Source organism: Euphorbia lathyris, chromosome 7 (genome assembly GCF_963576675.1).
Source record: "Euphorbia lathyris chromosome 7, ddEupLath1.1, whole genome shotgun sequence".
In the NCBI taxonomy this organism is placed as follows: domain Eukaryota; kingdom Viridiplantae; phylum Streptophyta; class Magnoliopsida; order Malpighiales; family Euphorbiaceae; genus Euphorbia; species Euphorbia lathyris.
Genome location: NC_088916.1, coordinates 18,342,937 through 18,415,025, shown reverse-complemented (window position 1 = coordinate 18,415,025; position 72,089 = coordinate 18,342,937). Strand labels below are relative to the sequence as shown.

At 36.2% G+C, this 72,089-nt stretch overlaps 2 long non-coding RNA genes across 3 annotated transcripts; one reads left to right on the top strand and one right to left on the bottom strand.

The window, feature by feature from the left end:
* Positions 1–40,215: 40,215 nt before the first annotated feature.
* LOC136235160 (uncharacterized) lies at positions 40,216–42,101 on the bottom strand. 2 transcript variants are annotated; one of them, XR_010691686.1, is made up of 4 exons: positions 41,912–42,101; positions 40,792–40,881; positions 40,506–40,665; positions 40,216–40,402 (listed from the first exon to the last, which is right to left on the bottom strand). It is a non-coding gene; the product is annotated as an uncharacterized lncRNA (long non-coding RNA). The 2 variants fall into 2 exon arrangements; XR_010691685.1 differs by lacking the exon at positions 40,506–40,665.
* Positions 42,102–59,522: 17,421 nt separating this feature from the next.
* Positions 59,523–61,797, top strand: LOC136201542 (uncharacterized). The gene is made up of 4 exons (XR_010673898.1): positions 59,523–59,777; positions 60,721–60,791; positions 60,881–61,412; positions 61,566–61,797. It is a non-coding gene; the product is annotated as an uncharacterized lncRNA (long non-coding RNA).
* The last annotated feature ends 10,292 nt before the right edge of the window (positions 61,798–72,089 follow it).

Below are 72,089 nucleotides of genomic sequence, written 5' to 3'. Positions count from 1 at the left end.
GTTTCATCAATCTACTTAAGATCAAGAAATATCATAAACATCAGAGAGGATGACAGCCGCCATGCCTCTAGTTTATAATATCGATATCAAATGGTAAAAGAAGTTAAGAGATAACTACAGGGTCTCTGCATCTTTAGACTGCTGAAACTCTGTCTTAGTTAGGGGCAGTAATGGTTTGCTAGAACCCACTTACTGTCTGTGGACCGTGAGCCCACTGCTAGCTAAGGACAGTCCCATAGGATCGTGCACATCGAACATCTGAGTTAGAACTTATAGAACGGTACATTGGAGAGATGAAATTGATTAATTGATTGATAGTAAAATATCAAGGTATTTAATTGGTGGTTAATTAATTGATTAATTGATACTTTGTATCAAGGTAATTGATTAATGGTCTTAAGTGTTGAGTATTTAATTGATTAATTAGTTTACGGGATGTAATTAATTAATTTGTAAATTAATGAAATTGCATTCGGTGAATAAGTAATTAAACTAATACGTTGATTTATTAATTAGTGTTGTTTGTTTAATTGGGGTAATTAAATTTAATCTAATCATAATTAATTGCATAGAATAAATATTATTGGTATTTATTTATGTAATTAGATTAGGATTGGATTAGTTTTGTAATTAACCAATTAACCCTAAACCAATTAGGTTTAGGAATACACTATATATATAAATTAAAACAGTAAACCCTAATGAACATATACACCAAATTCGGCCACCACTTGAAATCATCAAGTGAATTCGCAGAACCATGTTTTGAGAAAGTGGGTTCTTTTGGTTAATATCATAATCTCTCCAGTTCTTCTTCGTTCTTCGGCTAGCACCGGTTCTGACTCAATAGATATTCGTGCACCTGACTACGGAGATCTTACTACCTTGTGGATTCTTCAGCCGTCTCTAGAAGAGACAGTCCGGGTATGTTTATATCCCTAAACGGATCAAAAGGTTTCATTCAATCAATGGTTAACGGACAAAGATCAAATTGAAGGGATTAGAAATAAATTTTAAACCGCAATTCCATTGCGCTACAGTTGATTAACTGGCAATAATCCCTAACAGTGGTATCAGAGACATGGTTTAGTCCGTTTTGATTGATTGAAAATTAATAAGATTTGGTTTTTTATTATTTTTCCAAATCAGTTTTGAGAATTCCTATTAATTCATCGTGTAGAAATTGTTCTAGGAAGTTTTCTATTTATTATTTCGGTCTGTATTTTGTATTATTTGGTTATGAAATTATTTTGAAATAATTGAAAATTAAATAAAGAAATACAGCAGCAATTTTATTAAACAGTGATTAAAAAATAGTTTCGGACACGGAATAGCAGTCGCGGGACTGCTGTCCGCAAACAGCAGCCCCGCGGCTGCTGTTGGGCGGACAGCAGCACTAATGTTGTCCGTTAGACAGCAGCCACGGGGCTGCTGTATGCGGACAGCAGCCCCGTCACTGTCCCGGGTTCGTTAAAAATTCAGAATTAGTCTAATTTTGGATTTAACGGGACTGATTTTAATCTTTAAAAATTTCACGGGTATTTTAATAAAATCAAGGCCCTAATACCGTTTAATTTATTAAACGTGTTTTGAATGAAAATTAATTGGTATTAAAACGTTTTTGATTGGCATGCATATTTAATTTTAATCGAATTGATAATTTGTGTAAAATTGAATATGGTTAATTTGTGAAATTGGCCCAATAAACCGTGACACCGGTTTAAATTGGGAGGGCTAAATTTTGGATATGTGACGACCCTAAAATTCAGAGGGAGCAAAATTGTAATTTTATATACAAATGGATGTTAACCGTTTGGGCCTTTATGGGCCTTAGTCACATATGGTAAAATTGGCGGTTTCACCCTAAGTAACTCGGCTTAACTTTATTAGATAATTTTGGAATGCCATGATCATGCATTATATTTGTATGTCTTACCGTGCAGCAATGTGTTATAGAGTTCTATGGGCCCTAAATTAAAGTCGGTTTGTAATTTAATTTATTTTGGAAAATATGGCCTGTGTGCCATTCTTTCATTAATGTAATTTTAGAATAGGTTCTATTCATAAAATTGTAATTGGTCGTGAAGAAGCCCAGATGGTCCAAGCCCATGGTGGGAGTCCAAGGAGACTTAAAGCAAGCCCGTGAAGATTAGATAGTATATCTAGTTTCACTAGGATGTATTATAAGTCCCATAAAGTCTCTATGTTTATTTTGATTATACAATTGCTTAGTATAACATGAAATATAAGTAGCAACGATCACCAGATCATCAACCCGCGATAATTATATGTTAAAGCCGTATCACTTAATCCGAATAATGAAATATTGAGTCGCTTAAAAGTGCTTTCCAGATTCACACCTCTTCCTCCCAGGTAGTGCTACAGTGTATGACGTGCCCTAGCAGGTATGCTGTAGTAATTAGTGGGCCGTCGAGGGTTAGGATACTTCGGTATGGCTAACACGTGTATGGTGGTTGGACTCAATGTGGGTAGCATTAGCTCAGAGCGGGCCCTAAGCACAGATAGGCTAAGTGTCACAAAGCCCATCAAACCAAGAGTCCTTGCGGAGGATTGGATAGTTTATCCTACCAAATCATCAATGGTCGACGGCGGAGCCCTAGCTCGGTCTATTATTGATGGATTGTGGATCTTGGTCAAGACAGCCAAATAAATATCACCAATAACAAATTAAAATGGATTATTAATTTGATCTTTGGCTTAAGCCCTTTATTCTAACTCTAATGTAATTTTTCCACGTAGATAAAAATCACCAAGTTACATAAAAAGAAATAATGACTGCAACAAGCAACAACTCACTCAGACCACTCTTGGAAAAGGAAAAACTTTCAGGGACTGATTTCCTTGACTGTGCTATAAACTCACAAAAGGTTTGTAGACACGAGTGGAAGGAATCTGTACTGACTGCTACCTTACCAGCCAATAAAGGGAACATACCTAAGGGAAAGGCCAAGTCCAAGTCCAAGGCGCACGCCCAAAAGGCCGAGTCAAAGACAAGGAAGGTGGCAGCTCCTAAAGGTAGGTTGGCCTCGACATATGATATCTGTCACGAGTGTAATGAGAAGGGACACTGGAAGAACGTGTGTCCAAAGCTAAGGGAGAAACAGAAGGCTAAAGCTTCTGGTTCTAGCGTTTATGTTGTTGAGATAAATCTGGCTATTTCTACATCTTGGGTTTTAGACACTGGATGTGGTACTCACATTTGTTCAAATGTGCAAGGACTGAGAAATAGGAGGTTGTTAGGATCTAGTGAAGTGGATCTTCGAGTCGGCAATGGTGCTCGTGTAGAGGCCTTGGAGATCGGAGATTACACTTTAGAGATGCCTACTAGTTTAGTTTTAGAACTTAGAGATTGTTGTTTTGTACCTGCAATGCGCAGGAACATTATCTCAGTTTCTATGTTGGATATTTCCGGTTTTAATTTTAATATTGGACGTGGTAGGATTTCTATACATCGTGGCAATATTGTTTATGGAACCGCATTTCTAGAAAATGGTTTGTATATCCTTGATCTAAAACGTAGTGAATCAATCTATAACATAAACGCTAAAAGGATTAAGACTAATGAACTGAATCCTACATATATCTGGCACTGTCGTCTTGGCCACATAAATGAGAAACGCATAACTAGGCTTCACTCTAGTGGAGCGCTAGGGTCATTTGACATGCAGTCTTATGACACGTGTGAATCCTGTTTAAGAGGGAAGATGACAAAGGCGCCTTTCACCAAAACTAGTGTAAGGGCCACAGAGCTATTGGAGCTGATACACTCAGATGTATGCGGTCCAATGAGCACCGGTGCTAGATCTGGTTTTCTGTACTTTGTTACCTTCACATATGACTATAGCCGATACGGGTATGTGTATCTGATGAAACATAAATCTGAAACTCTTCTGAGATTCAAAGATTTTAAAAATGAAGTAGAAAATCAACTTGGCAAGAAAGTAAAAGCGCTTCGGTCTGATAGAGGGGGCGAATACTTGAGCCAAGAGTTTGTCTCATTCTTGAGAGAGTGTGGGATTGTATCCCAACTCACTCCTCCTGGTACACCCCAATGGAATGGAGTGTCAGAAAGGAGGAACAGGACCCTGCTTGACATGGTCCGCTCAATGATGAGTCAAGCTTCTCTCCCTATCTCCTTTTGGGGATTTTCTTTGGAAACTACTGCTCATATAATTAATAATACACCGAGCAAGGCAGTTGAAGGAACACCATATGAATTATGGACGGGCCGAAAGCCCAACGTTTCCTTCATGAAGATTTGGGGCTGTGATGCACATGTCAAGAAATTGATGAGTGGCAAACTAGAGTCCAAATCTGTCAAATGCCAGTTCGTATTGCATTTGATGCGGTTTCCATTTTGTTGTTGAATGCAGAATAAATAAACCATAATAGAAGCCACATTTTTTAACTCTCGACATGTCTCGTCTAGTCTGACAATTGTTTGTACAATCATTCCTTGAAAGTAGAGGTGGAAAAATTACACGCGACACGAAATCGACAAGCAATTGTGTTTGATTTTAGCTTAGTTAGTAATGTGTCATTTTTTGTTGATACGAAACTGATAAGCAAATTTTTGGGTTAGGTTAGGGTTGATATGCTAATCAAAAAATGACACGAAATAACACGGATATCTAAAATTATTGTTATATTCTCTTGTGTTTTTATATGTCACTTTATTAATAAAGATAATAAAATTATAGTTATTACTTGCAAATATGATTCGAACCTCCTAAATTATTATAAACACAATACATGGCCGTCTATTATGATATTAGTGGATTTTTTGATGGTTAATATTAACATACTAATCTAAGACATAAAGGATATAAAATATTATCATATCTTCTTATATTTTTAAAAGTTATCATTAATATATGCATAATAAAATCACATGTAACCAAACAGATTTACACGATTGTGACACAAAAGTTTTTGGATTGGATTTAAGTATACTCTTTTTAACACAAATCCAAAAATGACACGATACGAACACAACCGGAATACGAAATTGCAAGGTCTACTTGAAAGGACATCAGTAAGCTCACAGATACAATGAGTTCCCTAGAACACCAGAAGGTGAAAGAAAACTCTTTTTCTTTTGTTTCACACATTTAGTATGCTTTATTCCCAAAATACAGTTGCTTAAATTTCAGCATGGGACACAGCCATTAAGGTTTAAACCTTGGAATAGTAAATAATACTTGGAGAGGTTCAGAATTCATTTCCGAGAACTCTATCGATAAATTCAAAAATACTCTCGGAACAATCCAATTTATTATAATGATAAAATAGAGAGAAATCTCTTTAAAATTGTATTCATTCTCAACAACAGTAAAACATCCTCTACTATATTGAGAGCAGTGATTCTATAAACGAGGATTGAGAACAGCTCCAATAAAAAGAACAGTGCCGGAAGCCTCTTCTCTGATCATAAACAAAAACGGATGATTTGCTATAAAACTTCGTTGAGACGGCTCCGTAAAAGGCACTGTGATTCCATAACTCATTTCAAATACATTGACAGCAGTTGCAATTGTGCCTTCCTCGTTTACTTCGATAGAACATTTCTGAACTCCGTTCGACACATAAAGTACTCCTAAAGTTTCAACCATCTCATCAATCTCAGCTTTCTCACTATCAAAAGGCAAATCCAATCCCAGTTTCATCATGCTCGCACAAGCATCCAATCCATATTCATACTTCAATTTCGGTAACAGCAGTTTATCAAGTTTGACTCCTCGAAGCTCGCGTTTCTCCAGTAAAAATCTTAGATCGGAGTGGAACTTCTCTACCAGTTCTCGTAGTCCATCATTCTTATCAGGAAAAAACATATGCATGGCGTAATTTTTTCCACCTAATTGGTCATTTTTGTATTGCATTTTGAGTAGCTTAAAACCGTCAAACGATCCTTATAAGTGGTAACTATTCGAGCTCTCCATGAACGGAACTCTAACAGTTTGTCCATTAAGGAGATGAAAATCTTCCTCTCTAGTATCCGAGGGATTAAACTTTTGAAGCCATGTTCCTTTAAAGTAGAGTGCACTTACATGTACAAGTATTGCTAATTCAGTGAATAAATCTTCCCGAACAAGTTCATCGATGTGTCCTTTCGATACTTCTAATGCCCAAGAATTGATTTTATCCCTGATTTTCTCCTTCTGTGAAACCAAAACAATATTTAGTTTGTGAATCCTTTATCAACCTTACTGAATTGTAAGAAGAAAAAGAAAATTTAAACAAATTAGGGGAACAGCAATATAACATGACATGTTCGACACTATTATCAATATTATATATCATAAAATATATTTTAATTACATAACACACAAAAACCCAATTTAATACCCTAATTGAGAAATATATAAGTTCATGCCATAATATCAATATGATAATAGAAATATACAAATGCAGATTTAAAAACATTGGTTTTACTATTATTTTTTATTTTTTTGGTAGAATGGAGGGAATTAGGTCCGAAACAGAAAACAAAAACGAAAAGCTAAGAACGGATCCGAGGATGGCCTATTCCACATAAATCTGAAAACAGAAATTCTTGGATGTCTGCAGGAGGCGTATCACACTCGTGAATACCCAAAGACAGATGTCCTGCGTAGTTTGTCATCCAATCCGCACCTTGGTTTCCTTCTCGGAGAATGTGCACAATTTTGACCTCCCAATGACACTCATTAACTAGCCAGGTTTTACTATTATTTAATAATCACTTTCAGATACAATTACAGCAAAACCTTTTAAAATAACTAAGCCTAAGTTAATCACAATTTTTTTTTTTTTGTAAAACTGTCTAATTACTGTATTATTAATATAGTTAGGGATAAAGTGTAAAAATGCTCATAACGTTTACATTCAAGAGCAATTTTATTTCTAACATCTAAAATGGTGCAATTTTACCACTAATGTTGGCAGCCAAAAGAAATTTTAATAAAATTGCACCATTTTAAAAGTTATGAGTAAAATTGTTCCCGGTCCTAAATTTTAGGAGCATGTTTGCACCTTATCTTATATAGTTACAAATAAACAAATTGAAACAATGTGACATTTATATAACATAGTATGTAAGCACTTTCCATTAGGGCTAAATTTGATCTTTATAATATATTTTCTTAATATCATATGGAATTTGAATATTGTTTATACATACCTGGGGAGAACCAACAGATTCAGCTTTGGCTTTGTAAACATGTTGAGCCAACTGTTCGAAACGATGCTTTATAGAGAAATTGTGACCCACCCAAATGCCATTAACCAAAGAGATGATCGGTCCGTCGTAGCCACTGCTTGGATTTTGGTAAGAGGAAGAAGAAGATTCCCCGCGGCTGCTTGGATTTGGAAATGACGAAATAGGTACCGCAGCGATTACACGTCCCCCGGGGACGTTTGGATTTGGATATGACAGAAAAGGTACCCCGGGGATGGAAGGTCCGCCGAGGCTGTTGGGATGTAATGGAAAATGTAGCCAAGGGCTGAAAGGTCCCCTGGAGCTACTTGGATTTTGATAGGGCGGGGAAGATCCCCCAGTGCGGGTGCTAGGGTTTTCATGTAAGGAACAATTAGGAGACGGAAGAGGATGAGTACCGGCGGTGGAAAATTCCATAAAAAAGGAAGACAGAGCATGGAGATGAGTAGTAGAATCGGATTGAAGAAAGTGTAGCAACTGATATAAAGTCCGACGGGTTGAACCGGAAGCCAACATATTCAAAGCCATATGAAAAGATAAAGGAGATAATACCGGATTATTTTTGCTGCCATTGTTGATTTCTTTGAGAATGGAATCCGTAGCAATTCGTGTCCCAAAATCCATAGCAATCGATGAAGAAGAAGTAGAAGATAATCAATCGATAAATGATTTTGAGAAAAACTTAATGAATTCAATCGTCAAATAAGTAGTGAATTCTCATCATCAGGAATATTTATAGTCAAGTAACCACTAATTGAATCGTAGTCAACTCATCATCAGGAATGTATATGCATTTATAGTAAGTAACCACTAATATTCCTAAATAACAAATATTAATGCATTTAATTTAAATATATTCTTTTTTGGGTTACAATTTAATTTAAATATATTCTAAATAGGCATAAAAAAATGGGTCAATTACATGAATATCATAATATAGTAGAAAATTACAACTAAGTCATATCACCAAACTTAATTTTTAATATGTCATTATTCTCTATATATTATGATTTTACACTATAATTTAAAAAATCTAGACTCCAATTCATAAATAGTAAACTTTAGAAAATATATTTTAGACTTCTAATTTGTAAATTCTAATCCTTAAAATATATTAAAAATACTAAGTTTACTAGTTTGACATAATCCAAAATTATGAATTTAAAAAAAAATGTAATGTCTTTTAAAAAAAATGTTACGTTTTTGTAACCAAAATTAATGTAAGGTATTTTTTTACAAATCATAAATATTTAAAATAAAGGCTTCAAAGCATTCAATCCAAATAAAATCTGTACAATCATTTAAAATCTCAAAATTTTAAATTAAGTTAGTCTAATTAAAAAGCAAAAAGAACAAAGTTATATGAATGACAACAATGTTAGAGATTATACTAAAAAATTTAGACCCGTTTATATTCATATTAATGTTTAAAATTAAAAGATAAAAAACAAACCAATCACTTAGAATCCTAAGGTGTCGTGTGATAAAAAGTTTTTTTTTAACTATTTTAAAGGTTTTGACTATTCAAACTTCTAACAATAGTGTTTGGTGAAGAGATGTTTGAAAGTGGTTATTAAGTTTTAAAAACTAATTTTGAAAAAACTGGTTTCGTAAGATTTTTCAATTAGTTTTTTATTACATCTCTTTTGAATAATATTTTTACCCCTAATTGCTATCATTTAACCTCAAATAAATGTTTTACCATGTATTTATTTATCATTTTTTTTGAAAGAATATGAAAACAACTATTAGTAATCAGCTAGCTTTTACCAAACAAGTTTACACAATCAACTAGTCAAATCGATAACAAAAAAAGGTAATCAACTAACAGCTAATAGCTAATTACCAAACAGGACCTGGACCCTCTTTGTTAAAGAGTTTTTGGGCTAAAATTAGAGGTTTGAGCCACTTTATAGGGTTTGACTAGTTAAACCTTTAATAGTGGTTTTTGGTGAAGAAATGTTTGAAAGAGCTTATTGAGTCCAAAAAACTAATTTTGAAAAAGTTCATTTTTGGAGTTTTTTCAATTAGCTTATTGCTTCATTGGGTATTGCTAAATACCGCCCCTAAATTCCGGTTCACCTCACTTTTTTGACCATTTTACCCTTGTCATTTTTTTCCCCAAAACCTTCAAAACTCTCTCTATTTTTCTCTCCCGAGCACAAATCCCGAATTTGACAAAAATGGATCAAAGCATTCCCGAAGACAATGAGTTCGAACACGAGGTAAGATTACGGTTATTAAAAACGTTATTTAGGTTTTTTTTTTTATTATTTTGGATTTGACCTGGGCGGGTTGCGATTACCACCGGTTCCTTAGGCCGAACGGATGAACTACCCGTTCCATTGGAACGGGCAGTACGCGCTGCCCGTTCAGGCCAAAATGGGCAGAAATTGCCCCGAATTAATTTCGAACGGGAGAAATAGCCCCGAAGTATTTTTTTGTAATTTTAATGTCAATTTTTCGTATATTCAGGTACCGATAGAAGATTGGAACCCCGATAACATTGATTATAGTTCGCGTTTCATAACGGATACCGTTTTCCCCTCCGGTCAGGATGCTATTGATTGGGCAAAAAAGATAGCTATTCAGAATGGGTTTGAGATTGTAATATCTTCGCATAAAAATGGGGAAAAACAGAAGTTGTTGCGCTGTTCACGGGGTGAACGATATAGAGGTGTTGTGAAAAATGATGAAGATCCTGCAATTAGGAAAAGTAAAACTAAAGCGTGCCGCTGCAAATTTCAGATTAAAGCCTATCAACATGCAGACCTTTCGGGATGGGGGATAAAGGCTAAGCCTGGGTTAACTGGAATGCATAACCATACAATGCGTATGTATCCAGAGGGAAGTCGGCAAATGAGCGGACTCAGTATCGCATCTAAACAAATTGTGCGTGATATGACTTCAGCTCAAGCAAAGCCTTGTGCTATTTTAGCATCAGTTAAAGAAAACACCCAGAGGACAACTCAGTAATTAAACACATATATAATTACAAGGACAAAATGAGGAGGGACGCGTTTGAAGGTAGAGACCTGGCTAGTCAATTCTACCATATTGCTGTGGAGAACAAATATGTCAATTACACACAGGCTGATTCAGGTGTGATAACGCATGTGTTCATGGCACATCCAGAGTCAGTTGATATGTTCAGGACTTACCACTGGTACATCGGCATTGATTCAACGTACAAAACAAACAAGTACAAAATGCCGTTTGTTGAGATTATTGGGATGACGCCATGCAATAATAACTTCAAGATAGCGTATGCTATTGTTAAAGACGAGACTGAAGGGAGCTACCGTTGGATTTTGCAAAGGCTGAAGATTTTTCTTGGGGATGATCTGAACCCGACCGTTGTTGTTAGTGACAGGGAGCTTGGGTTATTTAAGCCGATACAAGAAGTTTTTCCACAAGCAGCGCACTTGCTATGCACTTGGCATATAAATAAGGATGTGGAAGATCGTGTGTATAGAATCATTGGAGATAAAGGCCTTGCCTCTAAATTCAAGAATGGCAAATGGAGAACAATATTAGAATCATTAACCATTGAGGAGTACGAGACCAATCTTATGATGATGAAGGAAAAGATGAGCAGGTTCAAAGGAGTTATCTCGTATGTTGAGGAGACGTGGTTGGTGCATAAGGAGAAGTTTGTTGTTGCTTGGACAAAGGAGTTCTTACATTTTGGCAACACAACTACTTGTCGAGTGGAGAGCGAACATGCTAGTCTAAAGCAATGGCTCAATACGGCAACTGGGTCCCTTGACACGGTATGGCAGAAGGTTCACAAGCAGATTGAATCACAAGCAACCAATATAAGGTATTTCCAATTTCTTCTACTGCGATTTTGGAATTTGCATTTATGGTTGTATCATTTCACTAACTAATAATAATTTTGTCTTCGTATCAGGTACATGCTTGAACAGTCCCGGCTTCGTCAAGAAGTCACTTTCGCCGGACGCCCATTAAGCCAACTTGTATTCAAAGTCTCTCATTATTGTCTGCAGTTGTTGAATCAAGAGTTAGAGCGTATGAGAGGGTTGAGCCATGAAGTGTACGTGCGTTGCGGTTGTGTATTGAGAACATCGCATCAGATACCATGTGCATGTGAGCTGAAACGAGCTTGTGATCTGGAACAAATGATCAGTTCTGAGAGTGTTCACGTGTTTTGGAGAACACTTTTAATCAATCATGGTGACACTGATGAAAATGACGGGCGTAATGATTTGAACGAGGAGCAGCGATATTTTAAGTCCTTAGTGGACCAAGTCTCTAAAGCCAACCCATCCGTAATGCGTAATATTTCAATGTTTATCCATGATCAACTACACCCTGATCAAGCTCAGTACACCGAACCCGATGTCAAAATTAACGTGCGGGGATGACCTAAGGTGAGCAAATCCACAAAACGTATGCCGAGTTCTTGGGAATACAATGAAACTCGTCGTGGATGGGCTCGTTCTACTAGTTCATCTAGGAGTCGTGGTAGAAGTGGCAGAATTAGCTCGTCATCCTCGGTACATAATGCTGCCTCATCAGGTAATGTTTATCTGATAAACCTAACTTTTTTTTATAACTGTTTTGCAATATAGAGTTGTTTTACACCAATATACATGAATGCAGATGGAAAAACGTATTATGGTTCTGAATTCGTACATTCCGATAAAATAGTTGGCATAATTAAACCATACGTCGAATCATACTACGACGTTGTAGGTGATGGAAATTGTGGTTTTCGTACGGTAGCAACTTACATTTTTGGTGACGAAGAAGCATGGCAGACAGTTAGGCATCACATTCGAAATGAAGTAATTGCTAACCGTTGTCTGTATCAAAGAGTGTTTGTTGATACTGTTGATGCAGCTCTTCGTAGAGTAAGTTGGGACGGTGCAGGTTGTACGCCAGATTATTGGATGATCGTTTGGGATGACTTGTGGCCGGTTGCTACAATGTACAATTCTGCTATCATGTTATTTGGCTTCTCAGGTGGGGACACATTAGCATTGTGTGGTACTATCTTACCATTGTATGCCGCATCCACTTCTACAAGACCATCACGTGAGATTTGTATAGCTCATTTAGGGAATCACTGCCAGCACTACATACGTTTAAATTTATCGCCTAACTTTCCGGTGCCCCCTATAGTACACTCGTGGTTTGTGCACCGAGGCCAAAGCGTTGTAGGATGGGAGCGCTTCTATCAGGATAGGGTGACACAGTGGACCAGATTGGCCCAACTTAGGGGATATTAGTATTTGATATTGTGTGTGGTTCTGTAATGTTATAGGTTGAATTCTGATTAATTATGTGTGGTTCTGTAATGTTACAGGTGAATTCTGATGAATTATGTATGGTTCTGTAATGTTACAGGTGAATTCTGATGAATTCTGTATGGTTCTATAATGTTACAGGTGAATTCTGTATGGTTCTGTAATGTTACAGGTGAATTCTGATGAATTCTGTATGGTTCTGTAATGTTACAGGTGAATTCTGTATGGTTCTGTAATGTTACAGGTGAATTCTGATGAATTCTGTATGGTTCTATAATGTTACAGGTGAATTCTGTATGGTTCTGTAATGTTACAGGTGAATTCTGATCAATTCTGATCAATTCTGATCAATTTTGATTAATATATTCGAACATGTGGTATTCCAACAGCTATATTCCAACGGCTATATTCTCCATCTATAAAATTAAACAATCTTTCTACTTCAGTTATCCACATTTACTCTTTAAATTCATTTCAACGAAAACTCTCAAACATAAATGGCTTCATCTGATTTTACCAATGAGTTCCCTAATTTTCCTCCCGAGAAAAGCATAGTATCAACTTTGAATAAGTCTGATTGCACGACGAAGATGCTTGATTACCAATACTACGCAATCCGTGTATATGGAGAGACATTTGTGAGTCCAACAATGTTCCATCCTGAAACTCCATTTATGTTTTGCTTCAAGCTTCCGTCTGCTGGTGAGTTTCCAATATACTCACTACACATGCTATGGTTCTTATGTTATATGTATTACATGCCTTTTGAATTTGCTCTAGAGGAATGGTTGAACACTTTGAATGAAGGAAATATTCCTAGTCATATTCAAACATTTCTGAAGTGGTTTATGCCTATTGATGACTGGAAAGCTATGTTCGCCAGACTACTGCGTGATAATCAGAGGGGAATTATCCCTAAAAAAAATTCAACTCCATCATCTTTTTAAGATGGACAGAGTCTGAAATTTCTCATGAGCTTCATCGAACTTATCCTTACTCGATCGTGAAAAATTGGGATCGCTATAAATTAGAGGTTCGAGTACTACAGAGTATCAGCGCTTCAAAGAACGATTACCTGCCAGGACGAGCTTGGCCAAGAAATAGAGGAAATGCTCCATGGAACATTTTTCCTGTGGAATATGAGACGAATATTGCAGAGGAGAAAGAGATATACCTTGCAATACAGTCAGGTGTACCAGCGACATCTTCACCAAACATTGACGAGTACGAAGAAGATAGTGACTAATGTCTTTTTTTTCTGTTTATGTCGTTGTAATGTATTTTTTCAGTTTATGTCGTTGTAATGTATTTTTTCAGTTTATGCCGTTTATGTCGTTCTAATGTATTCTTAAATTTGCAATAATAACAAAACGTACCACAAAAAAAACCAAATTCTGTCATAATAGTACTAAAATATCAATCCACCAAATTCAGTCAAAGCAGTACTAAAATACTTCAAAATACAGTCATAACTCACTTGGCCAAATGCCAAGCACCCATAATCTGCTCTAACGACTGCCTATATACAATCGCAGCATCCTCGTCCAGCTGACTCATGTGATCCAACACAGTTTCACCCCAGCCAGATAATCGACTAACCCACTGTAAAAAGTAAGGAACAAAAAACAAGGTTAATATCACTTCACATTTCAGTAAATATCATTTCACATTACTAGACCAGTAAAGAAAAACCAAAAATAACTTACAATCTCACTGTTCGAGCGAGTATAAACAGTCGGTCCGGGTGCAACAATCTCCGGAAGTAGACGAGGGTGTGAGTGACGGGTGTACCAATGCATGTACTGATCCTCACAATCTGATGGAGTATGTGTTGGAGTGAATACAGACAGTATAAGGACGGACGACTGGGGAAAAGAGTCCCAAATACCCTGCACCATCACAGCTGGCACCTCTACACGATACTTCAAACTGGTCCACGGGCGAACAGCCTTAGAAGGCTGCAATATCGGTCTAGGAATGGTCTGCACATGTCCAAGCTGTCGAAGGCATCGCCCCGGCATGTACGGCTCGATCATATCCCGATAACGTATCCATCCAGAATATAGAGTCCTCGGGGTCTCAGTAATGGCATCAGGGCCATACGGCATCCACATGACCTACAGATGTATAAAATTACATTAACACATACAAGTATTTATAATTATATAGCAAGTATACCTCATCTGCTGTCAACACATCAAGCCGGGCACGAAATGCTCTCAGCCGCTCATCGCTCTTCTCCATCGATATAGATGGCCATAATGAAGGCCTAGGAAGATCCGGGTCAACTGTAACTGCCTCTCGATGTGGCCTGAAGCAAGGAAAATACTCGTAAATCCAGGACTGGAGCAATGTCATACAACCCATCATCTGCCCGCAATCTCCTCTGGTAGCAATACCAAGATGACGGTATAGATATGCTAGTGCAGCTGATCCCCAAGAAAGTCCAACGGCTCCAGCCGCCGAGTCCTGCACCTCTAACAGACAAGAAGGTCGGATGCGGTCACCACTCTTGTCTATGAACAAGGTGGAACCGAGCATCAGCCACGTCCAAGCTATAGCCTGGGTCTCAGGAATCCGATCACCTCCATAGTGCTCCATGACGGAAGCGGCTCGTATACCACCAGAAGCATAATGACGAGCATCTAACTGAACCCGAGTCATCCCAAACAAATCCATCACGCACTCCTTAAGCTCATCAATAGTCGCATCAGCAGTCACCATGGCACCATCTACGGGGATGCGCAATATCTCCCACACATCATGCATCAAAATGGTCATCTCGCCAAATGGCATGTGAAATGATGACGTGTCTGGCTGCCACCGCTCTACAAATGCCGTGATCAGAGCAGCATCTATGTGACTGTGCATAATACCAGGTAAATGGAACATGCCAGATGACTCGATACGCGACTGAATCGTCCTTGAAGAACCACTGTACCACAATCTCAGCTTCGAGCAATACCCTGATCTGGTATGACACCTAAGGACGCCCCTATCCTGACCGGCCCAGATAGCACATGCAATATGTCCCAAAAAGCTCGGGATCACAGCACCATCAAATGGACCCCCGGGGACGGGGTCCTTCACAACCCAGTCATCCTCTACACCCCTCGATCGCTTGCTGCTACCTGAAATTACAGCAAACGATTTACATTATATTTTTGGTATATCTTTCAATAATCACGATTAACACAAATACAAATAAACACATTTTTAAATTTCTCTTACCAGAAGAAGATGCTGCGGTAGAAGAAAATCGTCCGTCTCGACCCCTCGTCACGATCTATGGGGATAGTATTAGCACTAGGACGATGCATAGAAGCATCCCCGTCCATGTCTATATCAGCCGCCTCATCCTGTCCCTCAGCACGCTCCGCCTGTGCAGCATGTGCCCTCCGGACGTCCGCCATGAACCGCTGCTGCTCCGCCCGGTCCCGCCGAGCAGATGCAGTAACAGGACGTGAAGACGTGCGTCTAGGGTCAGATCCCTCCTGATCCTGTAATATTATTTATTTAGTATATTCAATTTAACATAATTTTTTTTATATATGTTCGGGTCTACCTACGCCCGGTCCGTACAATTTTTTAAAAAAAAAAATCAAAATTTGCCCCTTTTTGGCCTGGGCGGGTGGCTTACACCACCTGCCCTATGGTCCAAACGGGTGCGGCGCACCAGTCGGCCTTAGGGCCGACCAGTGCGCCACAAACGTTTGGCCCTTAGGCCAAACGGGTGGCGCATGCGCTCCACCATAAGGTGGAGCGCACGTCTTGTACGCGTTCCACCTTAGGTGGAACGCGTACGACGAGCGATCCACCGCATGGTGGAGCGCATGCGCCGCGCGTTTGGCCTTACGGTGGAGCGCGTGCGCCGTGCGATCCACCATATGGTGGATCGCTCGTCCCGCACCATCTCCACCTACGGTGGAACGCATAGTTCATGCGTTCCACCGTAGGTGGAGATGGTGCGGGTCGCCCGCCTAGCTGAAATTCTGGGATTTTAATCCCGATTTTCAGCCCGATTTCTCACGAATTCGTTACATTTTTTTATGGAAATACTTACCGTAATACCCATGTATCCTTTGCCGATGCCTCCTCTTCGTGCCATCTCGTTTTAGGTCGGTTTTTTTGAGAATGGAAAATAAGTTGAGAGGATTTGGAATTTTCAAAACTTATGTTTGAAATAATGAGAAGGGAAAAAGGGTCAATACAGGGCGGTGAACCGGAATTTAAGGGCGGTATATAGTCGCTCACTTTTTTAAGGACATTTTTATCCTTAATTATTACTCTTTAACCCCAAATAAATGATTTATTATATCCTTATTTGTCATTTACCTAAACAGCTATTAACAATCAGCTAAGTTTTAGCAAACAAGTTTCGACTGATTCTTTAGTCAATTTGCGAGTTCGACTATATTGACTCAATGTTCAAATTTTTATGAAAGATTCAAGTGATTATTTTATCAAGAAACAATCAATTTCAATAATTTTTGTGCTATTGTGCAAATTATAGGCTTCTTGTTTTAACAATTATTAGATTTCTTTATTAATTTTGAAATTATACTTACATATTTATTTTCTAATTAATTTAAAGTATGTTATATTAATAATTTTACATATTAACAAAACAGCTAATCATAATTTTGTCCAAAAAAAATTAATACTTGTTCGTCATCGTATTAAGATAGTCTGTGGCAGGGCTTGCCCTGGACACTGTTTTGTGGGGTGTCTCCCCAGTGTCCAAGAATTTAAGAAATACCAAATAAAATCACAGCAGCAGGTTTTATTAATATTATTTCTTTAACCCCACTAAATTTTAAAGTAACAACTCATCCTAATGGTATGTCATTCTAGTTTCTTACTAATCCTACATGACACATAATTTGTTACAAACTTTATAATCTACCACTAAAGATGCTCTTACAAATTTACCATTCTTTTAGGCTTCTTTTACTTTTACGGGCTGTGCAATTTTCTCACTCTCTCTATTTTATTCCTCCTTCTCCGACTCCGAGTTGTTTTCTCTAGCTTTTCTCTCCGTTTTTCTTCCTCCTTCTCTGCTTGTTTGTGTTCTTTTGTCCTGCTGGTGTGATTTGAGGTTTTCTTTGATTTGGTAAGAAATCTCTTAACCTATTTATTTATGGATAGTTACACAATAATCACTTTTTAATAAATAAATACAAGTTTCAACAATTTGTAAAACTAATTTTTAGTTTGTCAGATCTGTCAAAAGTATACATTTCCTGTATTTTAATCTCAACTGTTTTTTTTTAACAAAAGCAAAATAAAAAGTTGATTATTTGATAAGAGTATGAATTTCTTGTGTTTATTGACAAAAAACCAAAAACACTTTACATAACTGTAAAATAATATTCAAACTTGAATTATCATGTAATTTTCTCATTTATTTATTTTGAATGTTAAATAACGGAATTACTCTATTAGAATTATTGTGTTCTTGTGCTGCTGTGATTTTGTTTTTTTTATTGCTATTTGGTGAGAAATCTTTTAAATATAGCAATTACTAATTTAGGGTTTTTTTAGCAATAACTAATTTGAGGTTTTTTTAATAGGAATCATAATTTATATTAACAGGTGCATAGCAATTACTGATTTGGGGTAATTAATAAAATTTATTTCATTAAGTTTTTCATATTATATAGGTCTAATACATAAATAACTCCTTGGACTTGTCCAAATATTGTAACTGCCTCCCCGAACTTTCAATTGTAATAACTTACCCTTCAAACTTATCCAATTGTAAAACATAACCCCTCAAACTTGTCCAATTGTAAAACATAACCCCAAATTGCTGACATGGACTGCAATTGAAGCAACATGTGAAATACAAAAGCTGCAACACTCGTGGAGTATGATAATCAGATCTTTGGCGTGATACGAATCCGGAAAAACGTTTTTACGGTTGCTTCAAGTACGGGTAAAAAAATTCCAAATTTGGGGTCGTGTTTTACAATTGGACAAGTTTAAGGGGTAAGTTATTACAATTGAAAGTTGGAGGGGGCAGTTGCAACATTTGGACAAGTTCAGGAGGTTATTTGTGTATTAAGCCTATTATATATTGTTAAGTATTTCAATTCAAATATTTATAGTATTTTATCTCATCCTAAGTCATATTTCCTCAAGTATTTCAATTTAATTCAAATCTTTATAAATTATTAGTTTTACTCTTCATTTACAATTACATGTTATAATATAATTGAAAACTGACTAAAGTTGTGTTTGACTCTTTCGTGGGAAATTACTGGCGTGCCAGAGAATTATAGTATTCTCGAACTATGGAGTGAAATTGAGCGCGCTTTCTAACTTCTACGTAATAAATGATTGTAAGAATTAAAAAGACCGAAAATTCATAAAAGATTCGATTATCAATACGATACCGACCTTACAGAAAATGATGAAACAACAATTAAAATAAAATTGTGCTGGAAAAGATAAATGAACTTTGGATTTGAAAATTGAAACTAAGGGAATGACTAAGAAAATTAAATGCTGAAGTCTAGAGATAATTTGCTAGAGTTTTGCTTGGGTGTCTTGGATTGTTGAGTCGGGTTGTTGTCATCGTGATTTCTTCCTTTTATAGACATTGGAGGTAACTTAAAGCTTCTTTCCACTAATCCACGTTCTCCACCACATTGAGTAACCGCTCCATTTTAACTTCCACGATGGATTGATTTTCACGCTTTCTATTTTTCATGTTTTTCAATTGGCTCATAAAAAAACACGTTAAAATTGTTAGAAAATGATTAAACCAAAAACAAATAAACACAAAAAGAAACATGAAGAGTAAATAATAAATTAAAAAGGAAAAAGTTTAGACAAATCTGAGGACTGTATTAGCAGTTTCCTTAAGATAGATGTTGTCGCTATTGACAATCGTCTCCTAGGATACAACAGATTACGCAAGCGAACTCTTACCGAGTGTATAATAGCTATCACCGGAGTAGAACAAAACAACAGGTACAGATAGCAGAAATTTTTCAGAGAATAATATTTCAAAGTATATCAATCTGACAGTTCCATCATGTATATATAGAACTTGAATGGACATGTCTGTTCTCTAATGAACACGACTATTCATGAACGAACAAGACTGTTCATGAACTGACACGACTAATCATGAATGAACACAACTGTTCATGAACAAGGATGACTATTGGAATTTATACTAATTTCATTTATATATAAATTTTCCAACAATCCCCCACATAAATGAAATTGGAAACGAGACGATTAGGATGTGGTGATAACTTTCTACAGCTGATATCTGCATAGGATAGGTAGCTAATGTGCCTTGAACCTTCCCTTGTGAAAGTATATTTATTTTACTGGCTGACTAGTAGACGCGATTCTTTGAACTATTCTGCCGTTTGTGTAAACGATGATATACCCCACACAGATACCAACATAACCCGGTATAGGTTCTCATGGTTATGTTTGTTATGGTCATGAACATCGCCTGGTTCTGCGAGAGTTTAAGATAACTAGGCCCCACTAGTCTCCATCGAAGCGACCCTACTTCACTCTAACATAGGTGATTTTATTTGCTCAGAATTTCTGACGCACAATGTATCATTAAAAGCATATAGCTTAACCTTTTTCCGTTGGTGTCACTATTTACATCTAGGAATGGACTAGGGTTTAACCCCCTACAGTGAACGCGCAAGGTTTATGCAATTAGGTTGTCCCTTTGAACCTAGATCTTGGGATCTCCAGTCAACTAGGTAGGGTTTCCTTCACATAATGCCTCTTCTCCATGGGCTTTAGTCCCATTCCTTTCAATGATTTTTCAACTTGATCTCTATTTAACCCTTTGATTAGCGGATCCGCTGTGTTATCCTTTGATCCAATAAAATCAACAGGAAATAACACTTGTTGAGATCAGTTGTCTAACGGACTTATATCGACGATGCATGTGTCGAGGTTTATCGTTATATATCCCATTTTATGCTCTCTTAATCGTTGCTTGATTATCACAATGTATACAAATTGTGGGCACAGGTTTGGGCCACATAGGAACATCCTCCAAGAAGTTTCATAGCCACTCGGCTTCTTCTCCTGCTTTATCTAAAGCTACAAACTCAGACTCCATAGTGGATCTTGTTATAATTGTTTACCTTGAGGATTTCCAGGATACTGCTCCTCCTGCTAGAGTAAACACATATCCACTCGTGCCTTTGGAATCTTTTATATCAGATATCCAACTTGCATCAGAGAATCCTTCTAACACAACAGGTTCTCTCGTATAGTGCAATCCATAATCACGAGTATATCTTAAATACCGAAGTATTCTTACAATGGCTTTCCAGTGGATTTCTCCTGGATTACTCGTGTATCTACTTAAACTGCTGACAGTAAAAGCAATATCAGGCCTTGTACAACTCATAAGATACATTAGATTGCCTATAACTCTTGCGTATTCTACTTGGTCAATGCTTTCACCTTTATTTTTGCATAAATGTTGGCTAGTGTCGATTGGAGTTATGGCGATACCAGAATCATTCTTACTAAACTTGCTAAGAATCTTATCCCCATAGTGTGACTGAGTCAAGATGATACTGTTAGGTGAACATTTGATTTGGATGCCCAAAATCACATCTGTGAGCCCCATATCTTTCATATCAAACCGTGAGTTTAACATGTCCTTGGTACTCTTCACCATCTTGTCATTACTTCTAACAATAAGTATGTCATCAACATACAAACACAAAATGATATATCCTTCATTTGTAGTTTTGACATAAATACATTTGTCACACTCGTTTATTTGATAGCTGTTTGTCATCATGACATCATCAAACATCTTATGCATGCCATTGTTTTGGTGCTTGCTTTAATCCATATAAAGACTTCACCAATTTACAGACTTTTCTTTCTTGACCTGGAGCTACACAACCTTCAGGTTGTTCCATGTAGATCTCTTCATCAAGATATCCATTCAAGAAAGCTGTCTTAACATCCATCTGATGTATTTCAAGGTTCCGCAAAGAGGCGATTGAAAGTATCATCCTAATAGACGTTATCCTAGACATGGGAGAGTACGTGTCAAAGTAGTCAAAACCTTCTTTTTGTCTATAACCTTTTATAACCAATGTGGCCTTATACTTATCAATTATTCCATCTGCTTTCATTTTCCGTTTGAAAATCCATCTACAGCTTAATGGTTTCGTTCCCGAAGGGAGGTCTACTAATTCCCATGTATGATTTTGCAAGATGGAGTCAAATTCACTCCTTATAGCCTCTTTCCATGAAGGGCTTTCCGTTGAGCTTATAGCTGCCTTGTAGGTCTGAGGCTCCGCCTCTACCATATAGGTTAGAAAATCTGGACCAAATGATTTTTCTACCCTAGCTCTCTTACTCCTTCTAGGCTCAGCCTCTTCTTCAATTTCAACATCAGTTTCTTGTTGAGGGTCCTAACTGTTATCATCAACAGTTTCTAAAGCCCGTTTGGGTCTGATAGCTCCCATTTGTATAGGGTTTTTAGGATCATTTTAGCTCGTTTTTGTTTTATTTCCTTTTAATTTTATAATCGTTTTGTTATCTTTTAGTTAGAATTAGTAATTTCTGTTATTTTTGGCATTTTCCGTGTTTTCAGGTGTTTTTAGGCCTATTTGAGCATTTCCGAACCAGAGCCAAGCCCGTGGAGCATTTCCGGACTATTCAGGGACCATCGGAGCACTTTTGGGATTCGTCAAAGTTATATCAAGTTTTTTTTTAAAAGTTTTGTTTTTGGTTTATTGAACTTAATTAAAAAAACAAAACCATCAAACTTTGAAATGAAAGAACCTACAGAAAAACAGAAGCATACATCTTATTGTTCTTTAAACATTATATTGTCTTTTGGAAAAATCAGAAACATTTAAACTTCTGTCTTAAGAATGTTAGAAAATGATTAAACCAAAAACAAATAAACACAGAAAGAAACATGAACAGTAAATAATAAATTAAAAAGGAAAAAGTTTAGACAAATCGGAGGCATGTATTAGCAGTTTCCTTAAGACAGATGTTGTCGCTATTAACAATCGTCTCCCAGGATACAACAGATTACGCAAGCGAACTCTTACCGAGTGTATAATAGCTATCACCGGAGTAAAACAAAACAACAGGTACAGATAGTAAAAATGTTTCAGAGAATAATATTTCAAAGTATATCAATCTGACAGTTCCATCATGTATATATAGAACTTGAATGGACATGTCTGTTCTCTCATGAACACGACTATTCATGAACGAACAAGACTGTTCATGAACTGACACGACTAATCATGAACGAACACAATTGTTCATGAAAAAGGATGACTATTGGAATTTATAATAATTTCATTTATATATAAATTTTCCAACAAAAATATTAACTGGCTCTTGGTTCCCCTAAGTTTACTTCAAGTCTCCCCTGATGTCCACTTTAGAAAAATATACTTAGACGTAGCCAATTAATATATTAAAAATAATTAAAAGCCAAAAAATTATTTATGGTGCAAACAATTAGCCCCGCAAGCATGGATTTGACAAACGAAAATTTATGCTTGGTTGCTAACAAATTTTTTAGACTCCGTAAAATTGGAAATGCATAAAGTTAAAAATAAAATAAAATAAGACAAAATTAAAATATTTAATTGAAATAAAAGACTAAGTATTTAATCTTACACATGAATTAGAAACCGTAAAAGAAAAGCTAATCCTAATTACAATTTTAAAAAATTTAATTTGATTAGAAATAATAAGAGCTAGTCTTTCATTTTTATTAAACAACAAAAAGATAATACCAGGACCCAAAAATTATTTAGTAAATAAGAGTTTCAATTGTGAATAGGAGTTGAAAATAACTAACTAAATAAATAAATATAAATAGGATGAATTCAAAACTAAACAAACAACTGGTTAATCAGATAAAAACAAAAACTAACATATAAAATATTCTAACCTTTGTATCATCTGTTTATCTGGATCAGATCCCAGAAGCTTGTCGAAGCAACTGAAGTTGCAGACCATTTGATCGAACTAGAGCCGAATGAGGATGATGGCCATTATTTAAAACCTCAAATGTTCAGTTATAACTACCTCGGTATAGAGGTTCTCTTTAATCCAAAGGCCCCTTTTCATAATTCGCAATCGCGTATCCCGCAACCACAGATTGCTTCGATTTCACAGGATCCTTTGAGAAAGCCTAATTTGGCGGTGCAGGGCAGGTCATTTGCGAAGGTCCTTGCTGGGAATCTGGATCCGACTCCTTGCTCGTCTGCTGTGATTTCTGATATTGGCGGTCTTCGGTCGGTTAGAATTTCTCAATCTGCCTATGATAGGCGTGCGACCCTTTGCTCCTCATCTCTGATGGGCAGGTTAATCTTAAACAAAGAAGATGCCCCATGGAAGGTTCTTTCTCTTAAGGAAACTTTAACAAAGGTTTGGGGTTTGAAGGATTCTTGGCGACTGATATCTATCGGGAGAGGCTTTTTTCATGTGGTTTTGGGATCCCAGGAGATCAAGAATCAATTGCTAGCGCGGGGCATTATCAATACTAAGCCAGGTACTTTCTATTTGCAACCATGGGTTCCGGACTTTGACCCCTATGCTGAGAAGTCTACAAATGCTCAGGTTTGGGTTAGATTATATTCTCTTCCATGGGAGTATTGGGATCCTCAAATTCTTTCAGATATTTCAAAGGGTATTGGAGGGCTTATACGATTTGATAATACCACTCTTGAAGGTGAGTTTGGTCATTATGATAGAATGTTAATTGATGTGGATTTGATGAATGAGCTTCCTATTAAAATGGGTATTGAGAGAGAAGGAAAACAAATTTGGATTGATGTGGTGTATGAGAGATTACCAAGCTTCTATAAAGTTTGTTCAAACATTGGCCACATGGCTTATGACTACAGGAAAAATAAAAAACCATTGGAAAAGGTTCTAGAGGCTCCGGTTATTGAAAAAAAACGTACAATGGTTTCACAGGAGAGGAAGTTTGTGAAAAAGCCTAATGCAATTCAGACCGAGGTGCCTGTTCAACATGCCACTTCATGGATTATTTCTGAGCTTAGGCCTCCAACTGATACTGGTTGTGTGGTGGAGGTTGTTCTACCTGGCAGCCCGCAACTTAGGAAGGAGGATGAATTTAGTTGTGATAAAACTGATAGGCCGGATTCACCTGGAATGGACAATATTCTCACTAGATATGAGGGAGCTGATTCAGCATCTGAATCATCATCCCGTACTAAATCTTGGGCTAATATGGCAGAGGAGGATGACAATAGCTGGAACACAGTTAGCACTAAGAAAGTAAGGCGGAGGGAAAAAAATTATGACAACAATGGAGAATTTGCCAGCTCGAAACAAACGAGCCAGTAAACCTCCGGTCCGTTTTAAATGATATTTCTTTACTGGAATTGTAGGGGTATTCTAAATAGGGATACTCAGGGTTACTTGCATCATTTGTGTTCTCTTCATAAACCAGATTTTCTTTGTTTAGCTGAGCCTATGGTGGAGTTCTGTTCTGTTAATGAGGCCTTCTGGAGAAGGCTTGGTTTGTCTTTAATTGCTCTAAACAATAAGGAGCTTCCAACTCTATGGGTTTTTGCAAATATTAATTCTTCCATGGTTACTAATATTTGTTTCAGACATGAACAATTTGTTATTCTGAGTTTGTCTAATTTAAATACTTTTGTCTGCTTTGTTTACGGGAGCATTTGGGCAAATAGACGTGTCACTATGTTTGATGATATTTTGGCTCATCAAAATAGGTTGAATGGGCATTGGGTGCTTCTTGGAGATTTTAATTATGTCCTTGGATCTCATGAGAAATCGGGACAGGCTCCTGCTTTGCGTCCTTGTAGGGAGTTTCGTGATTTTATTGATTCTGGTTCTTTTGTTGATGGTCCTACTCATGGGGCCTTCTTACTTGGTCTAATGGTAGGTCTGGCTCTGCGCGGGTTGAATGTCGGCTGGATAGAGTTTTATTATCTGCTTTATTCTCGGACTTCTGGGAATCAATTTGCAGTTTGGCTTTGCCGCGACATCACTCTGACCATTGCCCTTTGATGTTTAGCTGCTCCAAAGGGAATCGCCCTATCTCTAGATTCAGATTTCAGTCTATGTGGATTCTGCATCCGGGGATTAGGGAGGTGATTGCTGATTTTTGGAATGGGCTGCATCCTAGCTTACCTCATATGCAAGCTTTATGCGATAAACTCAGGCGACTTCGGCCGGTGCTCCGTCACTGGAATAAAGTGGTTTTTGGTAACATTGATATGTGTCTCACTGATGCTGAGACGGATCTGGCCCGTGTACAGGCAGAAATCTCTGAGAATGGGTTTACTCCTGAACTACATCATGAGGAGATGAATGCTCATGCACACTTGGATAATATTTTGCATAGAAAGGAGGTTTTTTTTGCGTGACAAGAGCAGAGTTAGATTGCTTAAGGAGGGAGATCGAAATACCAGCTTCTTCCATCGTATGGCATCTATTCGAGCTGCTGCCTCTGGGATTTCGGTTCTTCAAATTGAGGATGAGCTGGTCTTTAATCTGAATCAAATTGGGACACATATTGCTGAATTTTATTCAAATCTTTTTAAAAATGACGAGGTCTTACCGCAGAATTATGATCTAGTTTATGAGGTTGTTCCACATCTTGTCTCTGACTTGGATAATGATTTGCTTACTCATTGTCCGGATATGAATGAAGTTCGTATGGCAGTCTTTGCAATGGATAGCAGTAGTTCTCCTGGACCTGATGGGTTTTCTAGGGTCTTTTTTCAGTCTTTTTAGGATATTGTTGGTGCTGATGTGTTTGCTGTTGTCAAAAGCTTCTTTATGAGTGGCATGATACATCCTGGCCTGTGCTCCAGTATTATGGTCCTTATCCCGAAGGTGGAGGGTGCGATATCTCTTGATCAGTATAGGCCTATTGCAATGAGCAACTTTAGTTATAAAATAATTGCAAAAATTTTGGCTGATAGACTCGCTTCTATTGCATCTCGCATTGTTTCTCAGAATCAATTTGGATTTATTCCTGGACGAAGTATTCACCAATGCATTTCGCTTGCTTCTGAAGGCACTAATATGCTTCGTAAAAAGTTTTTTGGAGGGAACTTAGCCTTGAAGGTTGACATCAGGGAAGCTCTTGACACTTTAATTTGGAATTTTTTACTTGCCGTGATGGACGCTTTTGGTTTCTCTATTCAATTCAGAGACTGGATTCTGAATGTTTTATCTGCATCTCAGATTTCAATTTTGAACAATGGAGCCATTAGTGGATATTTCAGATGTTCAAGAGGGGTTCGACAAGGCGATCCACTGTCTCCTATATTGTTTGGTATTGCCGAGGACTTTCTTAGTCGTTGGTTGCTTCACCTCGTGGATACTGGGCGACTTGCTCCAATGCAATATACTTCTGCAAAGGTGTTTCCGACTTATTTATTTTATGCTGATGACATTCTTCTCTTCTGCAGGGCCTCTTCGGGTAATCTAGCTGTTATTAAAGGTGTATTTGAGTTGTATGGATCTATCTCGGGTCAGTGTGTTAGTTGGAACAAATCTGAATTATTTCTGGGCTCCTTTGTTTCTTCTGGACGTGGTAATCGTCTTGCTGATATTATTGGTATTCGTCAAGGGTCTGTTCCATTTCGCTATCTTGGAGTCCCTTTGTTTTTTGGTTTACCAAAGACACGACATCTGACTAGTTTGATGGATAGGGTGCTTACTCACTTTGCTAAATGGAAAGGGCATTGTTTGTCTATGGCTGGGAGAGTGGCTCTGGTAAATTCTGTAATTACTGGTAGCTTTATTCACTCTTTTAGCATTTATAAGTGGCCCTCTGCGCTGCTTACACGTATGACTAGGCATATGAGGAATTTTATTTGGTCTGGGTCCATTAATTGCAAGAAGCTTGTCACTGTCCCTTGGAAAATTTGTTGTCAAAACTTCAAGGATTGAGGTCTTGGAATCAAGAATCTATCTATTCTAAACAAAGCGTTGAATGGAAAGATGGCTTGGGGTCTTCTTCAAGAAAAGTCTCTCTGCTTTAACTTACTTAGTACTCGTTTTCTCAATAAAGCGGGACAATCACGACATTATATCATGAATTCTTCTATTTGGGGCTTGATAAAATCCATTTATTCTGAAGTTGAGCATCACTGTTTTTAGTGGATTGGTCAGCACTCTGAACTTAATTTTTGGAATGGGGCCTGGATGCGTCCTTCACTGGCTGCACAGGTTGGCTTATCTGCTAGTCAACAGCGTTGTTGTTTTGATTTGGTGGAGGATTATTTGGATGGTAATAATTGGCACAATCTGCCCGTGTTACCTGCGGATGTGGAGAATAGATTGCGGAATATTAGGCGGGGTAGGGACGATGTTGATATTTGTGTTTGGAAGCCTACTACGAGTGGGGTTTTAACTGTTAAGCTCTTATACGCTTGGCTTAGATCTCCTCCTACTCAACAGCCTTGGAGTCGTTTTTTAAGGTGCCAGAGTGTTCCTCCTGCACACTCGCTTATTGGATGGCGGGCTTATCTTGGGTATTTGCCAACACATGATCTGCTTCAGTTGCGCGGCTGTCAAGTTGTTTCTCATTGCAGTTTGTGCTTGTTAGATTCTGAAATGTTGGACCACCTTTTTGTCTCCTGTCGGTTTTCCAAATTTATTTGGCATGGTGTTAGCTCATTGTTTGGAAGACGAATTAACACAGACTCGACTCTTAAGAATCTAGTTGATCATGCTGTTATTCAACGTTTCAGTACTCAAATCGCTGATTTATGGGCGGCTGCAATTGTTAATACAATTTGGGCTCTATGGCTTGCTCGTAATAGGTCCATTTTTGAGGATGAGAGGGTTGATACTTCCATCACGCTGAGACGGATTTGGGGAGCTGTTCGTGAATCTGCTCACACTGGACGGGGCTCCGTTTGGAATTCGAAAGTTGAACTTCAAATCTTAGGTGAGCTCGGGATTGAAAAGCGTCTTGCTAAGGATCCGCATATTACTCCGATTTTTTGGCAACCACCTCCGAGGGATTGGATTAAGATCAATACTGATGCGTCTGTCATGGGTGCTCCTGGTCCTGCGGGTTGCGGAGGTATTTATCGCTCGCATACTGGCATGTGCCTTGGTGCTTTTGCCTTTCCGATTGAAAGTTCCTTTGCTTATCTTGCTGAACTATCTGCTGCTATTTACGCCATTGACATGGCTATCAGCAAAGGTTGGCGGAAAATTTGGCTTGAAAGCGACTCAATGTATGTTGTGCAGATGTTCAAATCTAAATCTTGTTCGGTCCCTTGGTTGCTTAGACAAAAATGGTTCAATTGTTTAAATCAGGTCGATTCTTTGGCTTTTGTGGTGTCTCATATTTTTCGTGAAGGAAATCATGTTGCGGATTCGCTTGCAAATTATGGACGGACGGCAACAGCTTCGACTTGGTGGGATGTTGTCCCAGATTTTTATGGATCGGTCTTTTTTCATGATCGTGTAGGACGTTGCGTTTATCGCTTTTCCTAATTCTTTTGCTTCATTTTATTCTTTTTTCTTTTTGTATTATGACATATATTTACTCTTTTAATAAATTTGGTTCGGGGCTTTTTTGGGTCTATGGTGGGGGTGCCAGCATAGCTGGGATGTCCGCCGCTTACTCTTCCTCGCTAACCAATCTTTAATAAAAAAACCTGCTAGAAAGATTTTTGAGTGATGCTTTTTTCCAGAAATATCCTTTTGGTGTTGAAGGCTATCATATGGAATGACGGGTTCTGAATTAGGATATGCATTGAATGATGTGATGAAAAGAATAGAATCAGCAATGGATAAATGTAAGGAAGAGAAGGAGTCTGATGGAGGAGAAATATTTCGATGCTTTGAAGGTTTGTGAAGAATTGATGAAGGAGGAGCTAAGGAATTTTAGGTCTTATGTATTTCAAGGAATTATTTACACTTTGATGAGAGAGAAAAGGCTTGAGCATTTCAGGAAGCTTGTCCCGAAGAATCATCCACACAAACGGCTGAAATTTCAATCATCAACAATATTGTTTTTTTTTACAAATTGCAGGTTGTTCCCTCTCAATTGCAGACTGCTGATTTTTGATGAAGTCGTCCTTGGGGCTGTTGTATATATTATTACATACAGTCCCTATTATGACGGAAAAGCTTGCTAGTATCCGAAATTAGAGGACGGATCAATCATTGATCGGGTTCCTTTAATCACGGTGCTAACAAGTTGTACATGCATCACCAACTCCTGTTAACCAAGTTTCCATCATTCGGCTTGCTTATACGTTGTATTAGAGCTCTTGAACATAAGTCCATAACCAGTCCCTGTTCTCACGAAGGGTTTGTCGGTGCCAATAAGTAGAGGCCTCTGAACATAAGTACACAACCATTACCTATTCTGACAAAAGGTTTCCCGATGGGAAGGATTAAAGGTCAGATCAATCATTGATCGGTTTCCTTTAATCAAGGTGCCCACAAGTTGCTTTTGAGTGCATCACTAATTCAAGTTGTCAATAAAGTTGTTGTGGACATCGGTGCACTACCAATCCTTATTCTAACAATGGGTTTTCCGGTGCCAAGGAGCAGAAGCCGAATCAATCAATTCAATGGAGAAAATCAACATGATTCCAACAATGGGAAGGTAAATTCTCCTCAAAGAGTTTTATTTGTTAGATAGACTTGATAGACATTGCTTGATGAATAAATTGCGGCCTTGTGGCCTGCTATTATTTTATTGCAAACAGAATAGCGGCTATAAGCCAGCTTTATAATTTTCAAATTAAAATTGCTTTGTGTTACATCAAATACATATTGCTTATATCCTATGGCTGATGCTCCCTCAGTTCCCAAAGGATGGGATAGAATTTCTTGAGGTACTTTCCATTGAGGAACCCTCTTATATGGCTCCCCTTGCAAGTTGGCTAACCAATAAGAGTTTCCTTTTAGAACTTGGAAGACTTTGAATGGTCCTTCCCAATTTGGAGACCATTTTCCATATGCTCTATCTTTACTCCCAACTGGTAAGATGAGTTTCCAAACCATGTCCCCTTCTACAAAGGTCTTTTTCTTCACTCTCTTATTGTATGCTCTAGTTACTTTCTTTTTCTGGGAGATCATTCGATCAAGTGCTTGCATTCTGGTTTCATCAGACTCTTCAAGTTCCATCATCATATAGCTTCTGTGTATTCTACTAGAGTGAGTTCATTTTGTCTGGCTACTCTGAAGGACGGCACTACTACCTCCAAAGGAAGCATGACATCATGTCCATATGTTAACGAGAAAGGACTGACGCCTGTGGCACTCATTTTTTATGTTCTGTGTGCCCATAAAGTTACTGAAAGTAAGACATGCCATTCCCTGGGATTATCTTCGATCATCTTTTCAAGGATGTTGATGAGAACTTTGTTGGAAGCCTTGGCTTGACCATTAGCTTGTGGATAATGAGGGGTAGAGTGCAACAACTTGATTCCATAATCTTCCATGAAGTCCTTCATCTCTTCTCTAGTGAACATGGTTCCTTGGTCTGTAGTAATTGACTAAGGATCCCATACATGTGAATGATGTTCTCCTTGATGAACTTCACAACATCTATCTGGTCCACTTTCTTCATTGGTAAGGCCTCCACCCATTTTGTGAAGTAGTCTATTGTCACGATCATAAAGCTGTGCCCTTTTGATGATGCGGGATAAATTTTCCCTATCAAATCAATTGCCCATCCTCTGAAGGGTCATGGCTTGACGACTGCGTGCATCTCATCTGCATGGACTCTTTGAATCTACCCATATCTTTGATATTGGCGGCATCCTTTTGCATAAGACATACAATCCTTCAACATAAATGGCCAGAAGTATCCATGTCTCCTTATGAGCCACTTCATCTTGATGCCTGCCTGATGAGCTCCACATACTCCTTTATGGACTTGTTTCATAACTTCCATGTTGTCTGGAAATCCTAAGCATTTCAGCAAAAGTCCATCTACATTTTTGCGGTACAAGTCACCTTCCATCAATAAGAAGTTCAATGCTCTAATCTTGAAGGAATAAGGTACTTGTCTTCCTGGGTTCAACAGATACTCCATGATTTTTCCCTTCGCAGACTTCTTGTAATTCGTTTTTGCGAAGTAAAATCGTCACATTACTCCTTGCAGACTTCGCGAAATCCTCTTTTCGCGAAGCAAAATCATCATCTTCCTTGCACATTTCTATTCGCAGACTTCGCAAAATCATCTTTTCGCGAAGCCAAAACGTCTTTTATTTTCCTAACACGATTAAATTTTTCTGAAGGTGGTTGAATACATAACATCCCTTTCAGGAAAGCGGTGTACTAAGATGTAGAGGAGATAACTTTCCTTCTGATACAGGGAGAAATTCCCATCAAAATTCGTCACATTTACTTTGAAATGATTTGTTAGGAGTTTATTGTGGCAATCTTGCTGTAAATTTTGATAATGTTATGATTTTAATGTTGTTATTGTGGCATTGTTGTAAATTTTGATAATGTTACGATTTTAATGTTAGAATCTCTTGTTGTTATGCCTTTTTTTTGTTATTTAGCACTTCGCATATTTTGTAATATGCGAAGATAAAAATGCTTAAAAACACATCTTTTATCTTCGCAGACTTCGCATATTGCGAAATCTGCGAATTAAAATCATCTAGTAAATCAAACATTATCTTCGTAGACATCGCATATTGCGAAATCTGCGAAGTCGGACGAGAGGGAGAAAGACGAAAGCCTAAAAAATTTATAAGTGTTATATATATTAAAGGTATTTTGGGAAGGTCACACAAAATCAGTCTAGATATGTACTAGGTTGAGTAAATATGTTAAATATGTGAAAGTAATCTCATATATGAATTTTGTCACTTAAAGGAATGGTGGTATTTCATACTATTAGAATGTACTCCAAGAGGTATACATTCTTGTGGAAGCATAAGGACATATATGATGTTTGTTTGACTTTTGGCCACCATATGCACACACACGACCAATCTATCCGGCCCAAATTGGTTTGAGCATAAATATTTTTTTAGAATTTTTTTATTTAATTCAATAATTAATTTAATTAATTAATTTTAATTATTTAATTAACTAGGTCCTCCATCTTTCTTTCCTTACCAAAAGACTTCTTATTGAATAATATATTCCTTAGTCAAATTCCCACAATAGTACTGGTCAACAAATTTAAGTAATAGTAATTACATGAATATTCCTGAGACGGATACAAATTCAAGTAATTTCACTCGCTAATACAAATTGTAACTTTTCTTAGAAGTAGTTTTCCTAGCTTATAAGAAACGTAATTTTGTATTTACAAATTCTTTTCCTCTTCTAAAAACTTCTTCCAATTAAATATTTTCGTTTCTCTTTCGTTAATTATATATTTATAAATTCACCATCCTTATTCATCATTGATAAATATCATAGAAGAGAAGAAGGGAGGCGTAAAGAACCTTTCTCGGGCCTTCGAAATGCGTAAAACAACTTGTAACCCTTAGACATGGGATTATCTACTATGTTGCTTTAGGAATGGACTCATTGAACACTATATTACCGTAATGTACAAGCTAGCTGCAAAAACTATATCACGTTTTCCATTTTGTTGTAGAATGTAGAATAAATAACCCATAATAGAAGCCGCATGTTTTAACTCTCGACATGTCTCGTCTAGTTTGACAATGGTTTGTACAATCATTCCTTGAAACTAGAGGTGGTAAAATTACACGTGACATTAAATCGACAAGCAACTTGTGTTTGATTTTAGCTTAGTTAGTAATGTGTCATTTTTTGTTGAACGAAACTGACACGCAAATTTTTGGATTGGGTTAAGGTTGATATGCTAACCAAAAAACGATACGAAATGACACGAATTTCTAAAATTATTGTTATATTCTCTCGTGTTTTTATATATTACTTTATTAATAAATATAATAAAATTGTAATTATTACTTGCAAACATGATTCGAACCTCTTAAATTGTTATAAACACAAGACATTACTCTCTAATATAATATTAGTGGATTTTTCTATGGTTATTTTTAACATATAACATACTAATTTAAAAATGAAATATTATCATATATTCTTATATTTTTAAAAGTTATCATTAATATATATGCATAACAAAATCACATGTAACCCGAACAGATTAACACGAATGTAACATAAAAGTTTTTGGATTGGATTTGGGTTTACTCTTTTTAACATAAACCCGAAATGACACAACACAAACACAACGGCCAGGAATACGAAATTGCAAGGTCTACTTGAAGAGATATCAGTAAGCTCACAGATACAAGCAAATGAAGTTCCCTAGAACACCGGGAGGTGAAAGAAAACTCTTTTTCTTTTGTTTCACACATTTAGTCCTTAATGATGATTCTTTTATTTGTACATCGAGTCCTCAATTTTTATGCAATAAACCCTTTTTCCTCTCAATATGTAAATCTATATAAGTGGTCAAAAGGCTTAATGTATCATAATAAAAGAATAAAAACATCAAATTGGTTTAAACCTTGGAATAGTAAATAATACTCGGAGAGATTTGGAATTCATTTTTGAGAACTCTATCGATAAATTCTAAAATACTCTCGGAACAATACAATGATAAAATAGAGAGAAATCTCTTTAAAATTGTACTCAATCTCAACAACAGTAAAAAATCCTAAAATTCAGAAAAAATTTATAATCTTAAAATTCAGTGATTCTATAAACGAGGATTTAGAGCAGCTCCAATAAAAAGAACAGTGCCAGAACCCTCTTCTCTGATCATAAACAAAAACGGATGATTTGCAATAAAACTTCATTGAGACGGCTCCGTAAAAGGCACTGTGTCTCCATAACTCATTTCAAATACATTGACGGCAGTTGCAATTGTGCTTTCCTCGTTTACTTCGATAGAACATTTCTGAAATCCGTTCGATAGAACATTTCTGAAATCCGTTCGACACATAAAGTACTCCTAAAGTTTCAATCATCTCATCAATCTCAGCTTTCTCGCTATCAAAAGGCAAATCCAATCCGAGTTTCATCATGCTCGCACGATGCTTGTCTCCAATATGCTGATGTCTCACATAAAATATGCTTGTGCGAGCATCATGAAACTCGGATTGGATTTGCCTTTTGATAGCGAGAAAGCTGAGATTGATGAGATGATTGAAACTTTAGGAGTACTTTATGTGTCGAACGGATTTCAGAAATGTTCTATCGAAACGAGGAAGGCACAATTGCAATTGCCGTCAATGTATTTGAAATGAGTTATGGAGACACAGTGCCTTTTACGGAGCCGTCTCAACGAAGTTTTATAGCAAATCATCCGTTTATGTTTATGATCAGAGAAGAGGCTTCCAGCACTGTTCTTTTTATTGAAGTTGCTCTAAATCCTCGTTTATAGAATCACTGAATTTTAAGATTATAAATTTTTTCTGAATTTTAGGATTTTTTACTGTTGTTGAGATTGAGTACAATTTTAAAGAGATTTCTCTCAATTTTATCTAGGGGTGTCAATATGGGTTTGCGGGTTGTAAACGTGTCGTGTCGACTTACTCTGGTGACCCATTTATCCCAACCCATTTAATAAATGGGTCGACTCGGCACGATTCGTTTAAAAAGCGGGCTGAACATGTCAACCTAGCTAACCCAATTAATTTTGCAACTTCATACTAAAAAAATATTCAACTAAACAAAATGAAAAAGAAAATAAAAACATGCATAACTGCATATGAAAAAATAAAATCCAATACAAACTAACAAAACAAATTCAACAAGATAACATCAAAAGTCTAAAATCCAAAACTTACAAACAAAATAAAAAAATTCAATTCCAAATAACAAATAAATTAAAACATTCAATTCAACTTAAACAACAATAGAATTAGTATCTTGTTCATTAGTCTTTGATTTAAAATAATTTAAAGACCATAATTAACCTGGTTTAGATTGATAGCCTATTATTTATTATTTTATATACCAAAGGAATAAAGCATATTAAAAGCAACTACATGAGTTCTAGATTAAAGGAAAGCATCACTATCCTAGAAAAAAGAACTACTAACAGTCTACCAGAGTACAAAAGCCGTCGAATCTCATGGTCTCTCAAAATCAATACCTAATTTCCTAGAATTTCTTAGGCTCGCAGTTTCGGATAAATGAGTGTAACCGACTGAAGCTGAATCTCATGGACAGGAAAAAGAGGCAAAAGGACAATTTAAGTGGAAAATTAAATCAACAAAAGACTTGTGGCTGGAGACTGAAGCATTCACCGGATGTCAGTGAAGAGAGGCAGGCATCACAAATTGTTAGGGAAAGAAAGTTGGAAACCTAACGTGTTCTGTAATCTACTAATATGTATATATATATATATATATATATATATATATATATATATATATATATATATGAGTGAGATCCAGCGTGACCAGGGTTTAAGTTGTGACAATGAACTTATTGTGTGACATAACAAAACTACGTAGTTTTGATGATAATTAAAAAGGGGAAGGTGACAAATTGGTAAATAAAATGAAAGAGATGGTAGAGAAAATTGTTTTATTTATTTTCTTTAAAATACATTTTTCCGACATCTCTAACATCATTTTTCAAAAATTTTTATACTATTAGACTCGTCTAAATTAGACGATTATTTTAAGATCCCTGAAGCTCAATTAAAAAAATTTCCGGTGAATGGAATCCCAGTGGGCGTTTTCCGGCGAGAAAAAAAGTACCCAGAAAATTCTAAAAACATTCCAGAAAATGTAAAACATTATTCTAAGAAACTTTAATTCTTGGGTCGAAACAGGATTTATTACGGTTTAGTCCCAATAAAACTTTTTCCTTAATTTTATCCATTTTACATGCTTCAACAATTTGTTGGGACTATACCGTAAAAATCCCGCTTCGACCCAAGAATTAAAGTTTCTTAGAATAATGTTTTACATTTTCTGAAATTTTTTGAGAATTTTCTGAGCACTTTATTTCTCGCCAAAAAACGCCCACCCGGATTCCGTTCACCGGAATTTTTTTTACTTGAACTTCAGGGATCTTAAAATGACCGTCTAATTTAGACGTCTAATAGTATAAAATTTTTCGAAAAACAAAGTTAGAAATGTCAGAAAAATATATTTTAAAGAAAAGAAATAAAACATTTTTCTGTTGGAACAATACAAGTATTATGTTGGAACAAATGGTACACTGATTTGGAACAAATGGTACACTGATTTGGAACAATGTAAGTAGGAAAAAAAACGTACCCAAAAAATTATCAAAAAATTCGAAAACATGTAAACTATCATTTTAAGAAACTTTAATTCTTGGCTCAAAGCGAAATTCCTTACAGTTTTGACCCAATAAATTGTTGAAGCGTGTAAAATTGATAAAATTAAGGAACAAATTTTATTGGGACTAAACCGTAAGAAATCTCGCTTCGACCCAAGTATTAAAGTTTCTTAGAATAATGTTTTACGTTTTTTGGAATTTTTTTAGAATTTTCAGGGCACTTTTTTCCTTGCCAGAAAACGCCAACTCGGATTTCGTTCACCGGAATTTTTTTTACTTGAGCTTCAGGGATCTTAAAATGACTGTCTAATTTAGACGAGTCTAATAGTATCAAATTTTTCGAAAAACGAGGTTATAAATGTCAGAAAAATGTATTTTAAATAAAAGAAATAAAACAATTTTCTGTTGGAACAATATAATTATTATGTTGGAACAAATGGTACATTGATTTGGAACAACGTAAGTAGGACAAAAAACGTGTTCAGAAAATTATCAAAAAATTCCAAAACATGTAAAACATTATTTTAAGAAACTTTAATTCTTGTCTTAAAGCGAGATTACTTACAGTTTTTACCCAATAAATTTTTGAAGCATGTAAAATGGATAAAATTAAGGAAAAAGTTTTATTGGGACTAAACCGTAAGAAATATTGCTTCGACCCAAGAATTAAAGTTTCTTAGAATAATGTTTTACATTTTCTGGAATTTTTTGAGAATTTTCTGGACACTTTTTTGTTTGCCGGAAAACGCCCACCCGGATTTCGTTCACCGGAATTTTTTTTACTTCAGCTTCATGGATCTTAAAATGACCGTTTAGTTAAGACGAGTCCAACAGTATAAATTTTTTTGAAAAAGGAGGTTGGAAAAGTCGGGAAAATGCATTTTAAAGAAAAAAAATAAAACAATTTTCTCTTTTCTTTTATTTACAAATTTGCTACCTTCTTTTGGTTAATTATAAAATTGGTCCTTGTCACACAATAAGGCTCGTCACACTATAAGAAATGTGTCACACATGATCTCTCCTATATATATATATATATATATATATATATAGGAGAGATCATGTGTGACACATCTCTTATGGTGTGACGAGCCTTATTGTGTGACAAGGACCAATTTTGTAATTAACTAGGAGAATGTAGCAAATTTGTAAATAAAATGAAAGAGAAAATTGTTTTATTTCTTTTCTTTAAAATTAATTTTCCCGACTTTTCCAACCTCGTTTTTCAAAAACTTTTATACCGTTGGACACGTCTTAATTAGCCGGTCATTTTAAGATCCCAGAAGCTCAAGTAAAAAAATTCTGGTGAATAGAATCTGGCGATTTGTTTTTCTATGAGAAAAAAATGCCCAGAAAATTTTCAAAAAATTCCAAAAAATGTAAAACATTTTTTTGAGAAACTTTAATTCTTCACTCAAAGTGAGATTCCTTACGGCGATCAGGTGAGCGTTTTCCGGCGAGAAAACAGAAAGTTCCCAGTAAATTCTCAACAAATTCCAAAAAATGTAAAACATTATTTTAAGAAACTTTAATTCTTGGGTCGAAGTAGGATTTCTTACGGCTTAGTCCCAATAAAACAATTTCCTTAATTTTATCCATTTTACATGTTTCAACAATTTATTGGATCAAAACCGTAAGAAATCTCATTTTGAGCCAAGAATTAAAGTTTCTTAAAATGATGTTTTACATATTTCAGAATTTTTTGATAATTTTCTGGGCACTTTTTGGTCTTACCTTTCAGCACTATGTGTTGCAATATTTTGTTGGAACAATATAAGTATTCTGTTGAAACAATATGACTATTCTGTTGGAATAATATAATTATTCTGTTGGAAGAATATAAAAATTAGAATTATTTTCTAAATAATATAACTAATATAAATTTGAAGATATTATATTAAATACTAAGAAACAAAAATGAAATCGAAGATATAGATAATAAAATTGATTTGGAACAATTGTTAAAGTGATTTATATTATGTTGGAACAATATATGTATTATGCTGGAATAATAGAACTATTTTGTTAGAAAAAATGGTACGCTGATTTATTTTGTTGGAACAATATAAGTATTATGTTGGAACAAATGATACACTGATTTGGAACAATTTCGTACGCTGTCGGAACAACGTAAGTATAACAAAAAAATGTGCCCAGAAAATTATCAAAAAATTTCAAAACATGTAAAACATGATTTTAAGAAACTTTAATTCTTGGCGCAAAATGAGATTCCTTACGGTTTTGACTCTACAAATTGTTGAAGCATGTAAAATGGATAAAATTAAGGAACAAGTTTTATTGGGACTAAACCGTAAGAAATCTCGCATCGTTCCAAGAATTAAAGTTTCTCAGAATAATGTTTTACATTTTCTGGAACTGTTTGCAAATTTTCTGGACACTTTTTTTTCGCAAGAAAACGCCCACCCGGATTCCGTTCACCGGAATTTTTTTTAGTTGAGCTTCATGGATCTTAAAATGACCGTCTAATTTAGACGAGTCTAATAGTATAAAACTTTTCGAAAAACGAGGTTAGAAATGTCGGGAAAATGTATTTTAAAGAAAAGAAATAAAACAATTTTCTCTATCCTCACTTTCCTTTTATTTACAAATTTGCCACATTGCCTTTTTCAATTATCATGAAAACTACGTAGTTTTGTTATGTCACACAATAAGCTCATTGTCACAACCCTAACTCCTTGTCACACTGGATCTCACCCATATATATATATATATATATATATTAAGGTTAAAAATTAAAATTACTTTAATATCCATAAAAAAAATTATATTTACATGATATATGGGTTAGATGGGTTATATGAGTCGGGTTATATGGGTTCGCTGGTTAGATTGACACGACCCATAGACTCGTCTAAATTATACGGGTTACAACGAATTCGCGAGTCAACCCGCGAACCGACCCGCTTATTTTACGGGTTAGGCATGTCGACCCATTTATGACACAAACCCATTTATCTCAACCCTAATTCGTTTAATTTCCGTGTTACGTGAATCGTGTTATCGTGTTGTAATCAATATTGACAGCCCTAATTTTATCATTATAAATTGTATTATTCCGAGAGTATTTTAGAATTTATCCATACAGTTCTCGAAAATGAATTCCGAATCTCTCCGAGTGTTATTTACTATTCCAGGGTTTAAACCAATTTGATGTTTTTACATATTGAGTTTTTATAAGGTCTTTTTTATAAATAGCAATATCCATATTTTATGCATTGAATCCAAATAAAATCTGTAAAATCATTTAAAATCTCAAAATTTAAAAATAAGCTAGTGTGGTGAAGCTCTTAGCCTAGTGGTTGAGAGTTTACCTATGCCTTGGGAGGTCATGGGTTCGAATCACATCCGGGTCTGGTGGGGATTTTTCTTTATTCTTTAATGTAAGCGCATTGCGCGCAAATTTTTTTTTTTTTAAAAAAAAAAATCTAGTCTAATTAAAAAGAAAAAAGTATGAATGACAACAATGTTAGAGATCTCTGTATACACAACCAACTGTTTGCGACGAGACAATTCATAAGCATACCCGTTTTGCAATGAAATGCATAACTTGAGCCTCTGTAAGGTTGCTTCTTACTTTCCTCACTACATACGCCATGGGAATTTGTCCTGCTTCATCATCAGGGCGTACCTGCAACCATATAATGCAAATTAATATATATCCACCTCTTGTTGTTTATTAGAATACAGATACCTTGATGACAAAGTTATGGAAATTGTCTATATTAATTTACCAAAACGGTCGGATCCTATGGATAGCTTTGCTTCATCTCTGGAAAATTTAAGAGATGACAGTACGATCGGTCTATATTGCTCAAGAACAGGTTCTACTGAAGCCTTTATCAACTCAGACACTGCTTACAAACATCAAAATTTCGAGACACACATATAGTCCTATCGAAATAATAACACAAACAGTAACTTCAAAATACCAAACTTAGAAATCATTTAATTTCCTATACCTAGAGCTGCATACATCCAATTAAAAGACCGAAAAATGGGATCCAAAACAGTTCTTACCTCATTGAAATAGGGCCAGATCTTTGTAAGATGTTGATTGAGCCAATTCTTACCTCAATGAGTAAGGTGTATCTTTGCTCTATTCCAAACCTTATCAAAACAGAGGAGACATAATGATAAGTCTCTATTTCAGCGATAAAATATCCACTTGTTATGCTATTTGTTAGCCGGTTTGATTGTTATCACGGGTTTATTACTTGTTTTGTGTATTATGCTCCTACAGGGACTTATTATGAAGAAAGGAGCTGGATTGGGATTATTTGGAGCTAATTTGGTTAAAGATAAAATCTGGAGCTGTTTTAAAGATCTGAAGTCGAAACTGGAAGTTAGTCTTACGCAAGACTAAGAAGCAGACGGGCAGAAATCCAGATAAATCAAGTGCGAATCTGTTCAATTCCATCGCGTTTTCAGATGTCTATTCAAGAGTTTTAAGCCTATAAATCAGGAAGGAAGAAGCCAAGTAGTATTAGGAAGTTAGAATATTTATTTTTTTATAATTAGTTAGGATTTATCTCCTAATTAGGGTTGGAGAACTCTTATAAATAGGAGATGATCTATCTCTAATAAAAAAATTCCGTTTTATAATCAAAATTCAATTTTAATTCAATTTTCATTCCGTTTTTAGTTTTTAGGTTTAGCTTTTATTTTTATTTTGTTCTCTCTTTCACAAGAGAGAAAGGTTTTTCTCCATGGCTATTCATAGCTAAACTTGTATTTTCAATTAAGGGTTAATTCAAAGAAGGTTTTCTTCATTATTGTGAGACTGTTGTGCTTTAATTCTTATCTTACCGCTTATTTGTTCATTGCATTTTAGGGATTTATTCTCAATTGATTATTCATTCTTCGAATGATAACTGCAGGTCGTTCTTTGAATTGGATTGTCATACGGCTCAATTGGTAAAGTTAGAGTTTTACCTAAACGAACCAATCATAGTAGCAATCGATAATATAAATTAAGTTAGTTTTGTATTTGAAAGAATAGATTCAGATTTGACAACCTAAGGGCTGTGAAGTTATATTTATCTTTGTAGGTTTCGACGCCAATCACATAAGCACTCACATAAAAGTTCTTAAGTAAGCATATGAGATTAGACCAGACAACAGAGATTTAAAGAAATACCTTAATGATTTGAAGACAACAGAGCTTAGATTAGATTCCAGAGGACGAAATCAGTTGATGGACACCGATGGAATATCAGAGAGAGAGAGAGAGAGAACTTGGGGTGATCTTCTTCCGCCTCACATAGCAATGGCCTTTGTTGCCGTCACAGAGAGAGAACGAAAGGAAAATTAGGGAGCGACTAGGAAGAAGTTAATTTAGGGTTTCCTCACACCAGATTAGCAAAACAGAGGAGATCGGCGGAGGCGTTCACGAGAAAGAGAGAAGAGGCAAGGTAGGGTCAGTAAATTAAAAATAAATAAAAAACAAATTAATGTTTGGCAAACAGGTAAAGAATTGTGTTTGTAAGGGTAAAAACAAAATTAAGAGTTAAATTTTCGATAACAATAAATATTTTGATTTTTTGTAGTGACACTTTTTAAAAGTGTATTTAAAAAAGCGTTGATATAAGGGTTATTTTTTGTAGTGAGATTATACTAAAAGAATTAGTACATGTTTTATTCATATCTAAAATTCACTTCGTTCATGTTCATATTCTTTTCTAAAATTAGAACACAACCAATCATGTTTGGCAAATAGTTTTTTTTTTAATTAAAGGTTTGAACTATTTTAGAGATTTTAACTAGTCAAAATTTTAATAGTGATGTTTATCGAGAAAATTGTTGAAAGAGTTTATTAGATTCAAAAAAACTAATTTTAAAAAAGCTTAAGAGTTCTTTCAATTAGTTTATTATTGCATGTCTTTTGAATAATATTTTTACCTCTAACTACTACACTTTAACTTCAAATCAAAATTTTATATGTGTCATTATATAAAGAAAATTATTAGCAATCAGCTAAGTTTTACTAAACAAATAAGCAGTTAATCAAATCAGTTAACTAATAATTAATTGCCAAACAGTGCCTTAAAATCATACTAATAGATTAATAGTGGAAAGTACTGCAATGTACTTCTCAATTCGGCCCAATGATTTTGGGTCAATCCTAAAAATCTACAATATCGTTTTTCTTTCGAATAATCATAATAATTTCCACTGATTCTTTAGTCAATTTTGCGAGGTGGACTATATTGACTCGATGTTCAAATTTTTATGAAAGATTCAAGTGATTATTTTATCAAGAAACAATCAATTTCAATAATTTTTGTGCTATTGTGAAAATTAGGCTTCTTGTTTTAACAATAATTATATTAATTATTAGATTTCTTTATTAATTTTGAAATTGTACTTATATATTTATTTATTAATTAATTTAAAATATATTAGTATAGTTCTTAAAAAAAATATATTAATATATCAATAGTTTTACCTATTAACAAAACAGAATCATAATTTTATCAAAAAATTAATAATGGTTCCTCATCGTATTAAGATGGTTTGTGGTAGGGCCGGTCCTGGACATTGTTTCGTGAGCATCTGTCTAGTGTCCAAGAAATTAAGAAACCAAAAAAATATTTTTTACATAGTATATATATAAATAAAATCACAGCAGGAGGGTTTTATTACTGTGATTTGGTTTTTCTTGTCCTGCTGTGATTTGTTTTTTTTTTCGATTTGGTAAGAAATCTCTTAAAAGGTCATGGGTTCGAGTTTTAGGAGCAGCCTCTTGCCAAATAAATTGGCAGGAGAAGGCCTGCCCCTAGTACACCCTTGTGGTGGGACCCCTCCTCGGACCCTCGCTCAGCGGGGACGCGTAGTGCGACCGGGCTGCCCCTTTGGTAAGAAATCTCTGAACCTAATTTTTATTTTCAATGTTAAATATTTGAAATCTTGTATTCTTCTACTGCTGTAATTTGGGTTTTTTTATTGCTATTTGGTAAGAAATATTTTAACATATAGCAATTACTAATTTAGGGTTTTTTTTAGCAAATAACTTATTTGAGGTTTTTTTAATAGGAATCATAATTTATATTAACAGGTTTTTTAATAGGAATTATAATTTATATTAACAGGTTCATAGCAATTACTGATTTGGGTAATTAATAAAATTTATTTTATTAAGTTTTTCATATTATACTGTTAGCTGCTTTCAAATTTTTTATATTTCCTCAAGTATTTCAATTCAAATATTTATAGTATTTTATATTAGTGTTAGCAGGTTCTAAGTTTTTAATATTTCCTCAAGTATTTCAATTTAATTCAAATCTTTATAGATTATTAATTTTACTCTTCATTTACAATTAAAGGTTATAATATAATTGAAAACTGACTAAAGTTGGCATAATCCAAGTGCTATAATTCCTTTGATATTTTGATTGATTGAGTGATTATTAACTTTTATTTGTAGTTATTATTGTTATTTATAAATTATGATATGCCCTCTAAAATACATTTGTCTGGAAGTGGAAAAAAGAAATAAGAGAATCTGATTTAGAAAATGAAGAAAGTCAATATAGAAAGAGATCCCGAGTGATTTAGAGTAATTTTGATTTTTTTAGCATCTTTTGACGTTGTATTCTTAACTGTTTTGATTTTTTTCATTGCCTATTAATAAAACCGGGCTTAGAAATCGAGGGTTTGTATAATAATAAAAAAAACAAATGAATTGTCTTGGTTGTGACTGTTGGCTTTGAAATTGCTATATTAAGAATAATGTATATTATTGTCCATTGAAAAAGAAAGAATAATGTGTATATTGTGGTGCCAATGAATGCAATAGAATTTTATATTTGAAGGACAGCTCGGGCGAGCTGGCTCACCCAGCTTGGCGAGCTGACCTGCGGGAATCAGTCAAAAAACTGATTCCCGGCCCCACGATGCCACGATCAAGTCTCATGCTTCCCACCTGCAAAAGGAAACGAATTAGCTCAGATACGGGGTCCGAACTACAACTATAAATAGAACTTTTATCTCGTAAATTAGACATCCTTTCATTCTTGTAAAAACTCTAGCTTTCCCCTTGAAGATGATAAGATATTATTAGTTGTACATATTTTTTAGTTATTGTTTTGAATTAGTCTCAGATATTTTGTATTTCAAAATACCTACAACTGCAACTTCTTATCTCTTTGTAACTATATATACACGATCCATCTAATGAGAATATCATTAAGAGTCAAATACTTTTCGTGGTATCAGAGCCTAAGTGGTTTTACAACTCTGTTTCTCTCTCATCGTTCTTTCCCCTTTTTTTCTCCTTTTCTCTATATTTGACTCTTAATCAGCTTTCATGGCAACCAACGGTACCACTGCTGCCAACTCAAGCTTCGCCTCCACCATTATTTCTGCTGCTCCTTCCGTCAATTTATCTCATCAGCTATCCCTAAAATTGATTCCAACAAATTTTGTGCTATGGAAAACTCAAATTATGCCTATTCTCCATGGCCACAATCTCACTGATCATATCGATTCCACCATTCCTTCACCATCTGCAACACTTGTTGGCGGTGCCTATAATCCCGATTACAAAGATTGGTATCAAAAAGATCAGTTGGTTCTCAGCTCGATAATCTCATCTGTATTTGTGGGTGTATTACCTCAATTAGTTGGTGCTAAAACTGCTTGTGATGCCTATCAAAAACTTGTCAAAGCCTACTCGGTTGGCTCCCGGTCTCAAATACGAGATCTGAAATACCAGCTTCATAATCTTAGAAGAGAGAATGACAGTATCTCTTCTTATCTCCAGAATGCTAAGCATATCAGCGATGAACTTGCTGCTCTCTGTCACCCGATCTCTGATGAACACTTGGTTAAAGCTGTGCTCAATGGCCTAGGGCCTGCGTATAGACCTTTTGTTCGTGCATTAGAAGCATGTTTGGAAACTATTTATTATGATGACCTTGTTGGATTACTACTCAACGAAGAGCGACAATTGGCTCGTGAAAATGTTCCTCTCTCTTTTTCACCTACTGTAAACTACTCTGCTAGAGGTTCTATGCGTGGTCATGGACGTGGGTGAGGCAATTATTCTGGCACATCCGCTCGGTCACCTCAGACAGTATCTGCACCCTTGGATATAGCTACCGTGACTTGTCACAATTGTAGGGGAGCAGGTCATATATCTCGACAATGTCCCTCTCCTAAATTTAACCGGAACACTCGCAACAATCTTAAGCCTTCTTCCAATCTTGCTGCAACATCAACCCCAACCAAAACGGACTGGCTTGTTGATTCAGGAGCTACTCACCATCTAACTGCTGATCTTGAAAATCTCCATGTTCACAGTGAATATGACAGACCAGAGGAAGTTACTGTAGCTAATGGTTACACAATCCCCATATCTCATGTTGGTACTTCTAAGTTCACTGTTTCTAATTCTCCTCTCAAATTTCAAGATGTCCTTTGTGTTTCGAATACAGTGCACAATCTCTTATCTGTTTCTTCTTTAACTCGTTCAAATCCTATATCTGTTGAGTTTTTTGCTAACTATTTTATTTTGAAGGATTTGAAGACACAGAAGGAAATTCATCGAGGCACAATTAGCAATAGCCGTTACACTTTGTCCCTTCCACCAAGAGCTCTGCATCATGCACAAGCATTTAATATTTCTTTACCATTGTGGCATGCTCGTCTTGGACATGCTAACTTTCCAACTGTTAGAAAAACTTTATCCATAAATAAAATTGCTTACAATAAAAGGTAACATTTTTTCATCAACAAAGCAACACGTTTAATACTAACAATATGTTGCTTTTGTTAACTAATGACAACATTTTGTAGTTGAATGCAACACTTATATTCAAACAAATGCAACACACTTTTAAAGTAAATGCAACACTTTCTAAGCAATAAGCAACACAATACTTTTATACCTTAGCAACGTTTGCTTTCAGTAAAGGCAACATTTAGTGACCTATAGCAACACTCTATTTTTTACAAATGCAATGATTTTAGCAAATGTAACATTTTTTTTACTAAAGCGTTATCTTTTACAAAAGCAACGATATTTTACTGTAAAGGCAACATTTTTTTATTAGTAGCAACACTTATCTACTAACAAATGCAATATTTTGTAACATAAAAACAATATTGTTTGATTTCAAAGGAACGATTTCAAATCTGTAAAACAACACTTAATAATCGAAAAGGCAACCGTTTAAATACAAAGCAACATAACATTTGTTTATGTAAAGAGGAAAAAAGTAAATACGTTGCCACATAAATTACTTTAGGCGTAACGTATTCTAAGATGAATGAAGTACAAAAAAAAAATTGTCCGTCAAAAGTACCGAACATTATAATTCAAAAGTATCTAAGCATCACAAACATAAATAAAACATTCTTCATTCATCAACATGTATTTGGAGAAAGAGACTCGATGGTTCAATTTGTAGTTCTCATTGTTGAATACTTGAGCAAGGTATTTACTCCTAGCACTGCAAACCATATCCACAGCTAACATGAGTATTATACGCTCATTTCATCAGGTATACCAAGTCGCTTAAACTTTCCTACAAATCAAATGCAGAAGCAAAATATATTATATATAGGTGAAAAAAAGCAACAAATGTCAGTCATAGATAAATTGGAAAAGAAACTCAAGTGATTACCTGGTAAGTCAGATAGTTCACACTACAAACACAGCGCCATGTCAATGCCATTTATCAGAAATATTATGCCAACATGGCATTACATTTTTATCGTAAACCATCCTAGTCAGCACCCAGGAATTGAAATAGCGGAAAAAAATCCCTAAAGTGACTTCATTGAAACAAAATAAAACTTCAGTTATTTTATTGGTACAAAGTTTTAGTGCCCATTAAAATATTAGACAAAGCTGAGTGACTGTATAAGCTTTTAACTCTAATTACAAATTATATATATATAAATATATATATAATTTACTTAATTAATATTAAGAAAGTAGCATAGCAGGTAGAGTAAATACCTGATTCGGCAGGTGTTATGCGGCCACCAGGAAGCTTAAAGATGGAATTTTTGGATTGCAAAAGCAACAGATGAGGGTGTTTGAACAACTCTACCTGTTTTTTAATTAATTATTATCTTTCAATCTGATATCTGAAGAACATAATAATAATTAATTAAAAAAGTATGATGATAAAAGCAGGAAACAGGCCAGGAGAACAACCTCCACATAAGCTCTCAACCCATGAGCTTGATAACTAATTAATTCCAGAATAATAATTAACATTAACTTAGAATATATAGATCGATTGGGCAATTAATCCAATTAAAAAAAGGGATAAGTACAAAAAAAATGCATGTGGTATACCGGATTTGCGAACTGGGACCTGTGGTTTTTTTTTTACAAACGGAGGTCTGTGATAAACGCCGTTAGCAAAGAACGGATTTTTTCACTCACTCCGTCATTTATGCTTACGTGGCACTTTGACCCAAATGTTAACCAGGGGAAAAACAAGGATTAAATGAAATATTGTATATATAAACCCAAAAAACACAGACCCCAATATCGCACCTCTTCATATTCCAACCTTCGAACTTCAATAGTACCAGGCACCACAAACCACTGAAAAACCTCACCTTTAAGTCGGAATTTGGAGGGGAAAAGTTGAAATTCATCATCTCTTGCATCATACGGTTCGTTTCCAACCTATTTTCCAAGAAAACGGAAAATCATAAGAAAGTATGAAGGAGCAGAAGTAAGGGTGAAGACCACTATTTGAGGGTGTAAAAGCTTGGAAATCAAGGTACACACACTGTTCGCACAGCCCTCTAATCTCGATTTCGTTACGTTCTGTTTCTTTTAGTTAGGGTTTTTGCGATAGGATTTCGTATATACGATTTTTCTTGTACGATGTTGCGAATTTGTGGTCGTTGTTGTTAAGGTTGCATGTTAGTGTTAATGACGTTTGTTGATTTGGGTTGCCTTTAATTTGATGTCTTGTTAGTTCAGAGTTGTTTTTGTAATGATCGTGAGATCAGAGTTGTCTTTAAGTTGATGCTATTTCTTGTATGATGTACAATGATAATGGGACAAATGAATGTTTATACTTAGACGTTGTTGGTGTGAATGAATATTATTGATTTGGACTGTCTTTATTTCGATGGCATATGAGTTTAGAGTTGTACTTTAGTTCAATGTCATGTTGATTTGTTCTGTCATTAGTTCGATGTCATGTGAATGAATATTGTTGAATGAATAGTGTGAATGAAAATTGTTGATATGCTATTACTTGTTTGATGTACAGCAATCATGGCTACAATGCATACGTTGATTATTCATTACGGTGGTAAATGGGTAGACATGGACAAACAACTATACGTTGGAGGTAAAACGAGGATGGTGAAAATGGATATTGACTACATGAGCTACTTTGAGCTAGCGGATATTGGGAAGGATGTAGGGTACAAACACTCAGTACAAATGTGGTACAAGATCGCTGGGTTATCTGGATCAGAAGGAATTGAGGAGATTGTTAACGATAAGAGTGTTCGAGACTTCATTGACTTTAATGCAGGGTATCCGCATATAGACATTTACTACATGGAGATAAAGCCATTACAAGTGATTGATGACAATAGGTGTGACATAAACGATATCCCAAGCACAAATGTTTACCCTTCCTCTAATGGTGAGAATGATTGGAGTTTTGATATTGGTGCGAATGATGAGAATGTTGAGGTTGATGCCAGTAATGAGAGTGTTGCGGTTGGTGCCAATGATGGGGTTGGTGCCAATGAGGGGAGTGTGGAGGTTGGTGCCAATGCTTGGAGTTTTGAGATTGGTGCCAATGAGGATAATTTGGAGGATATGGGTGCCAATGAGGATAATTTGGAGGATATGGGTACCAATGTGGATAATTTGGAGGATATGGGTGCCAATGAGGATAATTTGGAGGATATGGGTGCCAATGTGGATAATTTGGAGGATATGGGTGCCAATGTGGATAATTTGGAGGATATGGGTGCCAATGTGGATAATTTGGAGGAAATGGGTGCCAATGATGATACTGGTATCAATGTTGACACTAATGAGGGAGGGTCTGCTTATGACGACAGTGATGACACTAATGAAGGAGGGCCTGATTCTGATGACAGTGATGTCAGTGATACGGAGGATGAGGATGTTCACACTCCTAACAATGATGACATGGGGTCTGATTCTGAAGACAGTACTTATGTTCCAAATGGTGGTAGCAATGAGGAGGATAGTGAGTCAGAATCACTAGAGGAAGAAGTAGAGCCGATTGGAGATATCCCAAGGACATATGCAAGTGGCAATGATTTGGAGGATAATGATATGGACGAATTTAATGAGAGAGGATATGATAGTGATGAGTTGCGTGGTTTTAAGGGCTCTGATGATGAAGGTCCACACTATACGGACTTCAATGAGAATAGTGGTTCTTCCATTCCCGAACTATGTGTAGGTATGAGGTTTACTAATGTGCGTGTGTTTAGGAAGGCTCTGAAGGATTGGTCTATTCATAATGGCTATGACTACATCTTCGTGAATAACAATCAACAGAAGGTGACAGTTAGGTGCAAGCATAAATGTGGATTCAAAGTGCATGCTTCTAAGCTACGTCAGTATGACACATTTCAAGTGAAGACATTTCAGCCAGTCCATCAGTGTCCTAGGGATAACAGAAACAGGCTTATAGGTTCTTCTTACATTGCAGAGAAATATCTAGAGGATTTGAGGGACAATCCCAGTTATGATGTTGATGCGCTAGGTAATAAGGTCCAAAGGGAATTGGGATCTGAGGTGTCTGCAGCAAAGTGTTACAGAGCAAGAAATCTTGCAAAGAAGTTGGTTGATGGAGCTGCAAAGGAGCAATGTAGGAGATTGTTTGATTATGGTGCAACAATAGAGAAACAGATGCCCGGTAGCAGAGTCAGATTTAAAACTGAGCTTGAGTTGGAAAGGGTTGAGGTGCCTAGAGAAGGAGAGCTTACAAGGCTACCCAAAGAGATAGTTACTTTCCAATATATGTATGTGAGGTTCAATGCACAGTTAGAAGGTTTTCAGTCTGGCTTGAGACCAATAATAGGGCTTGATGGGTGCTTTCTAAAAACACCATTAGGTGGCCAGATTTTGTCTGCCGTGGCAAGAGATGGAAACGAGCAAATGTATCCATTGGCTATGGCAATGGTAGACAGTGAATGCAAAGCATCATGGGAGTGGTTCTTGGAGAATCTATTCAATGATTTTGGGAATCCCAGGGCAACAAAGTGGATTTTTATGTCTGATAAGCAAAAGGTAACAATACTTTTGTTCCTTATTAAATTTGATCTAATTATTATGGAATTGGATAGATTTTTATAATTGTTTATGTATTTGCACAGGGTTTGGTTGAAGCTATGGAGAAGTTGATTCCTGGGGTAGAGCATAGGTTCTGTGTGAAGCACATGTATGACAACATGAAGCTCATATTCAAAGGACTAGAGTACAAGAAGGTGTTGTGGGATGCTGCTAAGGCTGGGACTGTTAGGCTGTGGGAACACTATATGGACAAGCTTAAGGCATTTGATGGAGCAGCATGGACATGGGTGATGGAGAAAGATCCCAAGACATGAGCTAGGTGCTATTTCTCTATTGAAACAAAATCCGATGCTGTGCAAAACAATATGAGTGAGTGCTTCAATGCTTATATTAAGAAGAGTAGGGATAAACCTGTGGTTAGTTGCTTTGAGTGGATTAGGAAGAAAATGATGAAGAGAATTCATGTGAATACTGAAGGTATGAAGAAATATAGGGGTGATATTTGTCCTTACTATCAAGAGAAGCTGGAGAAGCTCAAATTGAGTGCTAGAGGTTGTATCGCGACTCCCGCTGGGCAAAAGCTTTATTCTGTTGATTGTGGGGATTACACCAGCGTTGTTAATTTGCAAGATAGGACATGTAACTGTAGGATGTGGGATATAAGTGGTATCCCTTGCAAACATGCAATATCCGCTATTTTCAAGAATAGGGAGCTGCCTGAGGCATATGTGCATGAGTACTTCTCCAAAGTTGTTTACTTAAGTGTATACAGTCATATAATGGCACCAATACCAAGCAAGGAGGAATGGGAGAAAACAGATCTTCCAGACATCCACCCATGGGTTGTGAAAAAACCTGCAGGAAGGCCTAAGAAGAAAAGAACTAGGCGGTCCGATGAACCGAGAAATCCATACAAGGTAACAAGAGCAGGAGGAATTCTCGTATGTGGTAATTGCAAGAAAGAAGGGCATAATGTTAGAGGTTGTACCGCGTCTGTTACAGGCGAAACCGGCTGGCAAAGGAGGATGAGGAGAGCCAAAAACAAAGAATTGAATGTCCAGGTAAGGTTATATCTAATGAGAAATGGTCATTTGTTTACATTATCTAATTTTTTGTGCATAATGATTTAGTTTTCATGTTTTTTTATAGTCCTCACCCCCTAGACGGGCTGGAAGACCAAAGAAGAACGCTCGTACATCTGCACCATCATCTGCACCATCATCTCGGCCTTCATCATCTGCATTGCCAAGTAGGCGTGTAAGAACACCATTATCACAGCCACAACCAGCATCAACTCCACTCTCTGCAAGAATACCTGCAGTTTCAAGTTCGCAGCCCCAACCAATGACGAGTTCACAGCGCCAAACTATGGCGAGTTCACAGCCTCCAAGTGCAAGCAAGACGACACTCGAAGATATCTTACGGAGGCTGAAAAAATGAGCTTGGGATTAGATGTTTTTTTGGATGCTTACAGCATATTAGATGTTTTTTTGGATGCTTATAGCATGTTAGATGTTTATTTGTGGGTCTGAAGTACCCAGAGCAGTACTCTGTTTATGTGGCTATCGGGTCTGAAGTACCCTGTTTTTAGATGCTTTGTAGTAAAATTTCTGTGTCTAGCGGGTGTGAAGTACCCTGTTTTTTGTGTATGTTATTACAGGTTTAGTTAAGACGATTGAACGATGTTGACTTAACTGCTTTTGTAATGCATCTTCGATGTTTTGGGATTAAATTACAGGTCTATACAATGCTTACAATTATGTGTCAATTACAGTTTCAAGAGCTTACAATTAAGTGTCCATTTCTTTTCAATTACAGGTCTCTACAATACAGTTGTGTGTCAAGTAAGTGTCCATTTTTTTGTCAATTACAGGCTTCATTGCAAATACATAATGAATATGCTTGCTAATGTCGCCAATATCAACCTTAATCCATACCTAAATAACCTACTCCAGTTTACCCAATACCTTTACATAATTCTAACCAATTCCCATTTTGTGTCAACAAGAAAAACATGAAACTTAAGCAATTCATATCATAGAATTCCAATACTAATTCATAACACTAAGTAACATTTCATACAAAATCCAATTTCATGCCCAATTGGTATCACAGAATACCAAATACATACCAAAAAATCCAAGAACAATTCAAGAACAATTCAAGGTGCCAAAGAATTCCTATAATTGTTCCCTAAATCCAACCAATACATCTCTAACCCTATTATGACAATAACCAAGCAAACTACATTTCCTATACAGCAGTTCCATGTCCATCTTCTTCCCTGCCTCTCACTCTGCCCAACGATTTCTTTTTCTGCCACCATCTTTTTAGCCAAACTCAACTCCACCTCCAACTCTTCAATCCTTTTCTGAGCAATTGCAATACCTTTCTCTCCTCCTTCAATGCTAATAACACCATCTTTCCCCTCCTGCATGGCAATTCATCAATCCATTCAAAGAAATTACAGCCATTCACCTCCTTAAAACACCCACAACCAAAAAACCGCCTGCCCATGTTCCCCGGCGTCTTAGCTGTTCGTAGTGGTGAAATGAATCCGCAATTGCATCTCACAGGTCCTGCCCATTCTTCTTGACTTCCCTGCACCCACGAATTTAAGGATGTTCGACTCATCCTACTTGAAACGCGTTCGGGATTACAATAGGGTGGACGTAGAGTTACAATTCGTGCCAGAACGGGCGTGTTGGGTATCCAATTAAGGAATTAGGGTTTGCAATTTGGGAGAGGGAAATCGAATTAGGGAAAGGGGAGAAGAAGAAGGGGTGCGATATTGGGGATTTGTGTTTTTTGGGTTTATATATAAAATATTTCATTTAATCCCTGTTTTGCCCCTGGTCAACATTTGGGTCAAAGTGCCACGTAAGCATAAATGACGGAGTGAGTGAAAAAATCCGTTCTTTGCTAACGGCGTTTATCACAGACCTCCGTTTGTAAAAAAAAAACACAGGTCCCAGTTCGCAAATCCGGTATACCACAGACATTTTTTTTTGTACTTATCCCTTAAAAAAAAGGAGAAGAAAGTACCTAGATTTGATCCTCTGAAGACGATCAGCTAAGGTTTCATCCCTGCAAGGAAGAGGATCTTTTATCCGAAAATAATAGCTAAAGTAAAATCAAATCAAATCTGTCCTGTTCTGGATTTGATTTGCAAGAAAATTAAAGATAAAACTAATATGTCCTGTTCAGCCTCCTCATCCCACTTCTCACCCCTGATTCTACATTGCTCACCAGCCTTTGTTGTGTAGAGAACCAATCAAACATATCAAACTTGTAAGAATGCAACCCGTTTTGTATTTGCAAGACTTGGACAAAAAGATATTGTGCGATAAAATAGATTTCTGAATTCTGAGGGTTTCCAAACAACTTCAAACTATGTAGTAAGATCACAGAAATTAGTACATTATGCCCCTGAAATTATATTCTTAACTCCAAAATGACTTTTCTGGTCAATTTTGACATGAAATTTTGTATTGCTTGACAAACTACAAGAATGGCATGTATGCACATTCAACCAATGGACAATGACATGTATTCAAATTGGGCAAATTGTTTAGTCGAACTCAATACAAGTTCAGGAGAAAATTATTCTGTTATCCATAAGATTACAGAAGAAAACATCTATAAAAGCATACATTCTCTATTGTCTCCATAGATGTTATCTCATATCACAGTATAGCCTAAGACTGGCACTGCCAAGTGCCAATCATATATTATAGAAACTAATAATATATTGTCACCTGCTTCTTCTGAATCTTTGGCTGTAGAAACCAATAAGAGAGGCTCTGCAAAAGTAGGCCAAAAGCAACCTGTTCATAGGAAGTCTATTGACACATTTGGCCAAAGAACTTCACAGTATAGAGGCGTTACCAGGTTTGAAATTTGAACTAAACCCACTTTAATTTGATTTTAAATCTTGCATCTTATTATGTTTTCAACAGACATAGGTGGACGGGTAGACATGTTAAATATTAGTAGGTTCTGTTTCTATTTGTTTGTCGGTGATTAAATACTTTTTATCCTCAGGAAATTGTCTATGTATAGCTGATTTCTGGTGAATTCCAAGGAAATATAAGCATGGGAAAATCAGATGAAGGCATGGAGAATAAAAAACTTCCAATAAGTAGCAAATAACACAAGCATTGAAGGATAGAAATTAGATCCATGATCCCCTCTTTTGATTCGAAGTATAAAAAAAATCACTATACAGAATGAAATTAACTGACATCACTGGTACATTTTGACTGTTGTACAAGCATTGGTTGGGCCACTATGTGCAAAAATGCCTTATGTAGCAAAACTGAAGAACAGCACACCTCATGAGTACAACAGAAAATTGAATTTACTAACTTGTTGACAGATTACCAAATTGTTATCTATTACACTAGCTTTTGAAACAAGGACAAAAGAGAAGCATTTAATTCACAAATAATCTTCTTGAACCTCGTCAAATCAAAGGAAATCACAAAGCAGTTTTCTACAAATCGCCATTGCGAAATACAAGCAACTAAAGAGTGCAAAATTGATTTCCTAAATCAGGTGAAGAGTAAGTAAAATTACCAACTGTGGTGATATTACAGAGGACAAGATCAAGCGAGAAGCTTTCTTAGCACGCCTAGAAGGTCTTAAACATGCTCTGGAAAATAAACAAGACCCAAATCACAAATTCATAACATCTCTTCCAAAATACATGGATAATTTTGGAAGACTGATTAAGCTTAAAATTAAATTTTCATCTCAAAAGATGAAGCACAAGGGCTCATATATGGAGAATTGTTATAGGAGAAGAGAACAATCTTAGTATCTTACCATGTAGAATATGAAAAAATAAGAGTTTGTGAGAGCAATGATCTACTGAGATTCAGAAAGTAGAATTAGTAGAAACTAGATCAGATATATTACAATCTGGAGCTAAAAGCAGTTGTGAATCAATCCTTACTTGGAGACAATACCCTTAGAATCACTACATTATTCAGAATGTACAAATAATAACATAGCAGTTGTATCATGGTACTTCGCCATATGCTAAAAATCTATTACTCTCTTTCTTCAGTGGAATACTTTGCAAATTGCAACCATATAAGGAAGCTTTAGAGTAAAATTCAAGTCCCTCTTTTACATTGTCAGCTACTAGATAACACATTTTCCAGAGAGGTGTTGGAAGAAAACTAAAAGGAATGAACCGCAGGGTTGCTGATCACATCAAAGGATGATTCTAAAAAATGAAACATTAATTAATTCCTAAGAATGGAGAACCAGTTGTTGCCCATGAGTGTATATCTGCAAACAAAACCATTTGTGAACAACTAACATCTTCATCCATTACAAGAAATATGTGGCACCTCATTTTCTAAACCAAAATAACATCCAAAAATAGACATGTCAACTTCTAACACATTCGTATATTACCATTTTACCTTAATTCAATTGTCAATAAGAAAATAAATTTCAAAGCTTAGAAAGTAAAAGCACCAATAACTAATGGGCATGCTCAATGAAACCTTTTTGAGTTTCCAAAGCTAATATTCAAGGATAAAGGTCATTTTGTTATTTCAACTTAACAAAAATGGTACTACATAACATAATGAAGTCTTGAGTTAATGAATTTAGAAGTTTCTTAAACATACTTCATTGTTACTCTTTATCACTCTTAATTTCCAAATTGTATGTTGCAAGGAAAACAACAAGAGGCTCGTTTACATACAAATGATGAGAAAATGATGTCACTTAGGACTAGCTAATAGGTTAAACCAACAAAAGATCTCAAATGTTATTTCACAGAACAATTAATTCAGAGATCAGTTAGCAACTTAGCATCTTACCTGACCTTAATCAAATAATAACATAAGAAACAGAATGAAATAGTTCCTATTTTACATGACCTTTTGATTACATCTTCATTATCACAGAACAGACAAAATCAATTAGTTAAACTTTTGGACTGTTTCAGCCCAATATCTGAAAATTATTAACAAAAAAATTCAATCTGAAAATAAAGAACAGACTGAATATAGCACAGCAAGGCAAGGCAATACACTAAAATTTGAAGCAAAACGAGATGAATTTAACTTCAAAATTAGGCGCAAAACCAATAATTTTAAATCAAACGCTAGTAAAATTTGGGAAACAGGAATGGGAGGGAGACTTAAAATTTCCACAAATATTCATGGCAAAGCTGACCTTCAATAATAAAAAAAATCATATAAATTTATTTAAAATTTTGTAAAACATTAAGCTTAAATTCGTATTATTTTATAAATGTGAAGTCTATCTTGGTGCTATTTTATACATGAGGCCTAAGTTTATGCTATATTCACTACAAGAAAACAGCTGATCAGCAGCGGAAATCAGCAGCGGAATTATTTTCGCTGCTGATCACCGGCGGAACAGCAGCGGAAGCAGTTTCCGCTGGTGATCTACAGTGAAATAGCAGCCATATTTATTCCGCTACTGATTAGGGACGAAAATTATAATATACCAGTGAAATTTCGCTGGAGATAAAAAAATAATTAAAAAAAACTAAATTGTAAATAGAAAGTCAAATAATAAGCAAAAGGTTTTTTGAACTGGGAAACGAAATAGAAGCGGGAAAGTTTTTAATTCTTCCCCCCTTTTTCTTATATTGTTTTGATATACCCTATTTCTCTCTGATCTTTGTCCCTCTAATTTCTTTCATTCTGGATCTCAGCTATGTCCATCTCTGTCCCTCACCCCTTTCTTTTACGCACCCAATCTTTTTCCTAACCTTTCACCCCTCCATCCAATCCTCTTTAACTAAAATAACTCTCAACTTTGCAGGTCTTCTTTTTTTATATGAAAAAGATGTTGGATTGTGAATCCTTTGATTTTCTATTAATCATGAAAGGGGTATTTATACAATAGTATGATTCCTATAATTATGCTAGAGGTAATTATAATAGGAAATACAATACAATTATGGTATAATTCCTATAATTATGCTTTATAATAGGAAATACAATAAAGAGAGAATATTAACATATATAACAATATCTAACACACCCCCGTAGTCGAAACAGGAGGAGGACGCACGTTGAGACTAGCCCGAAAATCATCAAACAATACAGAAGGAAGGCCTTTGGTGAAGATGTCCGCAAGTTGATGTCGAGAAGGAACATGAAGAACTCGAACCTCGCCTTTGGCGACTTTTTCCCGTACAAAATGTATATCCATCTCGACATGTTTGGTCCGCTGGTGCTGAACAGGATTCTCGGACAAATAAACGGCACTGACATTATCACAATAAACCAAAGTGGACTTCCGAATGGGACAGTGAAGTTCGAGTAGGAGATTTCGAATCCAACAAGTTTCGGAGACAACATTTGCGACGCCCCTATACTCGGCTTCGTCACTCGAGCGAGAGAGGGTTGGTTGCCTCTTGGCGGACCAGGAGATGAGATTGTCCCCAAGAAAAACACAATAACCAGAGGTGGAACGTCGGGTATCCGGACAACCTCCCCAATCGACGTCAGTGTAAGAGACCAATGAACCAAAAGATGATGGAGTGAGAGTAAGACCGAGATTCAATGTACCTTTGATATACCGAAGAATGCGCTTTATGGCTGCCATATGCTGTGTTTTTGGATCATGCATGAATAAACACACTTGCTGAACCGCATAGGATATATCGGGACGAGCTGAGACCGGAGTGGCACAAGGATTCGAAGAGCTGAGACCAGCTTTCTCTATAATTTCTGAAGCATATTTCTTTTGAGAAAGGAAGAGAGAGCCAGGTGAGCGAGTGACAGAGATCGCTAGGAAGTAGTTCAACGGCCCTAAATCTTTCATGGCAAATTCATTACCCAATTTAGTGATGTTGGAGGAACGCAATTTATCAGATGAGGCCGTTAGAACAATATCATCAACATAAAGAAGCAAATAAGCAATCTCCGTGCATTGGCGAAACACAAAAAGTGAGTGATCAGACATACTATGAGCAAAACCCAAAGTAGAGAGAAAGGTTGCAAACCGTTGATACCAAGCCCGAGGGGCCTGTTTGAGACCATATAAAGATTTTTGGAGCAAACATACATAATCAGGTCTAGCAGGATCTCGAAACCCCAAAGGCTGATGCATGTATATAGTCTCATGAAGGTCACCATGTAGAAAGGCATTTTTGACGTCGAGTTGGTGAATACCCCAATTTTTGGAAAGAGCAATGCTTAGAACTGCTCGAATAGTGGCTGGCTTCACAACTGGACTGAAAGTTTCCCCGCAATCAATCCCCACCAATTGATTTGCTCCATTGCCAACCAAGCGGGCCTTATATCGCTCAAAAGAGCCATCAGCATTGATCTTATGCCTGAAAATCCACCAACTTCGCAAAATATTAGCATTAGGAGGACGGGGTACAAGGACCCACGTATTATTTTTAATAAGAGCATCAAATTCCTCGGTCATGGCATTCCGTCACGCAATGCAACAGAAGGGTTAGAAGGAAGAGGAGAGATGGTGGTGGAAACATGAAGGTTTAATTTTCGAATAGGCTTAAAAATGCCGTCTTGGGCACGTGTCCGCATTGTTAGAATCTCATTCGATACCTGCTTGCTTCTTGCCTACTTGTGACCTTCATCCTTCTCTCTCGGTCTGTACCATGCCTTCACCTCTCTCTCTCTTTCTCTCCCAACCAGTTACACGAACAGTTTGTATTTGGATTCCAACAGCTGCGTTTGAACTCTCTCCGTCATCAAACACATGATTTAAGGTGACTTAACTTCTCAATTTTGAATGGGTTTGTTTAATTTTGAATGGGTAAGCTTTGATTTTGAATGGATTTGGAGATTTTCCCTCTTATTTGTGATCTAGGGTGTAGAAGTGCGCAGTTTAGAGTATTTAGGGCTTACTGAATTTGTGTTGCTTTTGCTTTTTGAATAAGTATTGATTTTGATCCGCACCTAATCAATTTCAAATTTTAATTGATCAATTCTTTCTCTCTATATGTAACAAGAATAAAGAAATGTAGTGCTTGTTTTGTCTATAATGCAGCGAGTGGTGTCTGATGTAAAAAAACAATAATGACAATAATAATATGCATATTTACAGTTTTGAACTAATTACATACCAAACCATATTATATTCCCAATTAGATTAATTTGATTAGGAAATAAATTTCACAGGCATAAAGTTGAGTGAATTCTAGTTTCTGATCTAGTGAAATTAGCAATCCTTTCATCTTCTATTTTCATGTTTTTTCCCTTTGCTAGTGTTTTTCTTCTTTCTTTCTGCAACTATGTTGTTGTTTGGGCGTTCAGGAACTTGGTTTTCAATTATCCGACAGATAGAAATTCTTGTTGAAATTATAGTGAAATGTAGTGTGAAACAAGTTTATAATTGATGTGAACTTTCTGATGAGAGACGAGCAGATTCACTTAATAGACACAAGGCTTCTTAATGCTCTTTAACATGATTCATTTTTCTAATTCATTCCATAAAACGGCCAGTTAGCACAAAACAGAAGCTTATGCACAAGATAATTGATTTAACATATTTTTTATGGCCCATGCTTCTGGTTTATGTTGTAAGAACATGACTTGAATTTTATTTCCCCGCTTTTAGATGTTTGACTTCTTTACTTATCTCTGCTTTTAACTTTTTTATTTCCCCACTTTTAGATGCTTGACTTCTATTTTGGGTTGATGAAATTGCAGAGGCATGTGCTGCAAATGGAAATATCACTATCAAGTGGGATGTAATAAGTTGGACTCCAGACGGCTATGTAGTATGCAAATTAAATCAATTTTAGAATTGCATTTGGTTTTGAAACTCAATTTGGTTTGCATAATATAATATGTTGTTATGTTTTGACAGGCAATTGTTATGATGTATAATTACCAGAAACATCGCAAAATAGAAAAACCAGGTCGGACATGGGCAAAAAAAGAAGTCATCTGGAGCATGGTTGGTGCATAAACCACTGAGCAAGGAGATTGCTCTAAATTTAAAGGAAATATCCCACATTCTTGCAAGAAGGATCCAATTGTTGTGGATTTATTGCCAGGTAGGTACTAGTTTCTTTTCTTTTTGATAGTTTATCCGATTCGAACTCGAGATCTCTAGTTTGGCTCGCTTAATTGGTCCATCCAGGTACTGCATACAACCAGCAGATAGCGAATTGCTGCAAAGGGGGAGTGATGAGTGCATGGGAAGAGGACCCTGCTAATGCTGTGAGCGCCTTCCAAAGTTACAATGGGTATTGCTGGAAACTCGAACAAGACGGTTAAATTTCCAAACAAGTTCAGGTTGAAAGCACCGAAGTCTGGATACACTTGTGGCCCAACAAAGATTGTGAGGCCAACCAGATTTATTTCACCAGATAAAAGAAGAGTCACTCAAGCTTTGAGTAAGTTTATAATAACATTCTTAATTTATATATTTTTCATTGTGGTTTTCTAACATTTGATTTTATGCATGCAGTGAATTTTATTTCCCTATATTATTTTCTATCTTTTATAACCAAACACCTTTTCTATTTTGTGTCTCCTCTACATGGCAGGGTATGTAAAGGGAAATTGTAGAAGCAGTTACTGAAGTTTGAGCAACGGATGCAGGAGGTGGAGAGGATTGTTCAACCCATGTATACCGAAAAGGAAAACTCTGAGGGCATCACACCTCGTGCACAACCTTCATCGTCCAACCAGGTTGAGTCCGTAGATGAAGATGAGAATGATGTATCATAGGATATATGGTTTATCTAGATCAATAGCTATCCTATAGTTTTATCTAGGTCCGATAGAATATATAGTTTTATATACACTTTATCTTGGATCTTATAGGATATTATATGGTTTATATAGATAGGATAGTTGGTATATATACTTTATCTTGTATCGGATACGATATTGTACTAATTATTACTAAATATTATTTAATAATAATATATATCTTTTTGTTTAACTATTTCATCCAAATAAATAATATTAATCTAGAATTTAAGCTATCTTAGTTTATAAAATATCATCTCCGGCCGATATATAATCTGTAATATAATTTTGATAAAATACAAAAATATAAAATTTCCGACGGAATGCGCTGGTGAATATTCGTTGGAAATTATATTCACCAGCGAAATTCCGCTGGAAATAATCGGTCGGTGTGTAAATTCACTGGCGAAATTCTCCGTCCCCATATGGGTCGGAATAAATTTCCGACGGATACAAAATATGGTCGGTATGCGGGAGCAGCGGCCCTTTTACCGGCGGAATGAGTCCGCTGGTAATCCGCTGGAAATTCGAGTTTCCGACGGATTTTTATACATTACCGACGGATATTTCCGCTGGTAATTCGTGATTTTCTTGTAGTGATTGTAAACGTTAAGCCTCAATTGATATTATGTCGTAAAAGTTAAGTCTATGTTAGTGTTATTTTGTACGTGATGCCTAAGTTAATGCTATATTGTAAACGTTAAGTCTAATTGATATTATGTTGTAAACGGTAAGTCTATATTGGTGTTATTTTGAACGTTGAGCCTAAATTGGCACTTCCCCAAAAACCTTATGCCTATTTTGTTATCTTATCCCTAAAAATAAACTTTGTAATTAGATTGATTTTAAAACTGTTGGGCTTGGCCCAAATATAATTTGTGAAATAAGCCCACACATGTGTCTTCTTGTGTCTTTGAGTTTTTCAAGTGGAAAAACATACCACATTGCTTTCAAAGCACTTAGTGGAGATGTATATAAAGAAGGTTCTCACATGCTTGGGGTGTGCCCCAAGGGGTACCCACTTTTGTGAAAGGGTGAGAACCTATCTTCATGGTTGACCACCACACACGCGCGCCGTCCGACCGAACCGGGCCGGGCTATTTTTTATTATTATTTTTTATTAATTCAGAAATCAATTTTTATTTAATTATTTATACTCGTGTCTTCAGTCTCCTCCACCTTCCTGATTTTTCTCCCCTTTCTCCATGAAATCAGAGCTCAAACAGCTCTTTTTTCTTGTATAAATAGGTGATGTGAGACTGCCTTTGAAATACAATTTCATTTTCATTCATTCTGTATTTTTTCGAAACTGCCCATTTAATTTTGTTCGGTCTGTTCCTATTTTTTGAGTTCGAGCTTCAACAATTTTAAGACGATTTCTATTACTGCTGATGGCTACCGAACAATCAAATGGGATTGCTGAGATCAACAAACCATTCCAGTTTGAAGGAGCTCATTTCCGAAGATGGAGATAGAAGATGATGTTCTACCTCACAACAAAGAAGGTAGCTTCTGTTCTGACTTCTAAAAAACCAATTGTTCCTGAAGATGGTGACGATGCAGATGTTCGTGCTGCTGAGAGATGGACAGAAAATGATTTTCTGTGTAAAAATTATATACTCAATGGACTGACTGACGATCTGTATGATTACTATACTGCTGAAGAAAAAACAGCAAAAGAAATTTGGGAAGTTCTGCAGAGGAAGTATGACACTGAGGAGGCCGGATCGAAAAAACACGTTGTAAGCCGCTACCTCAAATTCCAGATGACTGATGACAAGTCAGTGGAAATTCAATCTCATGAATTACAAAAGATAGCACATGAAATTATTTCAGAAGGTATGCCTTTAAACGATCAATTTCAAGTTGTTGTCCTAATTGAGAAATTGCCTCCTTCGTGGAAAGATTTTAAAAATATTTTGAGGCATAAAACAAAAGAATTTTCGATGGAAAGTTTGATTACTCGCCTCCGAATTGAGGAGGAAGCTCGAAAACAAGATTTAAAAGAGGAAGTGCTTATTGTTTCTAATAGCACTAAAAGGTCCACTGCGGTTCTGAAACCCACTCAAAAGAATTTTAAGAATCAGAACCGCAAACCAATCCAAAACCGCAACACTCGAGTTAATTTGAATTGGAACCTTCAAAGGAACCAAAATAGTGTTGGGGTTTGGTGTCCTATAGTCAATTGTTGCAGGATACAAACTTAATATAAATGAATTGTTCTTTATATCATTTGTTTTAATGAGATATATGTTTTATAACTATATAAAGGCAATCCCTTTTAAGCACTATATAAAGTCTAATAAGAGGAAATCCGTAAGTTTGTTTAAAGTGATTATAAAGTGTTCATACAAGCATCAAGTGAGACAAAACTTTATAATAAACTAATAAACTTAAAACCACCCCAAGTCAAGTGATATTTAGGATTGATATATCACTGTTGAGACTTGTATATAACAATGTCTTCTGTCCGACAGAAAGCTGATCTCACAAGCTTCATATATATAGATATCTGGACAGTTACATAGATCTGATGAAACGTCGTTCATTAGGATTGGGGATCCGATTTGAGATAACAGGATAGGTGGATTCATCCTTGTCACCTGTTCATCTCATTGGTATTAATAGGTATAAGTAATCCTCAGACTCAAAGGAATGTTAATTGGTCATCCTGAATTACTGAATGTGAGACTTTGATCCTGTGGTCCCACGATCCGTAACAGAGATGACTCTGGGGTGTGAACTGCAAAGGTTGGATATCACAGGAGGTAATGTCAGGGTAGTTATACATTAGATTGAGCATTTATCACTCCCGATTAATGGGAGATATATCCAAGGATCGCTTGTGGAAGACTCGACTCTAAATCCTTGCAAGGTGATAGCTTAAGAGTAGAAATATAGATTTCACTTAACCTATCTATTTGAGTTGACTCGGCATGTACAAGTAAAACGAACGTCTCGCTATATGTGACTTGACATCACCCATAGTCATAAGATTCAGTTCAAGGATATAGTTGATAAAGGATCGAATTATACTGTAACTAATACGGAAGGGTTAACGACAGAATCAACCTGTCTTCTTAACGGACTCTGGGGGAATGATTACAGACTTGCCTATAACATACTCAGTACATCATTCCGTTATGCAAGGATTAAATATAATTCTTGAAGAAATTAATTTAATAGTTGCATACGGCCAGAAGTAGTAAGAACCTAATGGATCACACATAAGACTTGGAACCAAAAGAGAGATGGATATGATTAATAGATGGAAGCCCAATTGAGCCCAGTAAGGCCCATTTATATAGAGGGGGCCGAAATTTATATATAGTAAATAAGGAATTATTTTAATTCCATTAATCCTAATTTGATTAGGTTTGTGAATTAAATTAATTAAGAGATAATTAACTTATGAGTTTTAATTAGATTAATATACTCCTATTATTATCCAAATAGGTTATTTATTATTATCCTAAATGTATTTGATATATTATAAGATAATAATTAGGAATCCTATTCCGAATGGAATTCCTATTAAGTAACCTATTCCTATCTAACTAGGGTTTAGATACAAGCGACTATATATACCCCCTCCCTATGAGAATTTCGACCAAGCTAATCCCATCCCCTTATTGTGATTTTCGAAACCTACATTAAGTAAGAGAGAGTGAATTCGCATCCCCTAGTTCGTGGACAAGAATTCATACGGCTTCCGTCAATTGATTAATCTCATCCATCTCCTTTTCTCTTTGATCTTGTGTTGGTTAATTAGAGACAATCTAATTTGGTTGCATCTCATAAGGGTTGATTCCATCTTAACCTCACCGTATTATACTTTGTGGTTGGAATCTCGGAGAAGATTAGTGGACGCTTCTTTAACAACGGTAGATTGTTCATCGAAAGGTATTCCTTCTTATCCCTCTTTATATGAAATAACGATTAACGGATCCTATGGTTAAAAGGAAGTAGGCTAAAAATTTTATATTTCCGCTGCTATATCTTAGCCTTAATTTCCTTCAGTGGTATCAGAGCCATCGTTAAATCCGTTATTTCATATATGAAAATTTAGAAGTTTTCAATAGGATTGAATAAATATTTATGGTTAGGATTAATTAACAAATTGTTTGATTAATTAATTCTAAAGATAAATAAATTTTAGTTAATTGTTAATTAAAATTAATTATACGTATGTTCCTAATTATTTCGGTTGATAATCATTATAACAAAATCTATTAGTTTTATAGTTAGGTTAATAAAATTAGTTTTATTAATTTAAATGATAAAAAGGAAATCTATTGTAGTTTTTCCTATTTCTGAAAATCGTTTTTAAAACCGTTTTAAAATCTGATATATATATATATATATATATATATATTATAAAAAAAATAAAATAAAAAATAAATACGACAGCGGCTAGGGTCGCGCCTCACGGCGCGACCAGCCGCTGTCGCGCGGCTGCTGCCAAACGGCAGCAGCCCAGTTTCGGGCCCCGGTCCGAATCCCACTTGATTTTAGTTGATAAAATCGGCTTGAATATAATTTATATATATATATATATATATATATATATATATATATATGTTTCGGAAATTAATAGTTTTCTGTTTTGATTATCGAATGAAAAATTCGTTTAAAAGTTTGTTTTTACCAAGTTGTAAATCAAAGTGTTAAATGAATTGAAATCAAAATAATTGGGACATGCATAATCGACGTTTTATATGGTTATATTAATCTAAGGATTAATATAAAGATACAAAACGATTAGAAGTAAAATTGGATGAAAGTTAATTTGACGAGTTAATGTGATTAACCTAAATATTACATAAGTCGGTTATGTAATCAACCAATTAAATTTATTTAATTGAGTCTATGCATGTTTGGAGTTATGGACATATTTGGACCCTCTTTTAGTCTTTTGGTATTTTTGAAATAGGGTCTGCGCGTCCTGCCTTTCTACTATCTATTGTAATTTCTCCTCTCATCTGATTCCCTTCAATTCAATTGAAGTTTTCTTATAGTAGTATAGAAATTAATATGTAATTTCAAGGCGCCATGGAGAAGACGGAGGACCTAAAGAGAAATATGTAATAGTTGGTATTTCCTTAGGTTTGGCCTTTTATTCCGTCTCTGGCTCGACGGAATAATTTAGATGATATGTCCATAACGCCAATGTATGTGAATGTATGTATGTCTGATGTATGCTAAAGCAAATCAAGACTAAGTTAGATTATGAGACTTAAATAAAATCCCTCGTTAAAAAGTTAAGTAAATAAGCAAGTTATTAAAATCAGTTGCCCCTCCCTAATATTAAAATTCAGCCGGCAGTACTGGGGGCCTTTGGGTGGTTGAGCAAACTCAAGCTCAGGGTCTTATGGTAACACCTGAATTATCGAAAGTTATTTTTCATGAATATGGGGTAATACTTAAATTAGATTATGATAATTGGATGAGCAAACTCATGTTGTCATAAACTAATGGGCAATATGGTTGGGATTAATGTGAATAACATGTTAGTTACTAATGTGGTTAGTAACCCAATAACCTAGGAGTCACATTCGAGATGTGATTGATTACATGAATCTACCTAACAAATGAGACTAGCTTGTTGAGCAAACTCAAGGCGAAATCTCAGGAGTTAGGATCTTAGCTCACTAAAGGATTTGTGAAATTCTTCGAATTAATATGGAGGGCTATTAATTTGGCAAAATAGTGGGAGCAATCTGAAATAAATTAAAAGGCCTATAATTTTAGATTGTTATACTTTAAAGCAAATGAATGACATACGTTTACTCTTTCTCACTCTCAGGTTTTGTTTAAACACACACTCTTAAAATCATGACTAACACCGATATGCGTTACATCCTTACCGATAACAAATTGAATGGTTCAAACTTCACCAACTGGTTTCGTAACCTCAAAATTGTTTTGAAGTTCGAAAGGAAAGGGTATGTACTTGATACACTGATACCCCCTTACCCAATGGATGATGCTCCCTACCAAGAGGTTTATGCTTACTTGAAGCATAAAGCTGATGACGATCAAGTAGGGGACATCATACTTGCATCATTGACACCGGAGGTTAAAAGGCAACTACATTCAGATATGGATGCCTCTTCCATGGTCAAGCACCTTAAATAGCTATTTATGATAGAAACTCGGTGCGAGCGCTTCGAAATAACGAAAGAGTTATATAAAAGCAAGATGCAGGAGGGCACATCTGTGATGGTACATTGTGCCAAGATGATCAGCCTCATAACCAAGTTTTCTAGTATTGGAGATGCGATGGACCATGAACTAAGTGAAAACTTACTTCTACAGTCCCTCCCTGAGAGCTACTCACAGTTTGTCATGAACTATCAGATGAGTGGCTTGCAAACCTCTCTCATAGAGCTTGCACATATGCTCGAGTCAGTCGAGCCCATTATAAAAGAAAACAAGGAAATGTTGGCCCTTGCTATTGAAGGATCGAGAAAAAGGAAAGGGGTCACTCCCGATCCAAACCATCTTGATAAATGCAAGGGGGATGTGCTCACCGAAACAAAGGGAAAGGAACAAAAGAAGCCCAAAGGAAAGTGCTACTATTGTGGTGACTTAGGGCATTGGAAGAGGGATTGCATGGAGTACCTAACCTTCCACGAGAAGGAATATAACGGTGCTTCAGCATCTGGTATGTTTTATATTGAAATAAATACAGTTTCATTGTCTGAATCTTGGGTACTTGATACCGGATGTGGATCTCATATTTGTACAAATATGCAGGAGCTAAAACAGACTAAGGAACTAAAGAAAGGAAGCATAAACTTGCGAGTTGGAAATGGAGCAAGAGTTGCCGCTCTCGCAATTGGAGATTATGCTTTACCTTTGCCCTCTGGGCTTGTAATAGAATTAAGGAATTGTTTATACATTCCTGAGATGTCTCGTAACATTATTTCTATTAGCCGTCTTGTTGACGACGGTTTTCATATTTCAATAAAGAACAATAGTTGCAATTTTTATAAAGATTCGATCTTTTATTTCTCAGGAATATCACAAAATGGGATTTATGTGTTAGATGATAAAACTCCTGTTTTTGCAATTGATACCAAAAGACATAAGATAGATAATTCAACTTACTTGTGGCATTGTCGTTTAGGCCATATAAACAAGAGATGCATGCTAAAGCTACATTCAGATGGGCTTATAGATCCAATCGATTCCGAATCATTGGAAACATGCGAATCATGTTTAAAAGGTAAAATGACAAAGACACCCTTTAGCAATAAAGGTGAGCGTGTATCAGACACTCTAGGACTCATTCATTCATATGTATGTGGTCCTATGTCAGTCCAAGCAAGAGGAGGATTCAGATACTTCATTAGCTTCATAGATGACCATACTCGATATGGCTATATCTACTTGATGAGGCACAAATCAGAAGCCTTTGACAAGTTCAAATGCTTCAAGAATGAAGTGGAAAATCAATTAGGAAAGAAAATAAAGACGCTTCGATCTGATCGAGGTGGCGAATATCTTTATGATGATTTTCTGAATTATCTAACTGAATGTGGGATATGCTCACAATGGACACCTCCTTATACACCACAACACAATGGTGTATCTGAGAGGAGAAACCGTACCCTATTAGATATGGTACGATCCATAATGAGCATGGCCTTACTTCCAAAGACGTTCTGGGGCTATGCCTTAGAAACTGCCCTCTTCACCCTGAATTGAGTACCAACTAAATCCGCTAGTTCCTCACCATATGAATTGTTCGTTGGTAGGAAACCCGTGTTCTCGTTTATGCGAGTATGGGGTTGTTCAGCGTATGTCAAACATATTGCGTCCGACAAACTAGATTCTAAATCTGATAAATGTTTCTTCATTGGATATCCCAGGGAAACCATAGGGTATTACTTCTATCATCCAGATGATCAGAAAGTGATAGTATCCAAGCACGCAACCTTCTTAGAGAAAGAGTTTCTCGAAGAAACACAAAAGGGAATCATGATTGAACTCGATGAAGTTCAAGAGGAAGAAACACCGACTGAAACAATAGAGGCGGTTGAGGTACCCGAAGAAGTCCCATTAGATGAGACTCCAGTGGCACCTATTCGTAGATCACGAAGAGTTTGTGAACTCCCAGTTAGATATGGTTTTCTAGTGGGAGATGATAACGAGGTTCCCGTATTAGACAACGAACCCGAAAACTACGAAGAGGCTCTTACTAGTCCAGATGCTAAAGCATGGCTTGAGGCCATGGATTCTGAAATGGATTCCATGTATACTAACCAAGTGTGGACTTTGGTTGATCCACCCGAAGGGATAATTCCCATTGGGTGCAGGTGGATCTTCAAAAAGAAGACTGACATGGATGGAAAGGTTAGCACCTACAAGGCTAGGTTGGTAGCGAAAGGATATCGTCAGAAACAAGGTGTTGATTATGACGAAACCTTCTCTCCTGTTGCTATGTCCAAATCAATCAGAATCATGCTTGCAATTGCCGCTCATTTTGATTATGAGATTTGACAAATGGATGTGAATACAGCTTTCCTAAATGGAAATCTGCTTGAGGATGTATACATGATGCAGCCTGAAGGTTTCATATCAAAGGGTGCAAATAAAGTTTGCAAACTTCAGAGATCCATTTATGGACTCAAGCAAGCATCTAGAAGCTGGAACAAGCGTTTTGACGAAACCATAAAACAATTTGGTTTCGAACAAAATTGCGAAGAAGCTTGCATTTACAAGAAAGCAAGTGGGAGCTCTATAGCATTTCTCATACTATATGTGGACGATATACTATTAATGGGAAATGTCATTACTCTATTACAATCGGTGAAAGTATGGTTATCCGATAACTTCTCAATGAAAGACCTTGGTGAAGCAGCCTATATACTTGGTATAAAGATCTACAGGGATAGATCGCGTAGACTGCTTGGTCTTTCATAGGCTACATACATTGAAAAGGTGCTAAATCGGTTTAGCATGCTTGAATCGAAACGAGGTAACTTACCCATGGTACATGGAGTAAAGTTAAACAATCATCAATGTCCTAAAACTGATGATGACAAACGACGCATGGCTGTAGTCCCGTACGCCAGCGCGATCGGTTCGATTATGTATGCTATGCTATGCACTAGACCTGATGTAGCGTTCACGTTATCTGTAACGAGTCGTTACCAAGGGAATCCGGGAGACGAGCATTAGATTGCCGTCAAGAACATTCTTAAGTACTTGAGAAGGACTAAAGATATGTTCTTAGTGTACAGAGAAGGAGATCTGAAAATTGAAGGATTTTCAGACGCTAGTCATCTCACAGATGAGAATGATTTTAAATCCCAATCAGGATACCTGTTTATCTTGAATGGGGGCGCGGTCAGTTGGAAAAGTTCCAAGAAGGGAAGCGTAGCTTTCTCTACGACTGAGTCAGAGTACATCGCTGATGCGGAAGCAGCAAAGGAAGCAGTTTGGATTAGAAAGTTCATTACAGAACTAGGAGTGGTGCCTGACATTGTCAATCCCATTACTCTGTACTGTGATAACAATGGAGCCATTGCGCAAGCAAAGGAACCACGGTCTCATAATGCATCCAATCACTACCTAAAGCGATACCACATCATAAGAGAGATTGTGGCTAGAGGAGATGTGAGAATAGAAAGAGTACCTACAGAGGACAACGTTGCAGATCCGTTGACAAAGCCTTTAACCGAGAAAGTACATGATCGTCATTTAACTTCTACTGGGATAAGTTTGAGAAACAATTGGCTTTAGTCCAAGTGGGAGTATGTTGGGGTTTGGTGTCCTATAGTCAATTGTTGTAGGATACAAACTTAATGTAAATGAATTGTTCTTTATATCATTTGTTTTAATGAGATATATGTTTTATAACTATATAAAGGCAATCCCTTTTAAGCACTATATAAAGTCTAATAAAAGGAAATCCGTAAGTTTGTTTAAAGTGATTATAAAGTGTTCATACAAGCATCAAGTGAGACAAAACTTTATAATAAACTAATAAACTTAAAACCACCCCAAGTCAAGTGATATGTTTAGGATTGATATATCACTGTTGAGACTTGTATGTAACAATGTCTTCTTTCCGACAGAAAGCTGATCTCACAAGCTTCATATATATAGATATCTGGACAGTTACATAGATCCGATGAAACGTCGTTCATTAGGATTGGGGATCCGATTTGAGATAACAGGATGGGTGGATTCATCCTTGTCACCTGTTCATCTCATTGGTATTAATAGGTATAAGTAATCCTCAGACTCAAAGGAATGTTAATTGGTCATCCTGAATTACTGAATGTGAGACTTTGATCCTGTGG